Source organism: Protopterus annectens, chromosome 1.part2 (assembly GCF_019279795.1).
Source record: "Protopterus annectens isolate FY-2018-M chromosome 1.part2, PAN1.0, whole genome shotgun sequence".
NCBI classification, from domain to species: domain Eukaryota; kingdom Metazoa; phylum Chordata; order Ceratodontiformes; family Protopteridae; genus Protopterus; species Protopterus annectens.
The window spans coordinates 1,037,505,095-1,037,577,183 of NC_056727.1; positions in this window are offsets into that span (position 1 = coordinate 1,037,505,095).

Genomic DNA, 72,089 nt, shown 5'->3' on the forward strand with positions numbered 1-72,089 from the left:
GACAGGATATTTCAAATAATATTACAGTAAATGGGAAAAGAGAAATGGTTAGGTATTAAGGCCAAATGAATCAATAATTATATTGGAGAAGAAAATCATTTAGTTTAGGAATGTACAAAAAGACGACATGGGTAATGTGCGGATCAAGGCCATACTGAAGGAAATGTAATGAGTGTAATGAGTCTGGCTATTTCTGGTTGGAAAATCCAATAATGGAAATGAAAGCATGGAAAATTTGGACTAAACCTAAACATCAACCAGACCTCCAGAAATATAAAGAACTTAGAAATCTTGCCAAAAGTCACATAAATAAAGATAAGAAAAAGTTCTATAATAATCCATTGTCTACCTTTAAATCCAACACTAAAAAGTTCTGGCACTCTGTAAATCAAATACTACACCCAGGTGCAGTAGTTTCCCCTAACCCTCATCCTGACAAAACACGAGGAAACTGCCTCAATATTCAACAACTACTTTATAGATTCAATATCCAAATTACTAAATCAAGACACTAACCATCCCACCAACAATAATAGACCTAATAGCTCAAACTCTTCCATCAGTAGTAACCCTACCACTACCTTCTCCCTCAAACCTGTCTCCACTAACTATATTAAAACTCTACTATCCAAATTAAAACCTTGCTCCACATCTGTAGACAACATTCCCTCCACATTCCTTCAGACTGCTGCTGATGTTCTTGCTTTCCCAGTTTCTATTCTAATAAACCACTCTATCACGGAATCCACATTCCCTTCCACCTGGAAGCAATTTTGCACCCTTCCAATACACAAAGGAGGAAACTCCATAGATATAACTAATTTTAGACCCATAGCCATACTCTCACCACTGTCCAAAATTCTGGAAAAGTGTATACACAATCAAATCTTACACTGCCTTCTGCAAGAAAATCTACTCACACCTACTCAACATGGCTTTCGTCCCATGCACAGCACTACTACAGCTCTCCTGTCTTTCCTAAACTCTGTATTACTAGCTAGAGACAGTAAAAAACGTATTTTCTGTCTCTTCATTGACCTCTCTAAAGCCTTTGATACAGTCTCTCATAAACTCCTTCTCCTTAAACTAGCAAACTTACACTTCTCTCCATCCACCATATCTTGGTTTAACAGCTATCTGTCTAATAGACTCCAATCAGTCAAATGGCTCTCAGCTTTCCCCCCCCCCTCTTCTTCCTGTTAAAACGGGTGTTCCACAAGGCTCCATCCTTGGGCCACATCTTTTTAACATCTTTACCAACCTTCTCTACTCTTCCTGTCCTGGATCCTCACTGATACAATATGCAGATGATTTTACACTTATCACTACTGCTGAATCACCAACTCAACTAAAATCACACACACAGTCCTCTTTTAACTCTGTAGAAAATTGGATTTCTGAAAATCAACTTATCCTTAATCCAAAGAAAACCAAATTACTACACTTTCTCCCTAAAAACCTCAACCAGATAATGTCTTCCTTCTCCATATTGTCACAAAATAATACTCAAATACAGGTGGACACCAGTACAAAACTCTTAGGTGTTACTATTGATGATAGACTAACCTTTGATTTACACGTCAATAATTGTATCCGAAAAACACATCTCAAGCTAGGTCTCCTCTATAGAAACAAATAATATCTTACCAAAACAGCAAAACTAAGCCTGTCAAATGCCTACCTCTTACCCACTTTACTCTATAGCTCCCAAATTCTCACCAGCCTCAACATTGGACTACTAAACAAGTTAGAAACAACTTATAACAGGATTGCCAGATTTGCTGCCCAAAATTCTTACAAGTCCCATCACTGTCTCGCACTAAAAGAACTAAATTGGTTATAATTACCTAACCTGCTTCAGTATAATCAGTTTCAGATTATTCACTCCATTCTCTGTAAACCATCTTTCTGTCCAACTAGCTCATCTCTAATCTCTCATTACCTACCCACTAGATTACTCCGCAGTTCTGAACATGGCCTACCAAGAATCTACAAACCAAGGACCAAAATGGGTCATCTAGTCTATAGCTTTAACCCTTCCAAGGCCTGGAATAGCCTTCTACTAGATATAAGATCCCGTGAACATCCCAATCAATTCAAAACCACTACAAAAATACCTTCATGAAAAATGGACCTGCCAATGTAATTATTCCCTGGAAACACTCCCCTAAAACCTTCTACTTCCCTTCTCTCTTCCTTCCCTTCAATAAACAAATTTACTACTTTATCTTCTCCTCTTGCCACATCACTGTACAAACATAACTAGTAAAACATTTCAGCTATGCAACTATTGCACTATTATGTATATAATATGTAATTATGAATGCATCCCTCTGATGAATGCATTTCTATATGTATTTCACTTGCCACAGTGTAGTGTATAACAATGTAATGCAGTAATGTGTGGTACTGATATTGAATGTATTCTATATGTATTCAATATGCAAAATTTCTATTTTTCTGTTGGAGCTTTTCTCCCCGGGCCTCCGCTGAAACAGGCAATTGTATCCCAGTTGGACAAACCCGGTCAACAAATATAAAATAAATATAAAATAAAAATAAATAAAATAAATTGTGCATGAAGAAGAAACTGAGAGGGGGAAGACAATATTTAGAAAACAATATGCAGGAAGAGACAGAGAGAAATGGCTGATGTAAGTGAGAAAGAAAGTGACAGAAATATGAGATGAGATGAAGTGAAACAAAATACCATGTGGAAGGAATAAAGGTAGATGAGATTTAAATGCATACAATAAATATGCATGATAGATTGTCAAGTGATGAAGGGGAAGATGGTAACTCAGAAACAGGGGATGAACAAGAGCAGAAAGAAATTATGTTTTAAAGAGTGGGTGAGAAGGAGAAAGAGAAACCTAAGAATGGGAAAAAAGATACAAAAAAGGCAAACAGATGATTTATGTAATTTGGGACTAAAAGTAAATAGTATAATAAAGGAAGTAAGTCAGTTTTATGGCTGTTGAATAGTGCAAGAAGAAAAATACATATGTATTATGTTTACTGGATATAAGATGTATTACACAAGAAAAAGGAAAAAATAATAATGGGAAAAAAGATTACATAGTCAGTTGTTCTCCTTCTTTCAGCTTTTCCCGGTTAGGGGTCGACACAGTAGAACTCCTGTCCGCTAATGATTGGCAGTAGATTTTTACAGTGCTGAGGTGCCAGCCCGATGCATAACCTTCAATGAAGGCACGCACATTCACGCATGTCTTTTGAATGCCACAACCTCAGGGAGGACATGCAGACTCCACACAGAAGGCGGTCCAGCCAAGAATCGAACAGTAAAACCTCTTGCTGTGAGGTGACAACGCTACTGCTGCACCTCCATGATGTGAAAATGTTCTGGGCTATGGATATTAATAAGAGAAGATGAAGTAAAAAGTGATTTGGCTGACCTGCCCATCCATCTTGTCTCCTGGATTCTTACCATTATGTCATTCACTTCCAAGTTCCAGTCAGTGAACCTATATGGAGTGTAACAACCCTAAGTGCATGTTTGGGAAGTTGTTTGGTTTTGTGGCCAGCTTTCACTCATCTGAACTAGCTGCAGGTAATCCAAGCTGGGTAAATGGACAACAGCCAGTCATTAACTTATTGACTCAGGTCTACTAGGCTTTATTTCAGGCACACACTGGCCAATAGGGCTCTATACACCAGTATTATGATCCAGTAGGGGATATAGACCCATCTCACTGAACTTGACACAGGTAAAAGTAGGCCAGGTTCTCAACCCACTTATCACTGGCAAATATTCATGCCCATTTTTGGTGACATTAGTTAACACAACCAAATCACCTAGAACTGATTATTGCACCATCAAGTGGCTAACCCTGGCATGGTGCATATTCTGTGATCTGTATTCTTCTATCTAGAGAAAGCTTACTACCACAGTAAAGTGGTTTGTCTCTATTATTCTTCCCCAATAGGCACCATCTGGATCTGTGCTGCTGCCCACAACTTCAATCACGGGTGAGTATGAGGTGGAAACATTAAGCATGTTTTTGGCAGGTGACAGTACTCCCCACAGAGCCATAGGGAGAACATGCAAACTGCATGCATGCATTACCTAGAGGTTAGGTGTGAACCTTGTACCTTGAGCATGGAAGGCAGAGACCTTCATTATCATACCAACAATTTAAAGGCAATTTTAATCTGGACAAAATTTAAATATTACTCTAATTCACTTAAAAAGTGAAATTATCAGCAGAATTTGCATAAACATGCATTTTCTGAGCAATATGATATATGACACTTATGTTTCACATTACTGCCTAGTTACTAGAATATATTTTTTTATCAGGGACAGTGCAAAAATATGAGATTAAACTAAAGGCACGCTGCATTTTTTTTCAGTTGAGAGTTATGCACTTGTGTAAGGACTGCCTCTACTGTTATGTACATAAATAACATGTACATTTTGCACATCCAGTGTGGACTAGAACTGTTTAAACTTTGTGAGCCCTAATTGTTGCTGAAAAGGGTAATTTGACCACTCCAACCCCACTAATCTGTTAAACAAATATAACTAACTAAATCTGTTATTTGACTTTGGTGAACCTGTTTTTTTTTCAAATAAAAAGGACAGAATCAATTCAGTTTGTTACTTAAATAATAGATGGCAAATCTGCATTATATTGTGTTATAGATGCATATCAGAAAAGTAAATATTCCCCTTTGATTGACACATAAGAGCATAGATTATTTATCATTGTCAGGTTTTATTTTGTACATTTTACATCTTGGTATACATTTTGAAATGGTGTCAAAAATATTTGATAAGAAACACACAAATTCTTGCTTCTGAGCATGAATGGACTTGGCACTGAGACAAAAAGCCATTTGTTTACTGTAATCATACTTAAGCAAAATAAAGCCTTCTGTCCTTTGAGTAAAGCAATAATCCTCAGAGAGATAACTGTTTTGGGTGTTTTTACTATGAGTGGACAAAAGCAAATACATTTAGGACTGGAATTCCCAAACTGCATTCACCAAAAAAAAAAAAAAATCTTGCATAGAGGCTAGTCCCTTGCACCCTATGATAAGGGAGGGGGGTTGCTCCCCCACCCCACTGAACTTAAATGTTCCAACTCTATGGTCGTACCAACTTGAAAAGGGGGAAATTGCCCCTAAAGGAATCACATTCATCAAAACTCACCAACAGTGGTTTCTTACAGATGGATTTCAATTGGCAGTGAGTTGAAACTCATGCAATTGAAGCTCGAGCATTCAATGTTTCTCCCCCAGAAGGTTACCCATTTTGGGCTTCCACTTTAATTAATAAATACACAGTCCAGAGAGAAACATGAGCCTTCTTTTAATTGATCTGGACAGAGTAGGCAAATAAAGTAGCTACAGCATTAGGAAAGACAGAATGCAATATGTTGTACATAAATACATATTACAAATAAATTCTTTAAAAGCAATGAAAATGGATTGCTTTTGTGATATAAGTTGCACTGCAACACTGCTAAGCAACATTCATCGAATATCTTCATATGTCTCGGTGGGCAACGAGCAATTTTTTATGTTACCTTACTACAAGCTGAATAGAATATAAACAGACAGCAGCATTGTATATAAGTTAATGTACATTTCAACTTCTGTATTAGATATTTTGGTGAAATGTAACACGTGATTTTACTGAAATATACACTGACATAATTTGTCTTCATAGTCAGTTAAAGGCACCTTGATATCTAATTTTGAACCCTAGAAAGTATATTCGCTCACTCAGTCTGTAACTAGTTGATCTTTGCCAGCATACCTCTCAACCTCAAAGTGCAAGAAATCTGGACATTTCCAAACATAATGGAGGGGTCACAAAATTAGGAACAAATGTTAAATATTATTCCTACAAACTCAGAAAGTTGATAGAAAAACAGTTTTTACATTAACATGCATTTTCTGGAGGATATAATATCTGAATCTCAAAATGTATGCACTAATTTAATGACTTCAGTCCACAATTATTTGCCAGAAAAAAAAAAAAAGATTTTTTGAAGAATAAACCAAAAATGTGAGTTAAAAATTTTGACATTCTACAAGAATCTAAAAAGTTGAGAGGTATCCTTGCCAACAAGCTAGTGACTTAAAAGTTTATAAAATGAAGACATTCATTTTTAATGGAGAACCTATTAGCAGAATATTGTAGAAAATCATATTTTCTTGATTGATGAAGCTAGCCATTACTATTTGGAAAAAAAAATATCTGCCTAAATGAGTATATCAGTGCTTTTTAAATCTCTCTGCTGTATTCATTATCAATATAAAATAATGATCCTTGCAGAAAACATTAGGATATTCTTCTTTTACAAGGCAACAATTAAGAACAGCAAGTGGCTAACAGACTAATCAAACTGAATGCTTTGTATTAACCTACAGATGGATTTAACTCTGTCTTTGCAGCATATAATTGTGATAAGACTCATTCTAGCACAATATTTTTGGCAGTTCACATGGAACATTGCATATACAAGTTATACTGGAAGCTAGCAATAAATTATTCCTATCTCTCCGTTAACTGATAAAGAATAACTTTCTAAAATGCAGTGACAATACTATCATACTACAGTTAATTATTTTATTCTAATTATTTATTTAAATTTGTTACTAAAGCTGTTCCCTCCACTCATTAGTAATTTGTCTCAACAAGATGGATGAATATTATAAAAAGAGTTTGTTAAACATACCATGGTTATAATATAGACGATTGGACCCACGCAGCTGTGGTCCAGGATACCAAATGGCAGCATTACACAGAATATAATGTTCTCAATATTCACCAATTCTTGTACTGTGCTGATATTGGAGCTACGCTGTCTATAATAAACAAAGTGACTAGGCAGACTTTTGTTTCACTCCAAGAGAAAGTGACAACTCATTCCATTAGCTCTGCTTCTAAGGGAGGTACACACCCTTAACTTCCCAAAAAGCTATATTTTTATTGAGCTGAAAAGCAAAGGGATAAGAGGGACAAAAGCTATACCATATAAATGAAATTAACCAAGAAACTGTCAGAATGTTATAGTGGTAATAGCTGTCAAACTATGACCACTGTTACATTCTGAGAGTTATGGAAATGCACAAGTGAGAGGCAGTGTTCTAAATTAATATCCATACAAGATCATTTAATGTGAGTTTTAAAAAGCATAGCACTATGACTTCTAACCTTATAAGCCCATATTAAGTTAAAAGTTTAGCTGTAAATATTTGTTCTTCACTGACCAGAGCTCGCTTCCTAGATTTGAATTAGCACCTTAAGTAATAGTTATGTGAAATCTGAAAATAATTGGCAATTATGCAACAAACATTTTATTAATATGCATATTACTAAAACAACAGTGACTTTTAACAGAAATGCAAAAGAAAATACAGGCTCTATACAGCATATTTGAAAAACACCCCATTTCTAGAAGAATACAGTAAATGGCTATACAGTAATCAGTGCTTTGACCTTGTAGGCTAGTTAAGCAGTAATCCACGACTGGATGTGGGTATTTCAGGATTTACCCACAGTTGGTGTGGTTTGATCATGAGTGATTAAGAAAGCCAAGCATGGGTAAATCCTGATATACCAACACACAAGAGTGGATTATTGCTATTATACAATAGCATTATTTAAGAAAGAAATTGTTTACCTTTTTTAAATAATTTATTTGTATAATGGCACTTCAGCCTTCTTCCACGTTTTCTCCTGTGCGGTGATATAATATGTATGCACATGGAACTTGCATTCCCATATTTATACAGTACATCAATGTAGCACAGCGTAAGCAAGAGAGAAAAGAGAACGTCTGTTGCTAGTATTTTTGTCACTGTTTAAAAACAATTGAGGCTTTAATAGGCACAGTGCAGAAATACAAGGAAAATCAGATATCTATCTTGTTTCTTTATTTAAGCAGTGTACCTGATTTTTCCCATATTTTGCTCTGTACCAAGCATATACAAATAGGAAGTTTGGCAGCTCAATGATAATTCAACAATTGGACTTTTTTCTATTGATATACGCTTGATTTACAACAAGCAATCTGGTTGGGCTATCCAATCAGTGTTCACATTTTAGAATAATAGTGACCTTTTTTTCTACAATGGACAGTAAATGTCATTGGGTTATTCAACTGTGTGATGGATTTTCTGGTAATTAAACAGCAACATTTTTTATATCACTACTTGGATGCCATCTCAGGTTCTGAAAAGAAAGTGGTTGTAAACAATAAAGCATCATAGCATTCTTCTGACTACTGAGTATATTACATTCCTTTATCATTTTTGAATTTGAGCATACTCTGTGCAGAAAAAAACTTAAGAAATACTTGCCTAACACTAACAGTTTCAGTGTATTTCTTCTTTCCATCTATCATGAAAGTTATCAGTACAAAGTGCTACTAAAGTTTATAAAGAAGTTATCAGATACAAAAAGACATATGCTATAAGGAGGCAGTTATGACTCAACTTAAACTGAGACTTAATTTAAAAGGATATCCTGTGTGCTGTTAATAGTCTTCAAGCAGCAGATTAATGTTCCTTTGAAATAAACATTAATATTTTGCTTTATTCAGGGTATGTTTTTCATCCTTATGATTTTATCTGAGTGTCATGTTGTTGCAGACTTCATCTGCCAACCTAGTAAGATAAATGTGATGACATGAAGTCAGAGCAACAATCTGAAATGCTTTGTCATTCTTCACTGGAGACATAGTTGGAGATTATTCTGATGTTACAGAGGCTGATTTGGTACAGGTATAATTTAGCATTTAAGGAGGAATAATGTGCTATACAGAACAGTCAGTACACTGGCATACTATGATAAACACACTTCAAACTCCAAAGGATGAAGTGTGGGTAGGAAGCCTTCAAGCCCACTAATGCACCTACATACTTGGCCGAGAGTTACAATCCCCTTGAGATTAAGCAGTGCCATTAGTCCTCTGTGATTTTTAGAAATTAATGACAAATGGGTTCAAAGTTAACATGCAATTACTCTACCAAAAATAATAAAGACACTGCTGAATTGAAGTTGCTCTGCTCAGTTCTAAATGAAAATTATATATGCCATATCCTTCACAGTGATAAAAAATCCCAGTACAAAATATGCAGTATTATTATAGCTATATGAAGTACTTGTCACATTGCACTAATATTATTCTAATTTTTAACAAGAGAGTGTTTTACTTTTCCATTTCTTTCCAGATGTTCATTTGTCAAATGATGTTGCTTATTTCCTTTCCACATTTTCTTTATTACCTAAGCTGCTGCTTCACAAAGGTTATTCATCATAGGGCCAGATTCACGAAGGCTTGCATGGGGTCTAAGAGAAGAGTAAGACTCCATGCAGCCAACATGTCCGCCGAGCGATCCAGGAACAGCCGGTAGGGGCATGTAACAGAGCTCTCAAAACTAGTCCTACACGGACAGGGCTTGGATATGCAAATTACCTCTATTGCAGGCAAAAGCTATGCAAATGAGGTAAATTTGCGATCCAGGAAAACTGAACTTGTCCGAGTAGGAGTAGTGTTATTTGCAGAAATGTACTCAGTTGACAACTGAGTACGGTTCTGCAAATAGCAAAACGGAGCCGTGACAGTTCCAAAAAAAGGATGCATTTACAGGAGGAAGCATGTCAATGGCCAAAAATATGGCCATTGGCAATGTGAAGTGATGCAAAATAAAAATAAAATAACTTTTTTTTTTCATCCTGATCTCCGGGGTTTAAGCGTAGCGCAGCGCCGCGGAAACGCGCTGTGCCCTAAAAAACAGAAAATCAATAATTAAGATCCACAAATGTGGATTTTATTGCTGATATGAATTTACAATGCAAGTGAATGGAAGGCTGAAGACAACATGGCCACCGAGTAGAGGTTGCTAAGGGGGGAAGCTCAGTCTAAGAGATGTAACCAAGCATTAGTAGGCAATCATATGCAAATGAGGGTTAGAATAGTGAATCGCAAGTTTACATAGCAAATAAGCACAGTCAGTGGAGTGTAGGAGTAGGATAAAGGGAGTAACAGAGTGGAAGATAGGTGACATCACGAGTGGGGGCATGTATGAAAGACGTGAAGCTCATTGGAGCAGAGTGGCATGTGTCAGGTGACATTTACATATCATTGAAAGAGGTGTGTCAACAGGTAGGCTAGGTAAAGTAAAGTAAAGAAATTGAAGGTGTATGCCGTGGATAACACCAAAGTTTCTTGCTGAGCATACATGCACACGTGTGCGCGCCAGTAAACCCGAGTAAGACAGTGTGCACGCGTGTTAGCGTGTGTGCACGCGTGTAAGCTGGAGTAAGCATATATAAGGCTGTGTAAACAGTTGTAAGCACGTTTGAGATGGTGTGCGCATGTTTTAACAAGAATAAGCAAGTTTTAGTCCATGTAAGCATGTGTGCGCATGTGTCAGCTGCTGTGCGCGTATTTGCACTTGTGTGCGCGGTGCTCCCCCCTGAGAAAACAGAAAGGAAAAAGGAAGCACTCCAAATAGTAGGAAGTTACCAGGGAGTACTAGCAGAGCTAGCAGGTGAAAAACAATAAGAATCAGGCAATTACACAGGCAGTACACTAGCCCAGCCCAGCCCAGCACTTAAAACTCTGCAAACAACAGTCCATTATGTTTCTCTCAAGAGACACTGCAACACTGCAGTAAGCTAATAGAAGTGAAAACTGAAAAAGCTTTACTGAGACAAAGAAATGTTAGGGGCTGCCATTGTTGTTATAAGGCGACATATGCAACATGCTGAGGGTGGTGATAATGCAAATGCTGCTGGACAACCCACAGTGAGGAGACGGAGAAGAGTGTACAGGCCAAGGGTAACCTACCAGGGGCTACATGAGCTGGAGATAGTGGAGCGTTATAGAGTGGACAGAGACCTCTTGCAGCAAATTGTTGAGCTGTGCAGGCCATGCCTCACACACAGAACCAACAGAGGGGAACCCATTCCAGTGGAAACCAAGGTATGTGCTGGCCTAAGAATATTAGCAACAGGTACCTTCCAGAGACCAACTGGTGATATGATGGGGATATCACAGGCATCAGCATCCAGGGTACTGCACCAGTTCCTGGATTCCATGTCAGCACATGTCGGTGATCATGTATATTTCCCCAATTTCCGTGAGGAATTGGCCAACAATATGCATCTCTTCCAGCAAATAGTGGAATACCCTGAGGTAGTGGGTGCAATAGACTGCATGCACATAGACATCAAAGCACCAGCCGGTGAGCGGGGTAGGGTCTACTTCAAACACAAGGGCTTCCCCTCCATCAACTGCCAGGTCATGTGTGATGCCCAGGGCATAATACTGAATGTGTGTGCTGGCTGCCCTGGAAGCTACCATGATTCCCATATCTGGCATCTGACACAGCTGTACCAGAGGTGGGGGATGCTGGCTATGCACTGGAGCCATGGCTGATGACACCCATCAGAAACGCATACACACCTGAACAGGAACGCCATAATGAAGCACATGCACAAACACGAAATGTAATCAAGCGTGTGTTTGGGCTGCTCAAGTCATGATTCCAGTGCCTGGACACATCTGGTGGATCCTTGCAGTACTCATCAACTACATGTACCCAAATTGTCATGGTATGTGCTATGCTACATAATATTATCCTGTGAAAACAGCTGCAGCAGGACCAGCATAGGCCTGGGCCAAACAGCCCCCCACCATTGCCAAGGCCATCATAGGCAGAGCGTGACTCAGAGGAGGAACAACCTGAGCCTGCCCCAGTAGGCAGAAGGATGCATGCCCAGTATGCTTTGGCCATGGCAAAGAGGCAACGTATAGCACATACACTGGCTCAGTAGGAACCCTGGAAATGATACGTCTTTCTGACTTGCACATATAGTAAAAGGGATGCCTAAGTTGACACCACCTAATTCCAAACATGTATAGGGAGTGTATTATGTGCATCCAACATAGCCAGCCCTGCAGCACCACTTGAGGCATGATTGCCATGTGTTAAGCAATATAAAGCAGTGCTAAACAGCATTTACCACCAAGTAGTATATATAAAGAAAATTGCACACACCAACTAGCACAACTGTGGTCAATGTTGAGTAATATTGGGCAATGTCCAGCAATGTTGGTTAATACTGAGCAATGTTGGACAAGCTGGGTCTAAGTATATGAAGGGCTCTCCAAACACCATTATATTGGATGACTTCAACTACCCAAACACTGACTGGGAGCAGTACTCAAGGCCCAACACCCTAACCCAAAGGTTCCTAGAATTTATAAACTCAAATGCTATGGAACAATTAGTCACCACCCCCACAAGAGGGGATAACATACTGGACCTGGTCATCACCAACATGGGGACTCTATGCTCCATACCAGAGGTATTCCCCTCATTGGTAAGATCAGACCATACATCAATTCCACTGGATATCCACATCCCGATCCCACCCACAGCCTAGAAAACCACAGTGAAAAACTTCTCAAAAGCTAATGTCACACTTCTCAAAACTGAGGTGGAATCCCTCAAGGCCCACAGGCCAGTGGAAAGTACAGCTCAAACTGCAGAATTCTTTATAAATGCATTCTATGGACACCTTCAGGAATGCATGGATCATGCTATCCCAAACAAAACCAAGACCCAATCATCCAAAGGCAGGCGTCCTGCCTGGTGGACCCCAGCCATAAATAAGCTGCACAACAGAAGGAGGATGCTACTACATGATAAGCAAAATCCCTAAAAGGGAATGCATCTCTGATCAGTACTAGCAAAAAACTACGATCCCTCATAAAATCACCCAAGGTCAGCTTCGAGAGAAAAATTGCACAGGACACTAAAGCTAATCACACGGCCTTCTTTAGTTATGTTAGGAACCTGGGTGGCAACTCCCAGATATGCTCAGAGTTGGTCCAAAATGACAATAAATACACTGAACCCACAGACATTGCCAACATCCTGGCAGACAGGTTCAGTGCTAACTCCCCCCCCCCTTCCCCCCCTAAAGAGCAAATATCTATCCCAGCAGAGTGCTGCCTCCCTGACATCTCAGATGCTCAGGTGAGAGCTGCCCTCTGCAAAGCAAAAACACAGCATCAATGGGACCAGATGGTGTCCTGGGCTGCATTTTACATGAACTCCAAGAAGAGCTAAACCCCCACATAAAGCTGCTGTTCAATCTCAGCCTTACTACAGGATATGTACCCAAAGAATGGCGTACACCAATAGTGGTCCCACTCCACAAAGGTGGTGCCAAGCTATGAAGAGGATCATCATGGAACTCATAAACAAAGACATTGGGGACCTACAGACACTGGATCCTACCCAATTTGGCTTTGTTAAGGGCAGATCTTGCCTCTTAAACCTGGTTGATTTCTTTGAAACAGTCACCAAGGCCATTGATGAGGGGAAGGTAGTCCACACAGCCTACCTGGACCTCGCGAAAGCCTTCGACACAATACCCTACTTGGGCATCATAGATAAGCTCTCCAGCTTAAATATAAACCCCTATGTCATAAGATGGGTTGCAAACTGGCTCAAGGACAGATCCCACATAATCAGAATTGCTGGAGCCATGTCAGACTCTAAACCAGTTACAAGTGGCATCCCACAAGGCTCAGTCCTGGGACCTCTTGTGTTCGGCATATATTTTTCGGAGGTACAGGCTAATACGGGAGGACTGTGGCTGACCAGGTTTGCAGATGACTGCAAACTGGGCACCATAATTGACTCTCCAGCTGACACAAGCATCCTCCTAAAGGGTCTCATAGAGACGGATAACAGGTGCCAGAGCCATGGCCTAAAGCTAAACGCTAAAAAGTGTATAGTCATACCCTTTGGCAAAAACAAAGTGCCCACAAATTACCACATAGGCAGGAATCCATTAAGTATGGAAGAAGTAATTAGGGACCTGGGGACCCAAGTTGATAGTAATTTCCCCTTTGACAACCACATTGCCAAAGTGGTTAGAAAGACCTTCTATATAGCCCACCTTATCATGAAAGGATTCACATCTACATTGAGGGAGGTCATTGTGCCCCTTTATTCATCCCTCATCAGGCCCATAATTGAATACAATGCCCCATTTGGGATGTACCTTACCCAACACCTGCAGCAACTAGAAAGACCCCAAAAGTACCTCACAAAGAGGATCATGGGACGCAAACAGATGCCATATGCTGCTCAGTTAAAGAAACTACAGCTCTACTCAGTTGCATACCGCCTGCTTAGAGGCGATCTATGCCTGACGTATAAAGCCATGTCCAACCCGGAATTAATGAGCATGCTCCACCTCAGAAAATCCAAATCCCGTAGAGCTACGAGCTCGAGGGACTTGAACCTGAGCACAGAAATAAATTGGACATGCTGGAGGGACAGATTCCTAACCCAGAGGCTCCCTTCACTCTGGAATAGTATCCCAGTCCATGTTAGGCAGAACCCCTCACTGACTCTCTTCAAGAGGAATCTTGACAAGTGGATGGGAGATCATAGGTTTACCACGGGGATTACTTTGGTGTCACTACTAGACAGAGGCACAGTAAACTAACCTTAAAAAGGGCACAGTAAAATCAGTTCAGAGGGTGGCGAAAGCCAAACACACTCTGGCTAGGCTTGTAAATGCCTTAGGGCAGATAGCCTAGTATAAACCTATGAACCTAAGTAGGGCATAGCTGAACAAAAGGCAACATGCTCATATTTGCTCTACTGGCCCTTAAGCAGTCTGGTCTGCTCAGTATGAAAATATAAAGCAATGATGGGCCTCGAACCCAGGATACTGTGCACTATAGTCATAGTACTCAACCACTAAGCCATGACAGTATTACAATTGTCAGCCTGTATGAAGAAATGTTGATAAGTCTATGCTAAGTATTCCATGGAAACCCTGCAGGCACAGCATAATCCCTGTCGAGTTATGACACAAAGGTGAGTCCTGCAGTAAGAATAGAACCTGACTTTCAACACACACAGTAGAAATGTTAATATTGGGCATGTACACATACATCAACAGATGTAGTGGACCTCAGACAGCAACATACTGCAAGGTCACATTGGGCATGCTCACACACTTGAATAAATGAGGCAAATGTCAGGCAAAAGAACACTGACAGTCTGAACTGGGCATGCTCACACACTTAGGCCATGTCAGAGTACAGCAGTGGGCCACACATATCAGGCAGTTGCATGTGTTAACCCAGGAACCTCTCACTATCCAGCAATTTGCCCTGTTCACATAGTTATAGGACAACAGACACATATATAATATAGTGGAACCCTGTCATAATCAAATATGTTCTGCAGATACCTAAGTTGTTCATAGAAAGTGGGAAAGCAAAGACGATAAAACCTGCAAACAGTATCAGCAATAAACATTGTGCATCCTGAACATTAGCATGGGTTCAGAGGTTGATACTAGCCTAGCCTATCCACCCTAGGGCATGTACAAGCCTAGCCAGAGTGTGTTTGGCTTTCGCAACCCTGTCAAAGTAGAACACTGTGCCTGTGAATAGTAGGTCAAACACGATAGCCCATTTACGTTTAGCGTATTGTGCCTCTGTCTAGCAGGAACCGAGAAGATATCCCATGTGTAAACATACGATCATCCATCCACTTGTCAAGATGTCTCCAGTAGGTGGTCAGTGGGTGGCTCTGCCCATGCAAAACCAGGATTACAATCTGGAGTGAGTGGAGCCTCTGGGATAAGGATCTGTCCCTCCAGTATGTCCTATTAACATCTGTGCTGAGGTATATGTCTCTGGAGTGTGTAGCTCCAAGGGAGTCGGATATCCTGAGGTGGAGCATGTCCATTAAATCTGGGTCGAATATTTCCTTAAACTACAGGCACACAACACATCCGTGTTGGTGGTAAGTGACTGAGTAGAGCTGGAGTTACTGTATCTGAAGTGTGCAGGGCATCCATGTGAGTCCCTATATCTGCTTGTTGAGGAACATTTCTGGCCATTACAGTTGCTGCAGGTGTCGGGTAAGGTACATCCCAAATGTGGCATTGTAACCAAGCATGGTCGTGATGAGTATAGGGGCACAATGACCTCACTTGATCAACATGTGAAACCATATGGGATAAGGTGAGCTATAAAGAAGTTCTGTCTAACCACTTTGGCAATGTGATTGTCAAAGGCGAGAGTACAAACAAGTTGTGTCCCCAAACCCCTAACAACTACTACCGTATGTAATGGATTACTACCTATGTGGTAATGTGTGGGCATGTTGTTATTCCCAAAGGGGATGACTATGCAACTAATGGCATTTGGATGTAGGCCATGGCTCAGGTACCAGTCATCCTATCTCTGTGAGACCCCGTTTGAGTATGCATGTGCCAGCTGGAGAGTTGATTATGACACCCAGTTTGCAGTCATCTGTGAACATGGTCAGCCATATTATTCCTGTGTTAGCCGTACGTCACACAAATATATACTGAACAAGAGAGGTCCCAGGACTGAGCCTTGTGTGATGCCATGTGTAACTGGTGTATAGTCAGACATGGCACCTGCAATACTGAGCATGTGGGTGCTATCCCTGATCCAGGTAGCAATCCATCGTGTGAGATATGTGTCGATATCGATGCCAGTGAGCCTATGCATAATGGCAGAGTGGGGTATTGTGTCAAAGGGTTGTGCAAGGTCCAGGCAGGCTGTGTGGACAACCGTCCCTACACCGATGGACCTGGTAACTGTTTAAAGAATATGAACAGGTCCAGGAGGCAAGATCTGCCCACAACAACGCTGAAATGTGTAGGACCCAGTGTCTGTAGGTTCCCGATGTTTATGTGCATGAGTCCCATTACAATACGCTCCATAGCTTTGCAGAACAGGCTAGTTAGCTTTATAGGCCGATATTGTCTGTGGTCCATTGTGGCAGCAACTCTGTGGAGCAGGACCACTATCACTGTACACCATTCCGTGGGTACATATCCTGCAGTAACTCTGATATTGAACAGTGATGTAATGTGAGGGTTACATCTGTCATGAAGCCCATGTAAGACGCAGGCCGGGACACCGCCTGGTCCCATTGATACTGTGTTGGCTGCTGTGGGGAGGGCAGCACTCACCTGTTTATTTGTGATGCCAGGGAGGTTACACTCTGTTGGGATGGACAGTAGCTCCTTAGGGGGGATGGGGGGGAGACATCTGCACTGAACCTGTTTGCCAGGATGTTGGCAATGTCTGTGGGTTTAGGGTATGTTTAGTCAGTATGCAGTAACTCACAGCATATCAGTGAGTGTCCACCCAGGTACCTGAATTAACTGAAGAAAGCCTTGTGAGTGTCCTACGTGTCTGGTGCAATTGTCCGTTAGAAGCGGGCCTGACATAAATACATGAGTGATTGTAGCTGTCTGCTAGTACAGATCACAGATGCCTTCCCTGTCTGGGATTGTGTTCTATCATGTAGTAGTGTCCTCCTTTCATTGTATAGCTTTTTAATGGCCGGGGTCTACCAGACAGGTCCCCTGCCATTGGAGGAGTGAGTCCAGTTGTTATTTTGACTAGCATGATCCATGCAGTCCACTAGGTGTCCATAGAATGTGTATGTAAAGAATTCAGCAGTCAGAGTCATACTTACCACTGTCCCAGTGTCTCTGAAGGATACCACCTTGGTTTGGAGAAGTGTGACATTTGCTTTTGAGAAGTTCACCAAGATTACCCAGGATGGGTGTGTGGACGGGATATGGATGTCCAGTGAGATAAATGTATGTTCTGACCTTACTAATGAGGGGTATATCTCAGATGTGGATCATAGAGTCCCCATGTTGGTGATGATCATGTCCAATATGTTGTCCCCTCTTGTGGGTGTGGTGACCAGTTGTGCCATAGCATAAGAGTGTACAAATAGTAGCAACTGTTGGGAGAGGGTGTTGGGGCCTGAGTACTATCCCCAGTCAATGTGTGGGTATTTGAAGTCACCCAATATAATGGTGTTTGGGGAAACCTTCATATTGTCCAGTGTTCTCAGGAAAGCTGAGTGTGGTTCATGAGTTTGGGAGGGTGGTCTGTAGCAGGCAACAAACCAAAAGGCAGATATGCACAATGTTAGGTGCATATGTATGGTCTGTGATGCTTTGTGCAATGCTACCAACCCGGAGGTATGTGTATCTGTGATGTATATGAATACTCCCCCTATTTGTGTTGGTCATTCCGAGTTTTGTGGTCAGAAAGCATGGTATGAAACATAACCTGGTAGTGCTGGTGTGCATTTGGGAGCCTGAACCAGGTGTCTGTTAGTGCACAGATATTGCTTTTGTCCATACTGAGGAGATTCCTGAGTGGTCGCAATTTAAGGGTAACACATCTGGTGTTGAGCAGCATTGCCCTCAGTGTCATGTACTCTGTAATGTCTATGGAGGTGGGTTTGTCTTTTGAGCCTCGCTTAAAAAAGGCAGTATGGTGGTAGCAAGTGCCTTAGACAGTATTCGAAAGTCCAAGGGTGGCAGGTGCAAGCTGTCCATAGGGAAGCTACGTGGCATGTCGAGCATGCCACCCCAGGCTGACAGACACTGTATCCCCTGTGAATGACACCAATATGTTAGCCAGCTGTTAAACGTGATCAGTTTGTTGGTATACTGTGACATCATACTTGGTGAGTGTAAGATGCTAGACAAGGTCAGGGTCCTACTGGCCTGGGCTTCATGATCAGAGAGTTCTTCTATGTATCATGTCATGTGGTCCAGGGAGGGACATCTGAGGGTGTACGCACCAGCATGGACAATGATGGAGCCAGTCCTGCACTTGCTTTGGAGAGACCTGTGTGCATGTGTTATGTTGTGGATCCTGCCACCCGAAATACAGCTCAAAGTGACTATTCCCTTGTTTGGCCTGGTGAGTGGGACGTCAATGTGTCTGACAATAAGTGTCACCTATTACAAGTGTATTAGGTGTGTTGTTTAGCCCGAAGGGCAGTGACTGTGTGGCACACTGACATTGTGAACTATGTGATATGTGGGTATTGTAGTGGGGTAGCAGTTGTTTGTGTGTCTGCTTTGGAGGTCTCTGCTGCTTAGGCAGAGTTTATGTAGAGCCTCCGAGTATGTTTATGTGTGATAATGTGGTTTGATTGCTGTCGCTATAGGTTTATGTGAGACTGATATGTGGTGTGTGTGGTTACCTTCACCACCTGATAGACTATGCCAGTCATGGATCGAGAGAGCTCAGCCTCCTGTACGTCAATATTGTTGCATCTCTCAGATATATCTGAGTTTGTTGGGAGGAGGAGAGGGTTGTCTGTGTACATGAGGCAGATGTGACATTGTGTCAAAACCGCAATATTCACTAGCTGGACTGGAGAGTACACACGAAACCAACCCCTGGACATGCCAGGATATTATGATGACATACTCCGTAGCCTGATCTTAAAGGATCAGTAGGGTTTTAAGTGTGTAAAAGAGTATAACAGGGATTAGTGCTCAGGTTTGTTGGTGTTTTGTAAAGAGTAGCTGAGAAGGATTCCAGACTGATTCATGACACCTCCTTCAGTTATGTCATAAATAGCAATGTACACTCATATATGTCCTGAGTCAGGGCCAACTGTACCTGACTTGACAATGCTGACATTCTGTCTGACAGGCCCATATAAACATACCCACCTCCCACTGACCATAGTCCCAGTCATCATACCAGGAGATATCACATGTAGATTGGCTGAACAGCTCCCCCCAAAGCCAAAAGCATGGCAGCAATTGGATTACATTGGTTCCCAATATGAGTCATGCATGAACTACAGAACAAACAGACCCTGCACCTGAACAGTCTATTGAGCCTCACCCTCCCCACAGGATCTGGAACCGTTGAATGTGTTACAGCAACATATGGCACTCCCCACAAGTGTAGGTGCACAACACACCATGGGAATTATAGTCCAGTAAGCCTATGAAGTCTGATCTGCAAGGCCATGGAGTCCATCATGGTTGAAGTCATACACAGAGCTATTGGAAGCTGAAAAACACACAACCCTACCAACTGTGGTATGTTCATGTGCAGATCATGGTTCCCAAACATGCTAGACTGTTTGCAAGGTAGACACCCAGGACATACATCACTGAACAGAGCTACACATGTCCCACATAGACTTTGAATAGCCCTTTATCAACACCCCTGACACATGTCATATCCACAAAACCAACAATCTGTGCATAAATATGTGTTGACATATGAAGGAATGTCAATGTGTCCACAGATAGATCACACAAAGTAAGAATTATGGGGTCCTGTTCAAGCTGTTGACACCTGCCGACCCACATGGCTCATTCCTGAGATTGCATAAAACAAAGTGTACACACATTACCATGTCCAGTCTGATGATGTCAGTATCCTACAAATATAGCAGGAGAATCGAAGCCACTCAGTAAAGCATCTAGCATGCCAAGTGAATGTGTATGTCTCTAGTGTCGTAACATAGTTAGGTAGGGGCTTGAATCTTGCTGACAGTGTGTGGGTGTGTGACTTCCTGTGAGAGGAGTGCCCTTTTTGGAGACTGGGAAAACACATTAAAAGTGGTACATTCCTCTTTGGAAAGTCTGATGATGTCAGCATCCTACAAATATAGCAGGAGAATAGAACCCACCCAGTAAGGCATATAGTGCACTGTATTAATGCGTATGTCTCTAATATCCTAACATATTTAGATAGGGGTTTGAATCCTGCAAACAGTGACAGTATGTGTGTGATTTCCTGTGAGAGGAGTGCCCATTTTGGAGACTGGGAAAACACATTAAAAGAGGTACATTCCTCTTTGGAAAGTCTGATGATGTGAGCATCCTACAAATATAGCAGTAGAATAGAATCCACCCCGTAAAGCATATAGCATGCTGTGTTAATGCATATGTCTCTAGTATCATAACCTAATTAGGTAGGGATTTAAATCCTGCAAACGCTGACAATGTGTGTGATTTCCTGTGAAAGAAGTGCCCTTTTTGGAGACTGGGAAAACAAATTAAAAGATGTGCATTCCTCTTTGGAAATCTGATGATGTCAGCATCCAACAAATACAGCAGGAGAAGAAAAACCACTCAGCCAAGCATATAGAGCACCATGTTAATGCATTTGTCTCTAGTATCATAACATAGTGAAATAGGGATTTGAATCCTGCAGTTGTTGAGTGTGTGTGACACAGTTGGTCAATGCAGTGTGGGTTTTGCTTTTACCATGGTATGACATATCATGATTAAAACAGTATGTGCATTGCACACATCAGGTATCTGCGTGGCAAATAAATATGTGTACATGTGACCTCAATCAGTACATAGGTGTGAAGCCTGCATACTACATGAATACATTTGTTTCCTTTGACAGATTGTGCCACTGCTTCTCAGATCGTAGGTCACATATGTATGTATGTGACAAGCCCGGCCACTGTAGTGATCTGTGTCCAAGGTCATCTGTGCCACACATACCCATGACAGTTACTATAGAGAACTGTGAGTGAGGGTACATGCTTGGGGTATATGTCAGACATGCTCATACACAACAATGACTGGCAATAATGGACAGTCATTATAGGTGTACAACAGCCCTGTGGATATGCATTCAGGCCCATAATGTCTTATGTGACACACCAAGGGACTCCACAATACCTATGGATATGTGGATACCAAGGGACAGATGACATAACATGTGGCTGTATGTACACATTGTTACCCAACATACATGTTGAGGGCTACCACCTATGTGCTACTGTCGAGATAGTATGTATAGTAAATGTGGATTATGCCATAGTCGGCTTACTGCTATACAGCATGTATTGGACAACAGGTATCTGTCTGTATGATACCCTTGTGTAGGATATGCGCCCCATCCAGGGAATGCATTGTAGGCCAATGCATGCATTTCCAGATGTGGATGGACATATCCCTAGTGTGTTTGCATGTACCTAAGAGGGCTATATGCCAAACAGTTGTGGTCCCAGGAACGGGTGGCGGTCAATACCACTGGTCACTGTTATAGTATAGTACTGGAAGGATCCAACTGTTACTGAGTTCCCTACAACTGTGTGTCATTTGTCAGGACATCATATAATGATTGGTTATAGTCATGCTGTTGAGGTTGTGTATACTACCAGACTGCTAATCATTGACAGGTATCAACAGTATCACCCACAGCATACTGTCAACCCATGTCATACACACATGTGTACCCATGTTAGTACATATCTGTAGTAGAATGCATACTGGCCATCGAAAGATACTATGAGATGTTAACAATATGTACAACAGGGTATGTCACATGTCCCATGTGTCCACTATGCACGTACATGTAGACAGTGTGCACCCACCATGTTCACAGATGTACACCTGCTAATCTGTAATGCAGGCACCACAAACATACTGTTCACTCACTAACACATGCTGGCAACACTGTACACTTCAGCCAAGTGGCACATGGGTGGACAATGCATACTTAGACCTAACACTGGTGTAAACAATGCTACATTGACAATCAGAGATGTGATGCATAATGCCTGCTCAGATATACCTGCAAGGATATCATTACACTTTCCTGTTGACAACTTGCTAATATTGCTACACTGCTGTAATGTCACCCTGTGCATCAGAACCATTTTAGCCTGTTCCTGCATCAATGTTACAGATGACAGGAGGTGGCACAGGTGTCATCATATGCACATGGTGTGTTGTTGGTTTGCCAGAGCCCGACATTGACCCATCCAATCAACATGTCTGTGTGTGGTGTGTGTGTGTGTGTGTGTGTGTGTGTGTGTGTGTGTGTGTGTGTGTGTGTGTGTGTGTGTGTGTGTGTGTGTGTGTGTGTGTGAGTGACAACAGTACAGCATGGGCCAATGTTGATGTAATGTGTGTGTGTATGTGTGAGCCCTAGTTGTTTGGTTAATGTGTGTGTGTCTGCATGCACTCAGCTCCACCATGTGGCTGCCATATACAGTAGGTTGTGGGACAGCCACAGACTGTACCTGCTAGGCTGTACAGATCACTGTCTCTGGACATGGACACTGTACCTGTGCCTGGCATGGGTGCTACGGGCAGTATTGGGTACCAACCCTGACTGGGTACTATCATCAGAGGCAGAGGTATGATGACTGGACCCATGTCCTTGCTAGGACTGGCCAGAGCCACGTGCACGTGGTCTACTAGGATGGTCAATAGACAGGCCAGCCCCAGCATTGTTGGGGCTGGTATTGCCACTACGGGAGCGGCTGTGATCTGTGTGCCATCCGCGTCGACTGCCAGCTGTTGCTGTTGCTGGCATGCATCCGTGTTTACGTCTCACCCATTCTGCATGGTCCTGGCTCATGGAGGACACATTCTGGAGGGCATTTATTGTCTCCCCCAATGTCTATCAATGATCTTGGTGTAATTCCGGATGGCACCGGCAAGGTCATGGATGCTGTCATTGATAGCGGTGTAATGGGCCCTCTGCGCCCTTAGTCCCTGTCTGGTGTACCGTTCCATGCGTGCCTGTGCCTGCATTACAGCCCGGAACATACTGGAGGTTGTAATATCTCTGGGGGCACGTCTGCCAGGGGCAATACGACCAGTAGTGCTCCCCTGAGAACCCCTGGACTTCCACCTATGTGGTACCATTCCAGGAATCCGGCTATGGCTGCTGTGAGAGAATGCAAGTGCCATGGGTACCACACTCTCCTGGTCAATGCCAAGTGTATGCTGTACCTCGGATAAGGTAATTGGTGATGAGGGATGTATCAGCAGTATGAGTGTGCACATAGATGGGGTTGAACGCTGTGTACTGTCGATTGGTGGACCAACGACAGACCCTGTCAAACCTTCCTGTGCTAAAATACATGTCTCATCATCTCCACTATTAGTGGTAGTGACTTCAGGTTCCCTGCTGCTTTCAGCCACCCCAAACTCAGCACCTGTGAGAGGGAGACAGGAAACACACTTTACAATCTGTACATGATGTTAGCACACATGCACACATGCACACATGAACACATGCTCACATGAACACTTGCACACATGCACACATGAACACATGCACACATGCACACATGCACAGATGCACACATGCACACAAATACACTCCTCACTACAGCACATACACACACACACACCAGCAATCCAACACATACTCAATAATGGGTGAAGGTGGGTGCCAGTATCACAAGGCAAACAGTCACCTCACGTGTCAGCATGCAGAATATGTGTTACTCAAGACCATGCAGTGCAAGTGTAGACGGCCCTATTTAATGACATTATACATGGCTTTGATGCATGTGTGTAGTTGTTCAGTGATTGGCTACACCCTGGAACACAATATGTACATGGACACAACATTGATGTGCATGTATTATCAGCTTTGTAATGTCCTGTGCACCATCACTCACAGGTATACATACCATGGCTGCATGTGTTATCTGTGTGACACATAGATTGCCATGTGTGATTACAGTGTCTGTGTCCATAGCAGATAATAGTGGGCACAAGTGTAGCACATGCATGCTATGTACACACACAGGATGAGTGGTGCATGTAGACGTGAAGGAATCCCAATGCTCAACATGGCACTTGTACAGTGGTTATGGTGAGTGTGGGACATATTGCAGATATGTCTGTGTCAGCCATGACATGGCATGCTACACGACTGCAACATTAAACACCACACATACCCAATGTGTGTCATGTGACCTATACACCCAATAGCATTCCAGGACATATATGTGACACTTTGTATAGATGGCGACTGCTGTGCATATTGTGTATACTGGAATATGTAAGCACACACACAACATGCTATGCATATTGTGTATAGGTGCATATGTTTGCACACACACAACATTGAGGTGCAAAGCAATGACAGCTATGTGTAGTACTGTGGTCACTGTAACTGGATGGGGTGTAGTACCATGTGCCATCATCATCATACATCTTGTGGTCACTCATGGCTACTAATGTGTGACAGACCACTGCCTAGCATGCTGTACCTGAACTGCAGTGCCGTGGCTAGATTCACAATTACACAGCCACTTTGTCCATGGGTGTGTTAGGTGCCCAATAGGGAGCATTGCCTAACATGACTGTGTTATGTGTTGAAGAGTGTTGCACAGCCCCGTGATAGGCCTCTACCCCTGAGGTACATCATGTGTGTGGATGACATGTGGGATATTGAAGTGTGACCTTACAGCGGGTGTGTGGTAATGCCATATGTAGCATGTTTATGTGTTCTGCGTATAATAAACTTGTTATGTTGTGTACAGCTGTAGCAACTATGCCTATCCAATGTGCAATACGGTGTTGCCACAACTGTGTCTGATGCTCTGTGTATTGCATGTCATTGAGGCAGCTACTGACATTACAGAGCTGTGCAATGTCTTACAGCAAATATGCACGGCATGCATTATGCATAGGTGTGTTACGTGTACATGGCCTACACCTCACCTATGACATGCACATTTCATTACCAACATTGCAGTTATACCGCACTCACCAGCATGGATCGTCTGCCCTGCTGTCACACCAGAGGGACCTACGAGAATATGAGAGAGTTCGTCAGTGGCCACAACTGTGGCATTGCTACAGTGGGTATGCTAAACTACAGTGGAACAACAGTCAACAGTCACAGGTGTAGAGATAATATTCCAAATATCAGTATTGCATAACACTAGGCAGCACAACTGCTAAACACACAGTACACATCTCACATAGACATAATCTAACAATACAGTTAACTGTAGTCTACAGATAGGGCATATTACCTGCTCACTCCATGTGAGCATGCTGTGTGGCTCCGGTCTCCATAACAACACATGTCACAGGTTGTTGCTGCTGTTGTCCAGGAGCCACCACGCTTAGGAGAAGCTCCTCCACTCTGGTGAGGGGGGATGAATGGCCACCCCACCACCTGTAGCAAGCTGTTGTCTTTGGATATCAGGTGCACACTGTCGGACATGTCTAATTAAATCACTGCAGTGATGGCATACCTGCTCATATGTCTGGTTATGCATGCCTATGTCATTTACCCGACGAACAAGATCCTGCCACAGTGCAGTCCACTCCTGCTGGTGCTGGCTGCTTCGGGAAAACAGCATTGTGTACTGCTGCACCAGGCTTTGGACAATTTCATCTTCCTCCACTGCTGTATACGATGGGTTGCGTTGGTGGGCCATCTGGCTGAAAAAGATATGAACAATATGTGTGAGCGAGTCCTGTCGTACACTTTAAACCTTTAACCAAAGATATCACTTTACTGACATATATACCATCCATTTGTCTGTCATGGGTTACACCCGTTCACTACCACTTATTCGTTCTCAGGCCATAACTGACTAACAGTGCCTGGCACACTCTATATATCACACCACTACACAACAGTACCCAGCACACTGTTTGTGACACAATGCACAACCTCGACACAGGGGTATATATCATGCCAATTCATGAACAGAGATGTCATCCATTGCAATGAATGTAAAGTACAGTTACAGTAGTACCAGTCAACCACCCTAGTCATTGATGCCATAGCCCTGCCTAACATATGTGTACAGTTGTTACTATAGGTGGCATACTGCTGTAACAAAGTATATATGTTGCTGGATACACACGTATACCCTGTAACACACATATGATTGCAGCCATGGTACAGGCATAAATACACACACATCAGACAAACATACAACACACCACTGTATGCCAACACAGATGAGCATTACCTGTGTACCATACAGTACTGTGTGCCACTACTTACAAACCTTATGCCTGAGTTTTGTCCTCTGTGCAGACTACAGGAAACACACAAGACAGTGTTTCCAAGCAATGTGAACCCACACCATACTGTGCTGTTTAGGCCTACAGCTTCAGGTAGTACTACAGTTCCTATGGGAGTTGGATTCACCAGTAGTACCACTCACTAAGCATACATGTATTGCTTTAGCCTACAATGAGACACCACGGTTGTCAACAAGGAACTACGTCACATGGTATGCCATACTACTATGTCTGCCTAACAGTACAATACACATCTTTTCCTGGCATCACAGCTAGGATAGACACTACCATGTCAGATACAACTTCACACTAACTTATCACACCTTTACAGACCCTGCACACATTCAGCGTTACACTGATTCAACCTCACATAGCAGGTATTGCATTGAGTACATGTGTGATTGCATAGTGTAATAGGTAGGTTATATGCTATTGGTCCTAGGGCCTATGGCAGCCTAGCCATATGCTACCCTGGCCTTTGACACACATGCACTTTGATTTCACTTGCCCCTGCCAAGCAGAGGGGGTTCCTGGGGTGTATTACCAATCTCCCAAACAATCATCAGGGGTATTTATGCCAACTGCTAATGAGGAGCCTTGTTTGCTACTGCTAGGGGGTCTATTCCAGTGTATGGCATATCTCTGAGATAGGAACCTATCCCACCAGCATGTGTTGTTTAGTGAGCTGATGAGGTTTAGGGCCCTAGATCGTGTATCCCGGAGGGATTGTGATATGTTGTCATGGTGGTTGTCACCCAGCTATGGGTGTGTCATACCTCTGTATGTCCGGCAGAGGTCACCTCTGTGTGGCCGGTATGCAATACAGTCTAGATGTGGTTTTGTGAGTCAGTCTGCATAGGGCATCTGTTTACGGCCAGTATTACCCTTTGTGAGGTATGTCTGTGGCCTTTCCACCTGCTGTAGTTGTCATGTGAGGTACATACCACACAGGGCATTGTGATGAGTAGAGGAGAACACTGACCTATATTTCCCTAGATGACACACCTGTTGTCATGACACATACCACACAGACAGATTACAAGTCTAGTGTGGCACTGTCTTTATCAAAGAGGTGGCTACTGTCCACCTGTGTCCCATGTTCCCTTTTCATACCTTCGGTGTTGGGTAGATCTCTACCTATGTGTTAGTTAACGGGTACAGTGTTTTGGAAAGGAGGAATGGCACTGCAGTATCAACACTTGCCTACAGTCCATGCCTTGGTCACCACACACCTGTTGCAGTACATATGGCCCCATGTCTCTCTCTCTCTCTCTATATATATATATATATATATATATGTATATATATATATATATATATATATATATATATATATATATATATATATATATATATATATATATATATATATATATATATATATATATTTATACGGTTCTACCTGACATAGCCGAAACCACACCACACCGACAACCACATCACCGACACCACATATTCGACAGTCCATAAACACGAAACCACACATAACCGACAACGAAATAACCGACGGTACACAAACACGAAACCCCATACACTGCACACACCACAATAACAATTATTAAAACAAAACACATCCCCATTCCACAAACCACACACACAACACAAGCACAGCAAAATCCTTACAAGCCCACACTAAACCTTACCCTAACCCTAAGGTCGTCCGCTACTATCGCACACTTACCTACCCGCCCCTAACCCTAACTCACTTAACCCGCCCTATCGCTTCCCTAACCCTAACTCACTTAACCCACCCCTATCGCCTCCCTAACCCTAACTCACTTAACCCACCCCTATCGCTCCCTAACCCTAACTCACTTAACCCACCCCTATCGCTCCCTAACCCTAACTCACTTAACCCACCCCTATCCCCACAGACCGTCAATCTCCACACTTACCTGCCTCGCACCCTAACGTCCGTCACTACCGCATACTCACACAGCCTTTCCCCATGTCGGCATCCTCGGCGTTGGTGTTGTCATCCGTCGTGTCGGTCTTCTGCATTGTCGATGTTCTGCCACTCGCGATTCAAGGCCGGTCTTCTTCACTTTCGATCTTCTGGAGCTCCGGATTCCGATGTCGGTCTTCTGCGCTGTCGACGAAGTCAGGTAGAACCATTTATACATATCTACACACATACATGTACACATCCATTGCTGTACACATAGATGTACATATAGGCACATGTACATTCCACCTTTCATGGTGGGGATATCAGTTATGCGACAGTTGTGGGATGTACAGTTATGTGATTATATTGCACAGTGTTGTGCAGAATGCATGTGGGTGTCCTCGGGCCATGTAGCTTTAGCAGGTCTCACTGCCTGTAACACAGCAGATCTGACAAATCAGTCCCACAGCATTTAACCAGCACATGACATATATCAGCACTGCATGCTGTTTTCTATGCCACACACTACGACCTACATAGATATATGCACATAACAACCTTCAATGACAGATATCTGTCCACGCTTCACTAACAGTTGCAGCATGTCCCTTGCCGTATGCATATATGCAGATACAGATAGATATGTACTGCAGACACACATGGATGATTTGCAGTGTGTAGAGTACTCTTCAGGAACATCTACTACATGCCAACACATACATGTGAGTTACATACCTTACCTTTGTATTTCCCTGCTCCGTCTGTTACAGTTTTGTAGGTTTTTTTTTTTTTTTGGTTGGTTGATTGTTTTGGGTTTTTCCCTCTGTTTCTGTCTCAGTTTCTCTCTCTGTTGTCTGTGTGTCTGTCTGTGCCTCTCTCTCACTCTTGCTCTCTATCTCCCTGTACCTGCAATGATATTATTGCATGTCTGGACAGCAGGTACAGCCTGCTTTTCTAGGTATTTGCACTTGTGCATGTGACAGCCTCTGTACCAATTGCTGCCCACCATTCAGTAATTGCATGCAGCCTGCTGTGTGCTGATTGCATTACTCACTGTGATTGCAGCCCACTGCTATAAAATGCTAGGTTAGGTAGGCATAGCCCTTTCAGATTTCCAAGGTGGGGCCCATGCTTGTTTGCTCTGGACACCGTTGTGTCAGTCAGAAGGTTGGTATATGTCTGTTATCTGAAGCTAGAGTTCAGCCAGTGATATGCATGTTGTACTCAAACCTGAATGTTGCTGCTTCCAGTACACACTTCTCAGTGTAGACATATACTCACCCCTCCAAATGCTAACACAGGATACATGGGAGTATGTACTTTCTTTCTGAATTAGACATTTAACTGCCATACAAATGTGGTTAGTGCACTGTATTCCTGTGGCACATGCAGTGTTTGTGAACTGCTATACTGTAATTGTTACATTACTCACCTCTGAACAGTTTGTGGTTTGTTTATGTTGACATTAGCACAGGCTGCTCAACACAACTGGACATATTTCAGTACTGAGTATGCCTACCTACACCCCGGTTTTTGCCTGAATACACAGGTGTGTTGTACCTTTGGGTAGGGGTGCAGAACTGCAAAGAGCATTTATTATTATCATGTGAGGTTTATCTTGGTGAACATACAGGATTGCTGTGTACCTGTTAGTCTATCAAGGCAAGTAGTCTGTCTGCGTAGCTCCCACCTGTGGACATATCCAGATGGTAGCTAGAGGTTAGCCTATTATACTTTGTCTGTGCACCACACCAGTCTTTTCAGCACTGGCACATTGACATTGTCACAGTTGGTTGCTAGCAGTACATGGCTACATCCTGTGATATTTCTGTGTTGTACTCCTACATAAGGGCATGCTTGTGGAACTCCTTCCAAAGCTATTTGCAGAGTGTGTAACAGCAGTAATGCTGATATGCCTGTGTGTTTCTGCCTCTGCCAGGATGCAGATACTCTCAGGTATGTATTTGAACGGCCTCAGTAAAAGGTACATATACATTAGGTACACCTGCAATATATTACAGACATATTGCAGTTGAGACTTTCTTGGGAATCAGAGCATATGTATAACTACACCTTTTCTGACGTGCAAGCAGTGTCTACTCTCACCTATTGAGATTTATTCATTACATGTGATTCCACACTTGTCTGCCTAAAGTTAGTACTTTCCAGCGTGATTCAGTGGGGCACAGCTAACATTTGTTTGCAAATCAGGGACATCCCTGTAAAGCAGTCACAGTTGGGGTGTCTGGCCTCTGCCCTAATCAAATTTTCCAGTATTTATCCTGGTCTGATACTGTGTGGTGTTTGTAAGGTGCTACTGTAACATTCCTAATTTCCATTTACATTCCCTCATTGTAATGCATGATATATTTATGTCAGCACCAATTTATTTGTATATCTGCTGTGGCTTAGTGGTAATCCATGCAGTCTATTGTGTCAATGGTTTGGGGTTCAAGACTGGCAGAGATCTTTTCTTTTGCTGCTGAGCAGAACAAGGGCCCTTCCATAGAGTGACTAAGGCACTTTTAAGCAGTTGTAAGCAGGTTTGCGAGGGTTTGTGCGATGCTTAGCAATGCGCACACTCACTTAAACCCGCTTACTACCACTTAAAAGTGCTTACTCCCGCTAACCCCCACGCTAATTTCTTTTAAAGAAAAGAAAATGGGGAGATCGGAAAGTGGTGAAAAAGGGGGCACAAAGAGGAACAGACAGTAGGTAAACAAGCTCAGGATGTGCAGGACAGGTGTAGGGAAGGTCCATAGCTGCTCATTTCTTTACCAGCAACAGCTGTGCATATGCAATAAATTTGGAGTGAAATTTTAAACCTTCCACCACTGGGAGAGGGGTGAGGACAACAAAGTATGTTGCATTGCCAATTATAATTATCAGTTTACATGTCCAGTGGACATGTGTGTGAAATGGGCAGCTATGTATCGGGCATAATTTTTTTGTGGGTACAGATTGCCCTTTTTTTTTTTTTTTTCAGGTGAGAGTGGAAAGTGAGGTAGAGAAAGTAGGTATGTTCGGGTATGTAGGTTGGGGAGGTAAACAGACAAGACAGACAAGACGCATACAGGGGCGGTGTATGACACATGGGGTGGGTGAACACAACTGATGGGGACGGATGTTTGGAAATCGCAAGCCCATGAGCCCACAGATGGTAACAGTGGAACTGAGATCCCCATCCATGGGCAGTCACCACTGCACCTTCACAGCCCCAAGGGTGGCTGTGCTGGGGGCTGCATAGGACGAGCAGGCTCACCCATGAGACACACCACTCTCGCCTCGAGCTGGCGTAGGGGATCAGCGACTGAACACTGGATCTCCCTATGCACCACAGTCCGGACCCTTCGAAGGGTGACAGGTGGCCCTTCTGCGCCCACGCATCCACGGGAGGATGAGCCCCATCCCCTGCAGCGCTTCCACCTGAAGGTGGCACAGGACCAATGGAGGAGGGGAGCCCGGGCTGGACACCGGACCTGCTGGTGCCAGGTGCACTCGCCAGCTGAGGAGGGACAGGTGGGTCCGCTGGGACCGACCTTCCCATATGTTCTGTGATTAGGTGTGTTTAATTACATCATAAACAACAGCATTCCAGATTAGTTGTAACAGCATGCAGTAATATTCCCATTAACCCAACACACCAAGATTCCAACAGTTGAACAGCAAGCATAACACATGCATATATTGAACGACAGTGGATATTCCAACTGCATGCAGGGATGTTTGGTAGCAACAGGCCACCATGATTGTGGTGTTTGAACAGGTCACATGCATCAACTTGCATGCAAATAGTTATAGAACAATAGGACATATGTCCCAACAAATATTTAAGATTACACATACCCATTGAGGTGTGGAATTGCATGGTTTATGCACATACAGTAGGGTGTAGAAAAAAAACCTCAATTAACATCTTATAATTACTTTTAGTCTACACTACATTCATAATGACTGCAAGTGTATATCCCCTACATGTATTATTACACTTGCCACCATGCATTAGGTTGTGTAATGGGTTTGGCTAGTTCAATATATGCCTGACCTATATCTGACATACTAACTGTCCAAGATGCAGATGTTACTGCTACATATTCCTTGATTGCATTTATATTTCTTTATCTACATATCTGGATGTTTTCACATGAAATTTTCACTTCTATTTGTACAGAACCCTGCATTTCTTGACACACACTCACATTTCTGGGGAACAAATTAACATGCTACTTGTGTGCCAGATTTACTTATGCATGCCAGCCAGTAACTGACTGTTGAGGACTGTATATATGCTTCACAGCTACTAGCACTTCCATCACCCACTTTATATGGGACTGCAACATTTCAAACTAAGTGACACAGACACACTCAGGGTTTTAGACCTTTATTAATGACATTACACACTTTTCCACAGGCTCACTCCTTTATTTATTATAACGGTGCATATGGAAGACATATTCAAGACATATTATACCTTTATTAATAGGTTAGAACACTCTTTTTTCAGGCTCACTCACTTATTTTATATGACAGTACCTGCAGAGATATTATTCTGGACATATGTTACCTTTCTTAATGGGTTACTACACTCTTTTTCTGGCTCTCTGACTTTTTTATCTGACAGTACATGCAGAGGACTTATTCAGGCCATTTATGGCTATATTATTGGACTACAACACTTTATTTCATGCTCTCTCCCCTATGTTATATAACAATACATGCAGAATAATCACTAACCTGCCTGGTGGCACAGCCTTAGCAGCCTATCTGCATAGGCTTGCTGATTCGCAGCATGGTCACCTGCAGTTGTAAAGTAAATTAAGGGATATTGAGACATACCTATCCGTTATACAGAATCAGTTATCAGTTCCTACATTATGCATTCCATGGCTACCTACTCAGTTGTGGGGCATCCTGCATCCCACGGGCCTCCTGTATCCATTGTTTCAGGCAGTCCTGTTCCATCTCTTCAGGTCTGCATGGTGGTGATGGATCTGCTCACCAGTCTGAGGAACGCCTGTGACACTGGTGAGGTCATGAGCTAACCAGTTCCAAGCCTCTGCCTTGTACTCCGTCCCTTGGAACTGGACCTGCAGGAGTCTTGACTCATGACAGTGGACAAGGAGCCAAACCATGTATTTCGACTCCTCGATGCCCCAACATTGTGCTTGGAAGCATGTACCCTCTCCAACACCAGCCATTCTAACTGCAGATGTGAGCTACAATCAGTTATGGTGAGTATTCCCGCCTATGGGGCTTAAATATGCCGCATTTCCCCGCACTTTTTTGTGATTGGCCGTTTTTGAAAATTCTCGGCTGACTGCAGACCTGCTTAGTAATGGTTAATCTACCATTACTAAGTATATGTATGTTAACAGTGGCTATTTCACATAAGTTGTCATGGCTTAGTGGTTTTGTGCTTTGATTATGATGCACAGAGTTCTGGGTTCGAACCTTGTCATTCATTTTATTTTCATACTGTCCAGACAGGCTAAGGGGTGTGGCTGCATTTAAGCAACTTTGCTCTACGTTGCTCCACTGTGTCCTGGTTGGCGCGGCGCGCATGTCCGCGCAAACACATTGCACTGGTTAAAGAGCTATTTCGCTATGGGCACCTCTATAGCGCTGGGTAAAGCGCTCTTAAACTTTGGGTAACTCTATTGCGCTGGTTAAAGTGCTATTAAACTATGGGCACCTCTACTGCACTGGGTAAAGTGCTATTAAACTATGGGCACCTCTATTGCACTGGGTAAAGCGCTATTAAACTATGGGCAGCTCTATTGCGTTGGGTAAAGCACTGTTTAACTGCAAGCAATTATATATCAGGATCCTTTAAAAAATTAATATTTTGTTCACTGATACATTGGCCATTTCACTGCTTTTTACTGATATTTTAATCATATGTGTCAGGTATTATTCCATGTACTGATTTAAAACATAAATAAGAAGGGGAATGGTGGGACTCGAATGCCTCTTCTTTGTGTGAATGCTCTACCATTATGCTATTGCTATTTGGTGTGATTTGCATAAACATACTTTCTTATGCTCTTCTATGTTGGAATTGCTAACTACAGCTAAGCAATGGGCACACCCGTGCACAACCGTGCACACACGCGCAAATACGGGCAGCTATTTCAGGAATTTAAAACAAATAAAATTAATTTTTTACTTTTCATAACTGTGATGGGGGTTTACAATGTCAGGGAGTGTGGTGTTGGGTGCAAGGACATTTGAGCGGACTCGCTCTTGTGTACTTTCATTTTCCTTTTCCAAACCTTGCAGGGGCGTGGCCATTTAGACTGCTCGGCAGTCGGACATGCCCCCTGCTTTCCTACCGGTCCGTGTAAGACTTATGGTTGAGCCTTCATGAATATTCATGGCACGCTGATGTCATACCGTTCAACTGCAGTCTCCTAGTAAGACTTATTAAGTCTTACATGGAGGATTCGTGAATCCGGGTCATAGTCTTTTCAGCAAATTTTCTATATTATAACTTTTTCCCTTATATTGGCTTGGGCTAAGGGTTCAATAAAGATTTTTTTTTGTTTTGCAAGTCATTAAGAATCACTGTATTAGCAATAATACTTTAAGTGGAATGCTGATATGTGTCTAATTGGCAAAAAATATTATATCATATACATTGGATGTTAAACAGTACTCCAGCAGCACTTTACATGTAAATCATTTGCAGATGGTAAAATCTTAAGAAAAATATTTTATTATTTGACTATGTTAACAATAACACAACTATAGTAATGGACATACTTTATAAATTGCATGTTGTACACTTTTGTAGACAGAAACACACACACACACACACACACACGCACACACACGCACACACACACACACACACACACACACACACACACACACACACACACACACACACACACACACAGACACACCCACACACAAGTTTTTACTTCCGAGCTAAACAAGCTTCTAGTCTTTAAGATGAACAAGTGAAAAAGAAGGCAATAAAATTACTAAACTTTAACAGAGTTGACTCATTATATTCAAGTTTAAGAAAAATATCTGCATTCATAACATTGAAATTTCATAATGTTGAATATCATAACATTGAGACCAAAACATCTAAATCACAAAAAATTGAAAACCAAAAACACTGAAAACTCAGAACATTGAAAGTGTGCTTCATAACATTGAAAACTACAGTGCATATGTAAATAACATTGTCTCCACCTATAACAACACCTAACTAACAAACACATTTTCTACTACGTTTCTGCAAGGGGGCACGTCCCTCTGCACCCCCATGTGGGGGGGCTCTGCCCCTAACGCCCCCTGTAAATTTAATATACCAACTCTAAGATCACACTACAGCAGAAAAAAAAAGTTAATTTCCTAACCTCAATGTGAGATTAGGAAATTAACTTTTTTTCCACTGTGTTGCGATCTTGGAGATGGTATATTTAGTTTACGGGGTGGGGAGTGTAAGGGGCCGAGCTCCACACATGGGGGGTGCAGCAGGGGATTGTCCCCCTGCAGAAACGTAGTAGAAAGTGTGTTTGTTAGTTAGGTGGTGTTGTAGGTGGAGGTGATATTATTTACTTGTGCAATGTAGTTTTCAATGTTATAAAGCACACTTTCAATGTTCTGAGATTTCAATGTTTTGGGTTTTCATTGTTTTGAATTTTCGATGTTATAGTCTCAATGTTATGAAATTCAATGTTATGAAATTTCAATGTTATGAAGTAGACCTCTGCAGAAGTACACCCCAAAGAATCTCAGTGTTGCTTTCTGACATGAGAAAAAAGAGGGGAGATTGCTATTTTGAATTCAAGTCAAGGATAACTTAAGCTGGGTATTTCATTTTTGTTTTGTACCCTTTTTTCTGATTTAAAAATGTTGCCTGTTGCAAATCTCCCATTATAGTACACAGTTCTTTAGGCATTTATATTCTTGGCATCTCATTTTTGCTGCTGGTATTGCTGAATTGATTTGATTAGGCATGGGATACAATTTGTAGCATATCTTGCTACTACCAGTGTTGAACAGTGCAGTTTTTATCATTATCATGTCTACATAGTCAGCATGTGGGGTTTGTTAGCAAATACTTTTCGCATAAGATCATGTGATTCTCTGAGGAAACTAATTGTCTATTGTTACACTTTGTACTGCATTTTGTGAGTGATGTTATGTGTTATGGGTCATGTTTCAGTTCTGTGAACTACTCAGACTTTGCCTATGTTATAATACTGGATCCATGGCACAAAGTATGGAGCCCTGACTGTGACCCAGGTTACCAGAGTTTCACTAGTGGCCACAGCAGTGGGAGGAATGGGAAACATAGGAAGGGGAAACAAAGCGGTATGGCCAGGGTGTCTGTCCCAAGGGAGGGAAGAATGCAGGATATCCAATGACAACAGTGGGAGGTGTGTTTTCTCAAGTGGGGTAGGGAAGCTATCTATCTGTGTTCAAGGAAAGTGGGTGGGGATGTTTGCTGTTAGCATTTCATCCAGAAGTGAGGGACAACTAGAACAGAACATTGCAGATCCCATTCCCTCTTAGACCTGGGCACCCAAGGGGATGTAGGGCAAAAAAACAAGGAAACCATTTGTTGCAGTCACTAAAAATCTTGTTTTTGGTTGGGTCATCATGTATAGATCATTTACATGGACTAGCATCTCTGTAGTAGAGCTCTACATTGTCAGTTATTTTTGCAGTCACTACAAATGTTTAGAGCTGGCATTGTGCATGTGTCCTTGTGCTGCTTAACATTTCTTGCATTGTAGTTTGAAACCACATTATGCAGTGCAATACAGACACATCTCAATAACTCTTTGATTATATGGCTGCAATGCAGGCATGTTTCCACAAGCCTATCTGTGTGCTTTGGAATCCCTCTTGCACACACTTGTGCCACTGCTGTTTGCTGCTTGTTTTGGCACACTGTTGGTGCACTTAGAGCTACTATGCTCAGTAGGGTATATACTTGTATGCACATATGTGGGGGTACTGCACTTTGATTACTTTTTTTGCTGCACATGATTCATGGGTTGATTTATTGCATCACCGGACATGCCCCCTAATATAATTAACTTATATGCATATTAAGATATAAACCAACTTGTGGTTAGAACTTCCTCATATGCACTATGCAACATTCACACTTTACCTTATCCCTTCCATCTCCATTTCTCTCCAGAATACATTATAAAGCAAAATGAAATATTACATATCTACTATACCATTCAATATATTATCACAAGGAAATGTTCAGAGTTTCTTTTTTTTTCTTACTGTGGGATATACTGTTTAAAATATTTTCTTCAAAACTGTGAAAACCTGTATTAAACAAATAAATGGTATCACAGCAGGAGTTTATATTTGTTATATCAGAATGTCATTCTGTCTGTCTGTCTATCTATTTGTAGGGTTACCACTGTTTAAGTGAGCAAAAGGGGGACATGGGAGTGTGACCAATATGACACTGACCACACCATTTACCCATGACATCACCATAGGAGTGGTGAAAGAGGTGCAGTTATAGGCACAAACAGTATGAATTTATTACAGCACACTGAGATATAAATTATGCATCTGTAACAATAAAAAACTCAGGAATTCAATAAACTCCATGTAGACTTCACTCGAAGAGTACATGGAGTTTACGTGTTTGGGCGATGAGCAGCAATGCCAACTGAATATGTATGCCTTACATCACACTTGCCCGAATACAAGTGAGCTTTCATGGCCAGCAACAGTGCTGCCAGTGGCTAAACCATGTAGAGCAGTACGGAGGCATTTAGAACATGCAGACAAGTGTAACTATGGGAAAACTTGTTCTTTGAAATTGCAGGGACAGTCACAATGATTACCAGGGCTAAAATTAACAGGATCATAGGATCATAGGAAATTACTAGGCTATTGACCTAGAGGTTATTTTAAGCCTAGCAGTATCATCCAAATGTAATGCCATGAAAATGCTAGTCAATACCCCGGATTCCATTTAGTGATGACTCCCCATGTCCTGGATGGTTGTGGGCACTATCTCAGTAAGAATTTTTGATGCCCCATCCACTCGTCCAGGTTCTCTAGAACAGTGTCATAGAGGAGCTCTGTTTCACACAAATTGGTAGCCTGTTCCAAAGATGTGGTAGTCTCTAGAAGATAAATATGTCCCTCCAGCATGTCCGGTTTAAGTCATAGGTCATATTTAGGTCCCTGGAATGGGAAACCCTAGTCCCACTTGATTTTTGGAAGTGCAGCAAGTTCATTTGGTTTGGATCTTTGATTGCTCTATAGGCCAGGCATAGGTCTCCCCTAAGAAATCTATATGACATGGAGTATAGTGACAAGGACTTTAGTCAGTCTATGTAAGGCACATGCTGGACCCCCTTGATCTTCTTTTTAGAAACCTTGGAGGTCTCTCTAGTTGCTGCAGGTGCTTTGTATGGTACATACTGAATGGGGAATTATACTCAATTATGGGCTAGATTAGTGCCAAATACAGAGGGGTAATAACCTCTTTTGCTCTCAAGGTGATCTTGCTAATGAAATATGCTACATAGAAAGCCTTCCTTACTATAGTAGACACATGGTGGTCGAAATTAAGGTTGCAGTAAACTTGTGATCCCAGGTCCCTTACCACTTTGTGGGCACTTAGGTAATTGTTGTTGATTTGATAGTGTGATGGGGCATTATTTGTGCTGAAGGGAATGATGATGCATTTCTTTGCATTCAGTTTGAGACTGTGACTAATGCAACAGTCGGTCTCTGTGAGACCCTCTTGGAGTATAATGACATCGCTTGGGGATTCAATGATTGCACCTAGTTTGCAGTTGTCTGCAAACTTGGTCAGCCACAACCCCTTAGTTTTGGCCTGAACATCTGAGAAGTACATACCAAACAGTAGGGAGCCCATCACTGACCCCTGTGGCATATAGCTGGTAATAGGTATGCTGTGTGATGTGGAGTTACCCACTTTGATGGTGGTTGTCTCGTTTCTGAGCAAGTTGGCAACCCATCTTAAAACAAAGGGGATTGCATTCAGTTTGCTAAGTTTATTGGTAATGACTGAATGTGGGATTGTGCTGAAAGCCTTTGCCAAGTCAAGGTAGGCTATATGTACTGATTTTCCCTCATCAGTGGTCCTGGCCACATTTTCAATGAAGACCACCAGATTTAACAGGCAGGATCTGCCCTTGACGAAGCTGAATTGGGTAAGATCCAGGATTTGGAGTTCACCTATGTCTTTATTTATGAGGTCCATAATGATACATTCCATGGCCTTACAGATGAGGCTGGTCAGGCTTATGGGTTTGTAATTCCCTGGGCCTGTTGCTAGGCCACCTTTGTGGAGGGGAATAACCGTTGGAGCTCTCCATTCCATAGGTACAAAGCCTGTGTGTAGGCTATGATTGAAAAGGGTACTTAATGGTGATGCTAGTTCATGTTTTAGCCTGTTTAGAAGACAGCCTGGGATGTCATCTGGTCCCATAGAAGCTGTGTTTTTTTTGTCTTGGACAAAGCTTGGAGAACCTGCTCTTCAGATATGTAGGGTAGGGGGGCGAGTTTGGGAAAACATTTGTGATAAGTTAGAAGGGGATAAGGGAGTGAAATTTTCACCAAACATATCTGCTAGCAAGTCTGCTATCTCTATGGGATCAGTGTGTGTGATACCGTTGGTCACTAGTTCTGCACATGCTTGGGTTCTACCTTTTAGCCTATGTACATAGCTGTAAAAAGCCTTATGGTTATCTTTAACTCTACTTGCTAAGTGTCTCTCAAAGGAGCACTTAGAGGATTTGTAGTGATCATCAATCAGATGGCAGCAGTGGACATGAATACATTACCTCAAATTACAGATTGGAATACACTGTTTTAGGGCTAATGCACATCCACACCTCAGCATAGCACATTGATGACAGCAACATTGAAATGTGCAATGTTCATAGTCTCATAGAATATTACTAAGCTAAATGTCATCATCACATAAAAGTCTAGCCATTATTATGGCATTTAAACAAAAAATGGTATATCTATATGATGGAGAATAGTAAGGGTATCTTTATATGTGTGTATGTGTTTGCTTGTATTACATACTGACCCTGTCCATATATGACATGTGCACCATCCCATGACATAATTAGCAGTCAAACATCCAGTGGTGTGGACATGGCTTGCAGAGGAACAAAGAAGGAGTCTGCTTCACAATGTGTGTGTTCATCTTTGAGATGATGACATTCTCCAGTCTTCTGCAGAAAGGATGTTATGTGGACAGAGGGTCAAAGGTGATGTTGGATTCATGGGCTATCTTAAATGTTCTTCTGAGTGAGAGTCAAATGGAAAGAGATTAAAAAAAAATCATACAGTGAACATAATATACCACCAACCACGCACACAGCAGTTGGCTGAGGTCAGATTTGAACATTAAATCTCTGTAGGTATCGAAGCTGTATTCCATAAAATGTAAGACTAGTAGTATCACATATGTCTGGCTTTAACAGTCTCACTGTGAACTTTATAAAGAGGATGATGGCATCAATGTATCCTGAGAAGAGTATGTTGGGAGGAGTGTATGACATAGATGTACAGTCACATCTCAGTGTAAAATTGTCTCCAAAATATTATTTGTATGAACCCACAGTGTGAGATTAGAACCCCTGATTATCTAGTTAAAATACCTAAAGAACACAGAACTTAATATCAGCACAGCAGCACAGGTTTAACTCAGATAGTGTCACAATGTGCCTATAGAGGATGACATTATCAGTGTTTCTTGAGAAGAAGATGTTAGGAGGAGTTCCTCACATGCTGCTCTAAAATGGTCACCATAATGGCAGCTAACTGCACACAAACACACACACACACACACACACACACACACACACACACACACACACACACACACACACACACACAGACACACACACACGCACACGCACACACACGCGCGCGCGCATGCATGCACGCACACACACACACACACACACACACACACACACACACACACACACACACACACACACACACAAACACACACATGAATTGACTGCAGTGAGATTAGAATCCCTACTTAGCTATCTACAGAAAACACTACTTAATGCAAGCACCGCCACACAAGTTTGAGTTTGATAGTATCAGACAACACTTTATAGCAGATGACATGATCAGTGTGTTGAGAAAAAGATGTTCGGGGGAGTGTCTGAAACTCCTCTTCCCAATGACAACTAACTGAACACAAACACACAAATTGACTGCAGTGAGATTATAACCCCTTCTACCTATCTACAGAACATAGTGCTAAATGCAAGTACCACAGCACAGTTTATTATAATTTTGCAAAACACTTTATAGCAGATGACATCATCAGTATGTGTTGAGAAGAAGATTTTAGGGGAGTGTCTCAGCCTCTACATTAAAATAGCCTCTACAATGACATTTAACTGAATGCAGGCATGCACACACAAGTTGACTGCAATAGGATTAGAACCCCTACCTCCCTACAAAAACACAATAATTAATGCAAGCACCATAGCTCAGTTTTGACTTTCATACTATCAGCAACACTTTATGGCAGATGACTTCATCAGTGTGCATTGAGAAGAAGATGTTTTGAGGAGTGTCTCATACATTGCTCTAAAATTGTCTCACCAGTGGCAGCTAACCAAGCACAAACACATACACAAGTTGACTGCAGTAGCATAATAACCCCTACCCACCTACAGGTCACAGTGCTTAACACAAGCACCAAAGCCCGTCTGATTTTCATAGTGTGAGACAACACTTTATAGCACATAACATCATCAGTGTGTATTGAGAAGAAGATGTTAGGAGGAGTGTCTCACACACTGCTATAAAGCTGTCTACAAATTGATAGTTACCTGACCACAAACTCACAAGCTGACTGCAGTGAGATTAGAACCACTATCTACCCATTTATAGAATACATTACTTAATGCAAGTGCCATAGTGCAAGTCTGATTTTTCCACTGCTGCATAACACTTTATAGCAGATGACATCATTAGTGTATGTTAAGAAGAAGATGGGATATCTGCATGAAATGGCTCTGTAGTCATGTACGAATGTAAAGATTTTTGTTCTTCCTTTGACTTGATAGCTGACAGTAAAACACAGGCTCATCCTTTTATGAATATGCACACACACACACACACACACACACACACACACACACACACACACACACACACACACACACACACATACACAAACACACACATACACACACACGTACACGGACAGACACACACGCAATTAGTCTGTTATGCTAACTGAATCTCTACCTATTTATTTCTCATTTGCAGCATATAGTAGTTAATATCTGAGACATCATTGAAGTCTGCTTTTTTCTTGTCATAGTGGGCTTTATAGAGGATAGCATTATCATTATATGTTGTAGGTAACATATACTGTTATGACACTGGTGTGCAAAGTGTGGACTTTGGGTTGTCTGTTTTGTTTGCAATGTGCAGATATACTTTAAAGGATAGCTTCTTAATCTATATGCAATAAGCCATCATGAATAAATGCTGCAGTACTGGAATGTACATGCACCTGTTTCTCATTATGTGTACATTACACACTTTTGGTCATATAAACACACATGCCCCTCCCCCTACACACACATTTTGTGAACAGCAGGATGCAAGTGTTAATGTACGTGTGTTCATACTGTGATAAATTGTTTTTTTTTTAGTAAGATATGTATAAAAAGACTTAATATCTATTGTCAGTATAAAGGTTTAGCTAATGCACCAATGCAGTTGTGCATTTACTTACGTAGTGTATGACATTAGACCTATTATTGACATATCTCATTTTCAAGTATATTGGGGCAAGGCACACATGAGTATGAATAAGTATGTGTTCAGTCAATAACAAGTTTCTTCCCTTTGGTTGTGTTTTTAAATGGCTTTTGATGGGCTGAAAAATAATTGGGCAATAATCATAGCAATACGTGCCAAATACCTCTATCCATAGCGCACCAACAAGAAAATGGTTTGGGCGAACAATGGCAAAGTGTTTGTGCATGTGAATTTTACATTTTAATAAAACTTGAACTTGAGAATTAGTAATGCATATATGATATGGCTGAAATAGCTGGCAGATTCTATTGTGTTCATACTGTAGTTTAAATATTGGAAATGTTGTGTCATAATGACATTAACTCATTCACTCCAGTGGAGCTCTTGAAGTTTGCACTGTAACTTTCAATGGGCAGAGCCTAAGCCTTTTGACAGAATCAAATTATGTTCTCAAATTTCAAACAAATGTTCATATTTCTGGAACCATATGGGTTTTGAAATATGTATAAATGGCAAACTCTTCAGCACAAACTATTTTATAGTGGCAGTATTTTTTAGGTTCTAGGTCTTAAACTGAACATTTTTAATTACAGTAATTTAAAGATTAGCAAAATATAGTTTAATTTTAATTTGTTTATTAACAGCTTGAATTTCATCCCGAATAGAAGAAATGATGATAGCATCACATTAATTGACTTAAAATTATTTCTTAGGAAAAAAAATAGAAGCTTATGTTTGCAGGAGACAAAGTAGGGGCTAGATATGACCAATTGATTAAAAAGAGAAGTATTTTTAATCCACCCCTCCAGTCGCAATTAAAGAATTTTAAAGTTATGGTAGAAAAGGAACTAAATAAACTGATTAAGAATGGTAAAATATATTTTAATTTGCTCCTGGATGATGGAAAGTTACTTGAGGAACTAAAAAGGAATAAGTCTTTAAGGGTTATGAAACCTGGTAAGGGTGGTGGGATCGTTTTAATGGATACAATTGATTATGTGGCAAGGATGATGATTATTTTGAATGCTGAAAATAAATACTCTAGGGTGTCTAACAATGGAATTAATGTGGCCTACTATAGAATTTATTGTTTGTTGAAAGACTTATTGGCCGAGGGGACGATAGATGTTGGGGCACTCAACTATTTAACTACTGACAAATTGCAAGTACCAGCTATATTTGGTATTCCCAAGGTGCATAAAAAGGTGAAGCATCTACCACTTAGGTCTATTGTTGCCACCAATGGTTCCAAAACCTACCCCCTTGCTAAATTCTTAGACTTAAAATTTAAAAAGGTATTGATTGGGCAAACTGGTATACTGAAGGACTCATGGGATTTTCTCAGGAGCATTAAACCAGATAGCTATTATTGACTTATTCTCAGTTATTCCTCTTTTGACTGGTTTATTGTGGTTTGAGGAAGCTTTGATTGGTCAAAATGGACTCTGCAGTGATGATTTTAAGTTATGTTTGGAATTAGTGGAAACAGTGTTGTGTAATAACTTTTTGTATTTTGAGGGGGAATTCTTTAAGCAGGAGATTGGGGGCCTATGGGGGCATGCTGTGCCCCCATTTATGCTAATTTAGTACTTTCTATTTGGGAGAGAAAATGTATTTTATTTCTATTTATTCTGGATACTGGAACTTTTGTGGGAGATTTTTAGATGATATATGTGCTTTTTGGATTGGGCCAGAAACTAAACTGATGGAATTTTTAGAATATATTAAACAGATGACTCATTTTTTAAAAATTTACCCACAAAAGCTCCAAAGAGAATGTAGACTACTTAGACATCACAATTTTTAGAATTGATGACAAAAAAGTTTTAAGTCTAAAGTCCATCAGAAAGAAACCTTTTCCAACTCATATTTATATTTTTCTAGTGCCCATCCATTTTCCCCAAAAAAGGAATATTATTAAGGGTCAATTTATAAGGGCATCTAGAATGACTTCAGATGATATTGATTTTTTTGGAAGGATTGAACTTGAAGAGATGTTCAGAGAGAGAAAATATCCAGTTTAGTTAGTTGAAGAAGTGAAGAGGGAAGTGACAATGGAAAGAAAGGGTAAATTCTGTCCACTCTTAGGATTGGACATAAAGTAGGGTGAAGAAAGTGAATTGGTGAAGGAATTTAAAGTGAATGGAGATGAAAGTGGGGGTAGTTTTAAGGGAGCTTATGTTATGTATTATAATGTTGACACTAACCATTTTAGGGAAGTGATTCCTAATAACTGGAACAGGTTTTCTGGCTTTTCGGACCTGGAAAAAATTTTTGAGGATCCGCTAAGATTTGTATATAAAAATGGTAAACATATTACTAAGCTTGTGGAGCAGAACCCTGGTAGGAAGAAAAGGTTCAGGAAAGTTAAAACTTACAAATGTGTGACATGTGAGTAATGTCCATATATTATGAACAGGGACTTTGTTTTTGTTCAGGCCAGGGAGGCAATAATAGAGGCCAATACATATTCAAATTCTAACAGTATACGGGCGGTTAATTTATTGCTATGTAAAAGTTGCGATGCATTTTATATAGGGAAAACTATCTGTAAGTTGAGGAAAAGAATATACGAGCACATGTATGATGTACAGAATAAAGATAAAAGGAATGCACTTTATAAGCACACCCTAAGCTGTCCAAGAGCCAGTTATAGTTTTATTTGTTTTGGAAGAAATATTTCAGGATTGGGGGGGGGCATGAGAAACAAGAACTGAATACAGGGAAGTATACTGTCAGTTGGTCTTGGAAGCCAATAGAGCCCCGGGGCTAAATGAACAGGTTTCTCTGGCCCCTGTTTTAAAACTAAGTGCTGCAAGATTATAGTCACAATTATTATTGTAGCTATTTTAATTATTAATTTATTGTTTTAGATTCCATTACTTATATTGATTTTTAAAAGTATTTGATATACATATTGTTTTTATAAAAAATAAAGGTGATTTAGTTAGTCTAACTTCTTATTATTTATATATATATATATATATATATTTTACACATAATTTTTATGACTTGGATGAATGTATTTCTATTGCCATGCTGAACCTATTTGTTATTATATTGAGTTTCTACCTGGCATTAGCTTACTACTCTGTGAATGTGTTATTTGTTTTTAAACTAAATTTTTATATCAATAAAAATACTTTTTTCTAATAAATTATTTGATTTTAAGGTGTTCACCTTGTTTTGTGTATTTTATATTTTGTTTTTCATTGAATATATTTTCTTATTTGAACGTGTTTTTATTGTAAATAGTCCCTCTATTGTTGGATTTTTTATTGGTTAATTGAATTACTGACAGTATAGAAGGATATATAAATGTGATTTTGAGGGGGTACTTGTTATCTGATAAAGTCCTGGCTGTAAGGGATGAAAACACTGTGATTCGTTAAGATGTTACTATTTTGAACAATAAGGTATTTTATATGCTAAACCTCCATCTGTTCCTGGTCTTCAATGTCCTTCTTGGTGTTCTTTTGCTTTATTGCTGATGTTACCTTGGGGCATCTTCCTCCTTACTGTTGTGTCTTTGTTCGATGTGTCTTTCATAATTTTATCATTAATGCCTACCTCTATACAGTTGTACAACTATAAGCTGTTTTGCAGGCCTCATTTCAAAACAAAATGTAATACTGTGTCCAGCTTTCTAGAATTGACTGGGGTGGGGGGGGGGGGCTAATTTGAAATGATTTTTTCTGACTCAGTAGATATGATAATTGTTTGTGTTTGGTCACATATCCTGAAAAGTGTGTGCTGTATGCTTTTCACAGTAAGGACAGTTTGCACATGACTCCCCTATGACCTTCTACTTCTCTTCTCTCTTCCTTCCCTTCAATAAACATACTTACTACTTTATCTTCTCCTCTTGGTACATCACTGTACAAATATAACTAGTAAAATATTTCAACTATGTAACTATTACACTATTATGTATCGAATATGTAATTATGAATGTATCCCTTTGATGAATGCATTTCTATGTATTTCACTTGCCACAGTTTAATGTATGACACTGTAATGCAAAAACTTGGCAACGGAGCAACCAGGGCTGAAAAAATATACCAAAAAGTCCAAGAGCAATCAATATCACAATAGAACATGATTTATTAACACTGGTAAGCACTTTCACTTAGGAACTTCATCAGACCAACAATTGCACAGAAAACATAAACGTATATATAACGACTAAATTAACGACAATCATTCAATTAAAACTCCTTAAAGGCATATACATAAAACTTGTATACATAGATATAGGTCAGGAATACAAAGCAAAACTACCATGTGTATCCTCCATAAATATTAAAATGCATATTTGTTAAAATAACAGCTCTATTCCAGACATGGAATGAGACAAAATAAAAACAAACACTTTGGAGACATGCACATTATTTACACAATCTTCTCCTTTTTAAAACTGGCTTGATGGAAGCCCTCTCATTCAAGCCCTTCCCTCTATCTGCTCTTAAAATAATGATCCAACAGGTCTCCCTATATTCAGTGTATGTTTGAATATCTCCTTCCCTAACACCAGGTGTGATCGCCTCTATTACTGTGTGCTGAACCCCAAATTCAGATACATGCTTAGACAGGGCATTATGTGGGGAACCTCTCTTGATGTTATGCATATGTTCCCTCATCCTATCTCGTAATACCCTATTGGTCTTCTCCACATAAATGCCCTGCAAATTCCACACTCTGCTAGATAAACCACATGGGGGGGTCATGCAATTATAGATCCCCCTAAACAAGAAATCGTTACATAGGTCTGGATTGTGAAACACCTCAGGGGAATACCAATAGGGTATTATGAGATAGGATGAGGGAACATATGTATAACATCAAGAGAGGTTCCCCACATAATGCCCTGTCTAAGCATGTATCTGAATTTGGGGTTCAGCACACATTCAAGTTTAGGGTAATAGAGGCGATCACACCTGGTGTTAGGAAAGGAGATATTCGAACATACACTGAATATAGGGAGACCTGTTGGATCATTATTTTAAGAGCAGATAGAGGGAAGGGCTTGAATGAGAGGGCTTCCATCAAGCCAGTTTTAAAAAGGAGAAGATTGTGTAAATAATGTGCATGTCTCCAAAGTGTTCATTTTTATTTTGTCTCATTCCATGTCTGGAATAGAGCTGTTATTTTAACAAATATGCATTTTAATATTTATGGAGGATACACATGGTAGTTTTGCTTGGTATTCCTGACCTATATCTATGTATACAAGTTTTATGTATATGCCTTTAAGGAGTTTTAATTGAATGATTGTCGTTAATTTAGTCGTTATATATACGTTTATGTTTTCTGTGCAATTGTTGGTCTGATGAAGCTCCTAAGTGAAAGTGCTTACCAGTGTTAATAAATCGTGTTCTATTGTGATATTGCACTTGGACTCTTTGGTATATTTTTTCAGCCCTGGTTGCTCCGTTGCCAAGTTTTTGGATTTATCTCACGTTTGTCAGTATTTGTTTTGTGCTATGGAGCATTTATTCCAAAGTTTACCAGTGACTGTGATTTTTATTGTTTTTACCTTTATATTGCTGGCGACTATTGGAAACATGGCTACTGAACAGTTACTTGACATTGAATTAGACTACAATCCACCTGAAGAGGTGAACACCAGAATATCTAATGTTCCTGATGCCATTTTGCCTACAGATAGGCAGAGCATTATTTCAACCTCTCTGTCAGAGAGATTTGTACAGTATTTGGACAGAGATAGTATGAGCCTCTGGATTACTGATGCTCGAACTTCAGAGTATGACATCACTGAAGTGACGGAAGATCTGGAGCATTTACAAGTCAGCTTGGATGACATTGAAAGAGATTTTGTATGCTTCAAGCAGCTACAATTACAACGGCTGCATTTTGAAGCATGTTTGGATCAAAGCATTGTACCTAGGGGCTTGCATGTATTTAACATGCCTAGTCAAGGTTCACAGTACCCAGAACTCTTGATGCGTTGGCAGAAGCTGAACCTTGAGGTAAGCGCCAGTTACATGCAGCTCCTCATTGACTTTTTTAAGCCTGAGGAGGAGCGGCTTAAAGCTTCATTAAAGAGTAAACAGGATGACTTATTTAGAAATTATCAACCAAGTGTTATTGGTCCCTTGCTTGAGAGACTGCTGGACAGTGTAGCCATTTTTGAATGGAAATGAATTGAACAGAAAAAGACCAAAATTGTGAGAGACTTGTCCGATTTTCGGACAGGTCACGAGTTTATGTGGCCACATGCGGGACACTCTCGTACTGTGAATGCCAATAATATTAATAATGAACATAATATTAACAGTGTTTTATGTAATGTGAATTCTTCTGCAGGGGCTATACATTTAGATAAACATGATAGTATTGATCATAGTGTTGCCTCTTATGGTGTAAATAGGGTCGAACAAGTTGATGTTGAATGTACCAATAAGCACTCTGGGCAGGAGTGCACTACTCCCAGGATTAGCGCAACCATTACATGTAATGATATCAAGGGGCGATTGGAGAACTTGGAGAATCAGAATACTGGACCCAGTAGAGGGTGGGATACTGCTAGGATATATGTTAATTATCACAGCAACTCCAGTAACAGCCTTTATCCCAAAGTTATTGTCAACAGTCCTGTGGCAGGGAAGGTCTTCAAGGAGTCTGAATGTGTTGTTAGACCTAAGATTAAGGACAAGCCCTATGCTGCTAATGATGCCTCCGATTCTGTTTTTAATGGAGTTGATGGTGAACTCCCTTTTCCATTGCCTGTTCACTTTGACAAGGAAGGGGGAAGAGAAAGGTCAGCCAGCAGGGGCCGATACAAACGGAAACTGTCAGGGGAACCACATTCAAATCAGATGATAAAGAAAATGTGGGGCAAAATGAAAGCTCACTGATACACAATATAGCCAGCCATTCCTTAACAGTAGAAGAGCATAGTGTGTTGTGTAAAGGGTTAAATCTTATACCCACTCATATGAGTAGAATGGAGGATACTATTTTGGACATAATAATTTTTTGTAGAGATGTGATGTTATGCCATATATATGGTGATAATACCTCTCTTTCAAGTAGTGAGATGAGACAGATGTTACAATTGAGGAAACCTAGTAGTTTTGTACCATTGAATCATCCTTGGGTGGAAGCCTATTGTAAATTAACTGAAGAAGCCATCTTTCGATTCTATGACAATAGGATGTCTATTATGAATAGACCCCCTAGACATAACCTCACTTTTAAGGAAAGGAGGGACTACAGTTTCTGCAAGATAATACAACATTTATTATCCATCCTGCGGATAAAGGTGGACTAATTATTGTTATGAATAGGATATTTTATGAAGATTCTATGAAGTCCATGCTGAGTGATCCTGGCTTTTATAGTAGAGTTTTGGTAACAGATGTACATAAGATTATTTCCACTGTTAAGAATGATGTTATGGATGTTAAGGCAGCAGCCCTCATCACTGAAGAATTGTCTACCTTTATGTATGTTGATAATCCATTAATCCCTGTTATTCAGGGGTTGCCCAAGATCCACAAGCATCCCACCAACCCCCCTATGAGGCCCATTGTTGTAGGAGGTGGTTGGGTTACAGAACCCCTGTCATTATACATTGAGCAATTTCTGTGTCCTGTGATCAACCCGAATCCAACTGTTTTGAGAGATTCAAAACAGTTTTTAGTAGACTTATATGAATGTATAAAAGGTGTGGAAGATGTTGGCAGTCTGGCCTTCGTCACCTTAGATATACAGTCATTGTTCACCATGATACCGAATGAACTGGGTGTGCATTACATACAGAAATATCTGAGTATACACAGTGAGTATCCATCCAAACAAGTTGATCTAATCTGCTTCTTTCTAGAAACAGTGTTGAATAACAATGTTTTTATATTTGGGGATGGTATTTACCTACAGGAACATGGCATAGCTATGGGCACTTCTTGTGCCAAAGGCTACGCCAATATGTTTCTTGCACAATGGGAAAATGATTTGTTATTCCCTTTGGAGGAATTTAAGAGGAATGTCATGTTTTACAGGTGTTTCGTGGATGACTTGTTCATCTTGTGGCGAGGGTCTACACTAGAATTTATCAAGTTTTTTTGAAGTTATGAATAGTTTGAAAGACTGCCTCACATTCACATACCGTTTGTTTTACACCTTTATAGAATATTTGGACATTTATATTGAAAAGTTGGATCAGTGCATGATTAACACAGGAATTTTTCATAAAACATGTCATAGGAACGCTTATCTTTTTAGATCCAGCATGCATCCTGGATATATTTTTAAGAATCTTGTTAGGGGACAGGGTATGAGAGCCTCCAGGATGAACCCCTCGCTGGCTGGGTTCCAATCAGAGTTGGCTGGCTTGGAGCAGAAATTGTTAGATAGGGGATATACTCAAAAAGAGTTAAATAGACAGTGGGATGACTTGGTTGGTTTCAGAGAGACCAAAGTGAGACCATACTTTGGACCATCTGATGTTATTGAAAGCCCTTAACCTAATAGTGGGATTAATTATACTAGGATCCCACTATTTTATACCAGTTATTCAGGGAATGTTACCGAACTCTTCCAGCAGCATTGGCCAATCCTTTTAGTTGATGGCGATATTAGAAGTATAGTGGGTAGTGAGCCTAGATTCATGTTCAAAAATCATAAGAACCTGAAAGGACTTTTGTGTACTAACCAAAGAGGTGTGGATAAGATGCGGTTTGGTCACACTGAACCATGTAAGTCGCGCAATTTATGTGGTTATATCAATACCACTGAGATGTTTCACCATCCAGACCTATGTAAAGATTTCTCGTTTAGGGGGATCTATAATTGCATGACCCCCCACGTGGTTTATCTAGCAGAGTGTGGAATTTGTGGGGCATTTTATGTGGGGAAGACCAATAGGGTATTACGAGATAGGATGAGGGAACATATGTATAACATCAAGAGAGGTTCCCCACATAATGCCCTGTCTAAGTATGTATCTGAATTTGGGGTTCAGCACACATTCAAGTTTAGGGTAATAGAGGCAATCACACCTGGTGTTAGTGAAGGAGATATTCAAACATACACTGAATATAGGGAAACCTGTTGGATCATTATTTGAAGAGCAGATAGAGGGAAGGGCTTGAATGAGAGGGCTTCCATCAAGCCAATTTTAAAAAGGAGAAGATTGTGTAAATAATGTGCATGTCTCCAAAGTGTTCATTTTTATTTTGTCTCATTCCATGTCTGGAATAGAGCTGTTATTTTAACAAATATGCCTTTTAATATTTATGGAGGATACACATGGTAGTTTTGCTTGGTATTCCTGACCTATATCTATGTATACAAGTTTTATGTATATGCCTTTAAGGAGTTTTAATTGAATGATTGTCGTTAATTTAGTCGTTATATATACGTTTATGTTTTCTGTGCAATTGTTGGTCTGATGAAGCTCCTAAGTGAAAGAGCTTACCAGTGTTAATAAATCGTGTTCTATTGTGATATTGCACTTGGACTTTTTGGTATATTTTTTCAGACCTGGTTGCTCCGCTGACAGGTTTTTGGATTTATCTTACGTTTGTCAGTATTTGTTTTGTGCTATGGAGCATTTATTCCAAAGTTTACCAGTGACTGTGATTTTTATTGTTATGATACTGTAATGCAATAATATGTGGTACTGATGAATGTAATGTGTGGCACTGTAATATAGTAATCTGTGGTACTAATGAATGTATTTCTATATGTATTCAATATGTAAAATTTCTATTTTCTGTTGGAGCTTTTCACCTCAGGCCTCCGCTGAAATTGGGCATTTGTAGCCCAGTCGGACAAACTCAATCAACAAATATAAAATAAAAATAAATAAATGTCATCCATCATCAGCTGAACATATCACTTATAGAATCCTACAGATAATTTAAAAAAAAATTCCACAATACATGAACAATGATAAACCATTGCATTAAGGTAACATGTTGGCATTATGCATGAGCACAGTCAAGTCAGTATGCAGACACCATCCATCAACCTAATACATCCACACACATACAGAGTATTTGGAAAGATGGGATGAATACAAAGTGAGATGAACATACACTCAGTAGTGTTTGTTTTACTGGAATATTAATGGTTATGTATTTTGCCTGTTATTATTATTACCATTATATGCTGGGTATGGTGAGGGACACAAAGGGTTGAGGGACACTATGATTGGGGATAGGGAGGGGACATTGGAGTCACATACCAATCAAGAAATCAAGCATTGGGACAGTGGGAATCTAGTCCTCACTCTCAGAATTGCCATCACAGTTGCCTTCCTCAACTTCTTCTTTGATTGCTTGATGTTTGGGGTTTTCCTGCATACCCACAAGCAACTTCTCCAAATGGGTGAGGCATGCACCAATGCTACTTTCTAAGACATCATGCAGCATGCCTGTCAGCTTCTAATGGTTGACATAAGCCCCCTTCCAGCAATACCCTGAAGGGTACCAATGCATCAGATGCCAGGGAAATACAACCTGATGTGAAGGCCTAGGTAGCGCAGGGGCTGCAGAGGCAGTACTGCCAGGTTGCATCCCAGATGTGCTGGGCATTGGTGTCGTAGCTGTTGGAGGGGTGGTAGGCTGAGCTTCACTGGTTGGACTACCTTCCTGTGCTGTAAATCATTTTATTTGTTGTCGGAAAATTATGACATCAGAACAATGTGATCACACATATAAAATTAAAAAAGAGGGATAAGGAGTGGAGTAAGAGAAAAAAAAATAGATGATTAGAACCATTATATGTCACATACAATAATTTGGTACAATAAAACATATTTTTACTTTTACAATAGCTATAGTTTTTCAAAATCAAAAATAGCATTGAAAACTGTACCCAATAATCCTTGCAATATACATGTATTCCATATACAATATGCTTTTAATGATAATACAGATTAAGTTACCAACAACATCTATGCCAATTTTGATTAAATCAATGTTAAGTATTTTATTACAATGTATTTTATAATAGTAGGATTTGAACTCACCAAACGTGATTACAGAATTACACTTCCTCCTACAATTACCTTGAGCTACAGAATAAAGTATGCATGTTTGCTTTTACAGTTAAGATATGAATGCTTAATTTGCTAGTACTGAATGAAAGAGCAATAATTTTAACAAAATAATGTTAATTTGTGCTGCATACAAAGCTCTTGCTTCTCTGAGTCCAAATGTTCAACCTGTGCCTCCCTATTCACTGAAATTTCCTGAGCAGCTGAAACACAGAGGAGTGAAAAAGGGACATGAAAGCATTATCCATACCAATCTTGGCTATGTCCAGCTTTCTACATCAGTTAATGTTGCTTTATCTGTATATTTATACAACTGTGGGATATCAGCAGTCTTAAGCTCATCCATCTAGTGGTTGAGTTGTGCTTGCTTATGCCATTTCAAGTCATTAAAATGAAGCCTGCTTTGGCCCCCAGTGCATGAAATGCCAGTCACACAGTAGACAGCCTTAGGTAGACTGTTTCAAGCCTCAGACATATATTGAAACCTGGTATAGTCCCCCTGCAGCAGCCTATGGCTGTAGTGCTTTACAATGAGTGCAATGAATATTCTTGACTCCCCAACACCCTGTTTTTGAGCCCTGAATTGGGCACCATCCTTCCCAGCTCCTGCACAGGCAGCCAACAACAGTTAATATTTTCCCGACAATTCATGATATCAGGTTTTACAGCCAATTCACAAATCCAAACAACTATGCCAACCACAAGTGGTGGCTGACACACTTGATCAGGGTAGTGTGGTTACTGTGGTTTCAGTGCCAGTTGACTCTGCCAATAGCCAAAGTGTGGGTAAGATGCCATACATGAGGGTTGCTAGGGGTGCTTTGAGGAGCCCTGTTGTCCACCCATCACCAGATACTGGCATGTCATTACATGCCACTTGATGTACATTTAGGGCCAGCATGGAGGGACAGGCACATTATACAAGTGCCTCCAAAGACATTGCTTAAGACTGTAGATGTGGCACACGCTGACATGTGTGACAGCCTCTGCCATGTCACCAATTAAGAGGATCAGATGAATGACATGATGGAATAAGCAGTGTCTGTGATGAAATGTCTGCTGGAAGGGGAACAGCATCTGTGTGGAGATAGGTCAGCATCATCATCTATTGTTGGTCATCTTGGCCATGCCCCAACATGCTCCCATAGTGGCATTACTTCCACTGCTCTGTCAGTGGTTAAGGTGTCCACATCCAGAGTTGGTAGACTTGAGGCCATGGCCCTGGGCATAGTCATAAAGAGAGCTTGTCTAGTAGACATTAGTCATGTTCAGGTGGCTGCAGCAGGACAGATGAACATGGTCATGGAGGTGCCAGTGCAACTCTTGTCAGAACCAGTTCTAGTGGTTCGGGTGGATATGATGAACTGTTACCTCTACCATGAATGGCTCACTCCTGTCTGATATGCCAGGATGTAGAGCCAGTACAGAGCTTGGTTGTGATCTTGCAGACACTGACAGACACATTAAAACTTGAGCGCCCATACAGACTCACACACACACACACACACACACACACACACGCACACACGCACACACACGCACACACACGCACACACACGCACACACACACGCACACACACGCACACACACGCACACACGCACACACACGCACACACATGCACACACACGCACACACACGCACATAACAGGTACAAAAGTCATTCCTGAGGCTTGCAGCTCATTCTGTCTCATTGGCCATTAGATAATTAGTTACATTCCTGTCTGCCTGACCTTCTTACTCACACTCACTACCCTTTGTGTCAGCCTTGACTTCCTGCCCTTCAAGCAACACCCTGTGCAAATGATGATAACTGTACCATTACCTTGTTTCTATTTTTTGGATTCAAGGATACATAAGTCTTTTGTCTGATGCACAGGGTAAATAGCTGACTGAGTGCTTACTATATATGTGGTTGTGATTCCCTTTTGAAAATAGTACTGCTTTCTTACAGGTTTTTGTCTTGTGTGTATCTTTAATGTATGAGGCCTATTAGTTGATGAAAGGCAGACATCTACTGACATAAGTCAGCCCTGTCACATATTGATGTCATTGCTGTAAAACGCACACACCTTCTTCTTAGGTACATAAACAAGTAACAGTATGCAGTGATCTGCCATACATTTGTGTTGTTACCCATTTATTTTCCTCTTCCAGATTCAACATTTACCTCGATAGTCATGCAGTTACAACTGTTGTAATTTGGGGCTGACCCTGTCTGATGCTATCAGTACACAGATATTACATTTGTAAGTAAAGGTTGTTAACATTGCCTGGCAATCAATTTTATTATACGCATTTGCATAGGATAAAAATTATAGCCCTTAGGTGGTCAGAAAGTGTGCTATACATTGCTTCTTCACCAGGGCAAGGGGATATTGTCAACACCTATGTCTACCTGAACCCACATTGGCTTGTGGTTCCCCTCTGACTCCTCACCTGCATGTGGTAGTGGTGACCTTGCCAATGGTGATGGAATATGTGTGCCCTTTCCCCTTGTGGCTCCTGTTACAGCTGTTTTCTCAGGACAACATTGTGTAGGTAGCATAGACAGTGAAATTTCAGCACAAATACTGGGATCATACTGCAGCCCCCCCCCCCCCCCACCCCCCACGATGTATGTAGGCACCAGAACTGTGACTTTAACAGCTTAAACACATGATCTATGATATGTCTTGTTTGAGTGTGAGCCCCATTATAGCATTCTTCCTTGGGTGTGTGTGCATTTCTGATGGGCATCATTGGCCATTATTTATTTATTATTTTACATTTGTTGACCAGGATTGTCTCACTGAGCTGAGGATCTATTTTGAAGCAGAGACCCGGGGAAAAAAGCTCCACAATATTACAATGTATTATATACATCAGGTTTATGTTTGAAAGACAAATGACTAGATAAAATATGATTTACAGAGAATAGTTGGCACAGATGAAAATCAGTCAAATACAATGTTCAGTAATTCACAACAGAAGATAGTCAACCTAAAGCAAATAATCAAATATCACAATCTTATTTTTCGACTGTTATAGTGTTATGCAGTAGCAGTAAACATGCAGGCTATAGTCATTTATAATATAACAGACCTAACAGTAGTGTTATACCAAGGGCCATAGTTTGACTTGTTAACTGTATGACATGCTTCATGTGCATACCCTGCATCTCCAGTAAATGACCTTGTGGGATATCCCTCCTGGAAAAACTCTAGTAGAGCTGTGAGTTGTGCCAGATATGGGAGTCATGGTAGCTGCTGGGGTTGCCAGTGCACACATTCAGCAAGATTCCCTTACCATTACACATGATCTGGCAGTTAATGGAGTGGAAGCCCTTTCTGTTTATGCAGACCCTTCCCTGTTCCCCCCCAGGTGGTGCTTTGATCTCAATGTGTGTGCAGTCTATGGCACCCAAAACTTCAGAGAGGTTTGCTATGGGGTAGAAATCATACACAGTTGTAGCTCTGTCCTCTGGGTATGGGAAAATGTATGTAGTCACTGGTATGCTGCCTCATAGCATTCAGGAATTGATGTAGGATCCTGGATGCTGATGCCTATGACACCCCCTGCACGCCTCCTGTTGATCTCTGGAAGGTTTCTGCAGCTAAAATTCTAAGTGCCTTAGTCTCCATAGGTATTGGTTCCCCTTGGTTTGCCTTTGCTCTAAGTAGAGGATGACAGAGGTTGCTGAGTTCCTATAGTTTGTCTCTATCCACCCTGTAGTGCCCTAGTATTTCCACCTCATGCAGACCATGAAAAGTTAAATGGGGTCTAAACACCCTTCTTTTTCTTCTTGACTGAGGTCTATCAGCAGCAACAACAGTATAGACTTGGGCCTGTTAAACATGCACATGCAGAAGAACAGCAGCAGCCCCTAAAATTCTCTCCATGTAGAGTAGTTTCTGTGGCTGTATTCTAATAGGTTTTAGAATTCGAGGTCAAAACTTGCACAAAGTATACACAATTGCTTTATAGCTTATTGAGTAGCTCCTCCATCTTGGATTGGTTGATTATTGTGAAATTCAGCTGCTTATGCTGTAATTAGCAAGCCACTATATTTACCAGGTCTGTGTGGCTCTAAATGCAATGTAGAGCTTCTTACTGTATTCAAATCAGTGTGCTACCATGTGTGTATCACACGGCTCTGTAGGGTTTACTGAATCCAGCTAAACATTGGTTAGAATGATGAATGCACTAAGTTTACCTCTGAACATGCCCCCACAAAAAATAAAAATTATATACACACATTTTTCCCTTTCAAAATTGCTTATTGCAAGTCATAACTAAACAGCTACTGTAAAATAGATTACAATACATGGCAGCCACCATGGTTTCCCCTTTTTACCTCAGAATACAGCATTAATAAAAAAAAAAAAAAAAAAAGAAATAAAACCTATAGCAATAATATACCCATGCAATGAAAAAATAAATAAATGTTCCAATAGCAGCACAGCCATGTTCACATTTTATCCAAAGCAGTACAACTTCTTAAAAACAACATTAAAAATAAATAAATAAATAAATAAATGTAATTAATTAACAAATAAAACACACACATTTCCTCTCAAAAATGCAAACTATCCATAAGTGGTTCCATCTGTAAAAGCAAACTATCCAGAAATAGCCACTATAACATTGATTAGTAATATACCAAGTAAACTGCAGCTACCTCTGAACATTGCCGAGACACACAGACACACACTCAGACTCACTTTTACCTTTAAAATTGCTGCTTACAAAATCATCTCAAAACAACCATTTATTTCTTCAAATAAGGTACAGCACACACCCCAAAAAAGAGAATTATATATAAACTTTTTACACCTACTTGCAAAGCCCAAAACAGCCAATACAGAATCAAATACTGTCCCCCTTTACTTCTAATCATTAAAATAAATAATTAAAAGACAATATTCTCACTAAAGTTAAAGACATAAATATTATTTGTACTTACCACTACAACCACAGTCTTTAATGGGCTGGCTTCCTGGATGTTTTCCCAGTGGTTTGGCTTGCTGGCTTGCTGGCTTGGCTTCCTCCGAAGGGGTTGGCTTGCTTGCTGAAGTGGCTTCTTCCCAGGGGACTGGCTTGCTGGCTGCCTGGAGTGGCTTTCTTGCTGGCTTACTTCTGGCTCCTTGATTGCTGAAAAAAAATCTAGTCCTTTTTAAAAAGGCTTTCTTCTGGCTGTATAAGTGCTAATAAAAAAGTGCTGTACAACTGTTGGCTTTGTAGGACTCTTCCTGCCATAATCTCCACCTCCTCATGAAATACAAACAATTGCTACATGAGTTTAAACATTCAAACCTAACAGGGAACAGCTCTGCCTGCAGGTCTTGGTTGGTGATGTAAGTGAATTGCCATTTCAAAGCTAGAAGTAAGGGTGGCTTTTCAACAGCAATTCAGCACTTCAACAAAGTGGAATTTTTTTAGTCCCACTGCTTTATCCAGCAAGCAACAGGCTCATTTGAGTCAGTCCATGAGTGTCTCATTGTTAATAGAACTGGTAGCAACCTTATCTCTCTCTATATCTATCTATCTATCTATCTATCTATCTATCTATCTATCTATCTATCTATCTATCTATCTATCTATCTATCTATCAATCTTTCTATCTGTCCATCTATATATACACACAGATACACACACAGTGATAAATAGACATATAGGAAGGTAGACATATAGACAGAGGCGGGGGACAAAGTGGTAGTGTTGATGTTTACTGCTTAGAACAAACTTCTTGCTAAGTTGTAAATCCACTTGGAATGTGATAGGAAGGGAGATAGTAAAACCAAACCCAATCAGAAGAGGAAAAAAGTGATACTTAATTGGATCTTACCTGACATCAAAAAAAATCAAGATTTTTTTGTGGTTATCCATGTACTACCACAAATTTATACCAAATTCACTGCTAGAGTATGCTGCTCAACTGACTTAACAAAGGAGTAGCCCATTAATATCAAATGGATGAAAGTGATGGATAAGACATTCACGAAATTCAAAGGAATAATGCATTCATAGTCTATCCTGGGAGGATCTCGGCTTCTGTAAACAATTCCCAATTAGCACGAATGCCTCTGATGTAGATTTAGGAGCAAAATGCACAAGATGATGATGACGATGAACAGCTAATTTGCTTTGGAATCAGTGGAATTCCTTTGTACATATTTTTACAATGCAGACTTTTTGAAAAACTGAGGTAGCAATGTGTTGGAAAGGAGGAGTTATACTTGGAGGAAATGACACAAGTTACGTGATATGTCAATAAATCTGGCACTTGCATTCATGTCGTTTAACTAGACATGGTTTGAATTGGAGCTTGAACTTTGAGTGGTTGTGAAATCAATGAGATTCTGAAGGAGGAGTTACCATAATTAGGTGTCAAGAGCAGAAAAGCCATTATCTGAGCTATGTAGTTGGTTAGTAGGGGTATGGAACGTGGGACCACCTCTTGCCTGCTTTATAAGGTTTTAGGTGGAGAGGTCATCATAAGTTCCACTCTGAGAGGAGAGAGGGTGTCATGATGTAGTGGTCTGAAAAGCAGGGAGTCCCAAAGAAGGAGGGCTCTGATTAATACTGATGGTCAGTCTGCTTTGGTTAGTGTGCAATACTGATGTTCATACTAAAGGGAATTGGTGATGGATCAATACATTTTGTTGAAAATGTCTGCGAAGTGGTTGAGTTTTTGACTAAAATGGTAGCAAACAAATGAAGGCTGTATTCAAGCTGTGCAAGCTGGGTGCTATTGCATATAGTTGCTCTGGTGGGATGTGAGAGGAAGTAAAACATTTTATTTTCCCAAAATTGTAGGGAGTGGATTTTAAGTCTGAGTTTTTGATTATGTTCTTAAAAGGTTAGGACAGGTCAAGCCAAATGTTTAGCTTTATATTTGAAGAGGTGGTTTCATTCAATTTGTTTTTCTTGGTATGTGATATATTGAGTGAGCTGGGGTGTCAAACAACAGGGATTTGTTTTATTTTTCCATCTTCCCTTATAGTCATTCTGACAGTCTCTGTGCTTGACATCTTACGCTACGTCTACTTGCATTCCAATTTACCCCTACTCCTAGTCTAATACCCAAATTTATACCAGGGCAAGCAAGGAACCTATGAGTATGCTGGGGGTCTGCTGTTCATCTACTAGCCTGGGTAGTTTATAAATGATATATCCACTTTCCCCACCCTCTCTCCTGTGCTCTTTGACACATGTCCAAGGACAACTACCCTCTTTGGACCACACCTCCCCTTACGGAGTGTTATCAATGAACACCCTGCTCCACCAGGATGGACAGACTCAACCCTCCTTGCCACTCCATCAGTTGCCTGAGGCACTAATCAAACCAGAGTCATCTTGGTCACAGGCAGGGCTTTATCTCTGTATGTCACTGGAGCAGCTGAGTTTGTTTTTTTATTAGGCCTTAGCTTAGGCCTTCACTCAGTAGGTCTGCCACTTGTGTTTTCTTCAGCCCTACAATGATATCTGGGCAGGAGTTCACAGCACCTTTGAGTAAAAATAATTATGTATTTAGAAGAGAGAAGCTGCTATCCTGTGAACAAAAGGCCGTTGTACCTATGCAATTTGCCTTGCCTATGAAGAAAACTCCTGAAAGTATCTTCCACACCTGTTGAACATATGCTACTTATGCTGTGAAGGTACTGAAGCTAAAGAAGAAACTGAAGATGTAACTGTAAGTAAAAAAGTTTTTTTTTTATTTCTAGTAATATGTGAATATTTCATGAAGTTAACTGCATATTGCACTTTAATGTAGTTCTGTACATTGGATTATGTTTACAAAAATATTCATAGACCCTTTAGAAATACTAGAGATGTTAAAGAAATTCTTTGATAATCTGTATAGTGCAGAGAAATAGGTTAACAAAGAAAATACACAAATGAAAATACATAGAGAATACTTAAATATGCTAAGGTGAAATAAAGATGAGACTCAAGAATTAATGGCTAAAATGGGAGAGGATGTGATACAAATGGTGATATATCATCAATCAGCAGGGAAGTCTCCAGGAATTGATTGCATTCGTATGGACATTTGGAAGCTGGGAGGAAAAAGGTGACAAAAGATTTAGAATGTCTTGTTTAACAATATTTTAAAAGGAGCGACAGTACCAGCATCTTGCTGTAGTAGCTCTCCTACTCATAAAGGGTAAATATCAACTTCACATAGACCACCGTCAATTCTGAACCATGTTTATAAAGTATTTATGTCTATATTAGCTAATAGAATGGCCAAAGTGTTGATAAATGAGATATATAAGGAACAATGTGGTTTTGTGGAGGGGAGGCAAATATTTGGTAACCTTAACAGGACATTGATGATTCAGAAAAAGGAGGGTGCAAACAGACCAGACTAAATGTTGTGGTTTTTGATAAAGGAAAGGCATTTGGTAGAATTAGTAGGATTTTAGGAGCACAGCAATGGCAACATTTGCATTACCTGATAGAATAATGGGGTTAGTCAGGAAGACATATGAAGGGTCAGTGGCTAGAGTCAAGGTGGGAGAGTTCCTCTCTGCCAAGCAGTGTTTGAACAGAGGAACAAGTGAGGAATGTCCTCTTTAGATTTGGTAGATTTTTGAGGCCCTGGATTCTCCTGGTGAGGAACCTCTGTGGTCTCTCCAGCTGCTGCATGTGCTTTGCGAGGTAAATGCTTGATTGGGCATTGTACTCAATAATGGGCCTTATAAGGGAAGAATATAGGGATGTTAGATGAGATACCCTTACTTATGAGGTGGGCCATGTAGAAAGCTCCATACAATGGAAGCAACATGGTGTTCAAAAGTCAGGTTGTTATCAATCTGGATGCCCAAATCTGTTATGACTAACTGCATGCTTAAGACATTGTTATTAATGTGATAATTGGTGGAGACATCACTCTCTCCATAGGGGAGATGACGACGATGCATTTTTTTGTATTCACCTTGAGGCGATGTTTCTGGCACCAGTCATTCGTTTGGGTGAGACCCTCTTGGAGGAGTTCCATTTCACTAGGGGAATTGATGAATGTGCCCAGCTTGCAATCATCTGCAAACTTGGTCAGCCATAGCCCACTGGTTTTGGCCTGCACCTGAGAAAAGTATATCCCTAATAACAGAGGCCCCAAGACCAGACCCTGGGGTATTCCACTCAATATGGGTCTACTGCTTGAGGTGTCTTCCCCTACTTTGACTAGGTAAGTTCTATCAGTGAGCCAGTTAGCTACCTATCTGGTAACATATGGTTTGATGCCTAGTTGAAAGAGTTTATCTATTATGCCCAAATGGGGAATAGTGTTGAAGGCTTTGGCCTGATCAAGGTAGGCAGTGTGCACTGCCTTCCCTTCATCCATGGCTTTGGTGACTGTCTCAAAAAAGTTGACCAAATTTAACAGACATGACCTCCCATTGATGAAGCCAAACTGTGTGGGATCAAGTGTTTGGAGGTCCATGATAATCTGTTCCATGGCCTTGCAGATTAGGCTAGTTAGGCTGATGGGTCTATAATTTTCCGGATCACCTTTGTGTAAAGGAATGACACTGGCTATCCGCCACTCAGCTGGAACAAAGCCGGTACTCAGGCTTTGGTTGAATAGGGCACCAAGTGGTACTGCAAGTTTCTGCCTAAGTTCATTTAGGATGCAGTCTGGGATATTATCAGGTCCCATGGAGGCTATATTTTTTTTGCTTTTGAGAGAGCAGTGATTACCTGATCCCTACGTATAAGGGGAAGGGGCAGGTACTGGGAATGTCCTGATTTACTGATGGGGGACAGAGGGGTGAAATTTTCACTGAATCTGCCAGCCAGCAAGTTTGTTATATCTACGGCATTTGTATATGTGATGTCCTTGACCACAAGTTCTGAACAGATCTGGGTGCTACCTTTGAGATTACGGATGTATGTGAAGAAGGCCTTATGATTGTCTCTAGTAAATGTGGCCAGTTTGGACTCAAAGTTTGCTTTGGAGTATTTCACTAGTGCTCTTATTTGCTTGTTTGGTATGCCTTTCATTCTGGTGTTCCTAGTTGGTCTGGATCAAAAGTGGGACATTTTATAGGACTAAAAAATGGAAGATATTTATCCTTTTCCATGTGTGATCTAAAGGCTGTTGAAAGTTTAGCGATGGGTCAAGCCATTTACCAAGGTATGTGAAGGAGCTGATGACTTGTTCAGTGGGGTGGGGAAGATGCTCATGGATGAGAAGATTTAGGGAGCTACTGAGGTGTTTGGGAGTGTCAGCAAAAAAACACAGTTTTAGTTTTACAAATGTTACAACTTTCCTTTTTGTTATTCAGTTCGTTGGTAAGCAAAAAGGAAGTCAGCTTGTAGTTACCTTCACATGCCAGAAGGGATCAGGTTTGAGTGAAATAACGCCATGTTGCCTGCATACAATAAGATAGGGAGATGTGGGAGTTTATTAATGATGATAGAAAAAAGAAGGGGAGCAAGAAGGTGATAGGGTATTTTGAAACTTAAAAGAGAAATGATATAACAACTTTTTTGAGTTTGATGGTCAGTTGTTTTTTCAATTAAAATGTACAGCCATGGGGGCAGCTTTTGCCCCCATGTATGCTAACATCATGATGGGATTATTTGAGACAGACTATCTATATCAACATAATTTCTTTAAAGGACATGTGATTAAATATTATAAATACATAGACAACCTCATTTGTATATGCAAAGGGGGTCAGGAAAAAGTTAACTGTTTCATGGAAGAGCTTCAAAAAATAGATTTTCATTACATTTTGATGGTGTCCAGATGGGCAATATGGTTAACTTTCTAGATATACATCTAGAAGGTGGAACAGATGGTAAAACAATAAGTAAAGTGCATAGGAAGTTCGAGGATGGAGCTCATTATTTGAATTCTCAGAGCTGTCACCCTCCCCATCTTATACAATCCTTACCTTATGGTAAGTTTCTTAGGGTGAAACGTTTATGTAACAATAGTGCTGAATTGAACAGTGAGCTGCATAGAACAGCTGAACTATTTATTAAGAGAGGATATTGCAAAAGTTTATTTCACACTTCATTGAACAAAGTAATGAGCAACACTCAAGTCAGGTCTAGTTATAATTTTGAGAAACAAGTGGTTAAATCTGCTTCTAGTTCTAGTGAGAACTTTAAGAAAATATATATGGTTACAACTTATGATTTGTTGTCAGAAGAAATAAAACAAACCATTAAACATCATTAGAATTTTTTGCTAAGGTTTAAGGAATTTTCAAATGTATTGTGTAAAACACCTATATTTTCATACCGTAAAGGTAAAAGTATTAAGAAAAGTATTAAGTGTATTTTAGTGCACTCTGTACTTGAGAGACCAGAAAGTAAGAGCTATATTAATCCTGATTTTATGGGTACTCTTCCCTGTGGAAGGTGCAATATATGTGAGTAGGACATTTAATAGCATCAATGGAATACATTTCAAAGTAAATGGCATATGTTCCTGTAATATAGAAGGAATTATATATGCACTTAAGTGTCCATGCGGCATGTTTTATGTTGGAAAAGTAAGAGGGCTTTCAAGCTTAGAGTTCAAGAACATGTCATGGACATTCAAAATGGTAAGCTTGAAAGCCCTCTTGCCATGCATTTTAAGGAATGCCACAATGGAAAGCCAGGGGGCTTGCAAAGTACTATCTTGGAGCAAGTTTATAATAATGAATATGGTGGTGCCATAAAGAAAAAAACTTTTACATAAAGAAACGTTCTTTATATTGAAGTTTGGTACTTTAACTGCTAAGAGCTATTAATGTTGAGTGCAATTGGAAGGTTTTAATGCAAATTATTTATTTTTAATTAATTGTATAATTGATTAATTGGTTTTATTATATAAACTTGAATGACTTACAGATTTGTATTTTCATTTGAAGGCTCAGGCCAAAGTGCTAGAGAGTTTTATTAAATGTGTTTCTGTGGAACTGATCCTGGACAGTTTGTTGTTTTACTATTGATACGTGTTTTTCGTTAGTTTTTTTTAGAAATAACACCATGTTGTCTCCATACAATAAGATAGGAAGATGTGGGAGTTTATTAATGATGATAGAAAAAAGAAGGGGAGCAAGAGTGGAGGATGGAAGATGATAGGGTATTTTGAAACTTAAAATAGAAATGATAGAACAGTCATTTTTGAACCGGGGAGCTGTACCTAGGCTGATTCCAATTTCAATTATTTAAAAGGATGTTATGGTCAGCCAGGTCAAAGACTCTAGTAAGGTCAATAAAGATAGCTCTGAGTAGGAGGCCTTTGTCTATAGAAAGGAGGATGTTGCCTGTAAGGGACCAGAGTGCAGTGGAGGTGCTCTGACAAACCAAAAACCCATGCTGTTTTGAGGATAAACAATAATACTGAGTAATGTATTGAAGGGTTTTATTATAAACTAATTTTTTGAGGATTTTTCCAAGGGATAGAAGATTAGAGATGGGTTGAAAATCAGCAGGGTGGGAGGGATTCATTTTCTGGGGGGATTAATAATGGCAGAGGTTACAAATATGAAGTAGAGGGGTGACTAAGAAGTCTCCAGAGTAAAATATTGTCAGGAGGTTTTCATACTTGTTACAACTTAAAGGTATAACAATCTCTATTCAAAATGTCAAGCATCCACCATTTAAAAAAATACAAAATCTTGTTATTAAGAGAATACAAACAAGAAACCCAAGCTTATTTAGACATGACAAAACTTTACTAAACATCTTTCAAGTGATACAGTAGCCCTGAAACTGAAGTCTCTCTGTCTCTCTATAGCTCCATAGCCAGTTTTAGGCACCAGCGAACCCTGCGGTCGCTGGGGGCCCCCTGTTCCCTGGGGGCCCCTACCCACAGCAAGTTATCTTATCCTGATATTTTGTCACATCTGTAAAACCAACAAAAGCTAGTGCAGCAGTCTTGCATACTTAATAAACTATGAGGGTAATAAATCTTATTTATATCTCCTTTAAAATTCAAAGATATTTCTGGTTGTAGTAACGGTGTTTTGTCAAGTAACAGGCATCAGAATGCCATTAAATATTTTACTACTGACATAGTGGCTTAGTTAAACCCTGCTTTTGGACATTTTCTCCACTAAAACTAACTACATAGCCAGCTTTTAGTCCCTGCAAAACCATGGCTGCAGGGGGCCCCCTTAATCATCTTTGTCTGTGTGGGCCCCACAAAAGCTGCTGTTGATTGGGGAAAAATGAGGAATGAAAAATGCATTAATTTCCTAATTATGCTCTTTAACATGAACAGGGCTGTGATATGACCCTGTTAGGTTGAAGATGATAATGAACATGAACAATATAAGCACTAGAAGGATCAGCAGCCCAGAGTGACTTACCTCAGTGCAAACTTTGGATTTTAAGAAGAGTTGATGCTTCCGATCATCAGGGATAGTTTCTCTTTCAGGTAGTTTTATAACTAATACCAGAACACCAGATACTATAACTCAATTTCTTTGCTTAAGAATTCAGTACAATCCCAAAAATAATAGAATAAATGCTCAGAATCATAAATATGTTTAAATATTTCTCTAATTCACTTAAAAAGTTACTAGAATAACATATTTTGCATCAACATCTATTTTTGGACAATAAGTATAAAACTCAGATGTCTGGATTAATTGACTGTTTGAAATCCTGAATGATTTACCAGCAAATCACTTTTTACGAAGGATAAAGCAAAAGTATGAACAAAATCAGGGAAATTCTGTGAAAGTAGGGACAATGACAAGTATGCATTACTCTTCAATGAGATAAATCCTACCCCTTCTGCTGTTTGACGACTGCTAAACAGCAGTGACTAATCTGGTGTGGCAGTACCAATGTTGCACAAGGCATTGCTGTTTGCTGAAATAAGTACATAACTATTACTGCTGTGGCTTATGCATGTTAGTGTTAGTGTGTGTGTGTGTGTGTGTGTGTGTGTGTGTGTGTGTGTGTGTGTGTGTGTGTGTGTGTTTGTGGTTTGGTGTGTGGGTGTGTGTGTGTGTAGGAATGTGTTTGTGGTTTGGTGTGTGTGTATGTAAAAAACATCACTAATTTTTATCTGTGCATGCACCCAATAATGCCAGGACACAGACATTATTCTTCTGTGCATCAGTAAAAGATGTACCTCACAAGTAATTATATTTCAAAAGTAAGACATAACATATATCACAGAACATTCAGACACTTAGATATTCTTGGAGTCTGGTTGCCCCCACTCACCAGACTGTCTAAATGGATAATGGGGACTCCCTTTATCATCCTTGACTCTGTGGGGGCCCCCACCAAAGCTGTTGCTTGTTGGAGAAAAATGTATCAATTTTCAGAATACGCTGTTTAACCTGAATGGTGCTGAGATATGACCCTTTTAGGATAAAGCTAATAATAGCCTCTGTTTACAACCACACCCATTCTAAAACCAGCCCTGCTCAAATGTGTGTGTGTACATAAAGCTGCTACGGGTTATCAGGGGCTAGAGATTGTGTGGATATTACATCTTTGATTTTCATCACAGTCAAACCTTAGAGGTGCGCACATGAAGTCATTATAGCTTGTGTTTGAGCCGCGGTCAGTGTTTCTCACAGACCTCAGAGGTGTACAAAGAAGGTTACTATAGCTTGTGTAAGAGAGGTGTACTGTCTAGGAGCAACAAATTTGAATATTACTGAAATCATTCTCACAATCACATACTAGGCACATATACATGTGGCTACCTTTGATGGCTGGGGTGAAGAACATGCTATGTATATGTATATCATCAGTCACTTGAAATATATGACAAAGGCAATTTAAATCTCTGCTTTCATCCCAGTCTAACACCAGAGGGATGCTTAGGCAGTGACTTGTCTTTTTTAGAGGGTTAGGGAGGTAGGCAGTATTTCCAGATAAGACTTAAATATTCTCACAACTACTGGCTTGTTAGTTTACTCTAAGCTACAATTTTGTCAGCTTTGAAAAGTAAGCCTTGGGCACAAATTATGCCTTGAAAGAAAAAAATAAGACTGAAATTCTTTTTTTCTTCATAATTTTATTTAGGCAACCATTAGAGTAAAATGTTGAGAAAATGCTCTAAAATGCATCCCAGACCATCTGTAAAGCTGTGGCTTCTTGGGCCCTGACTTGAGTTATTTCCTAAATGGTTATTACTGGGCTGTCTTGTTCAGGAAAGGTGTGTTGAAGGATGCAAGGAAAACTAAAGCTGAACCACAACAGTGAATTTCTTTCCTTAATCATAATTTCTATTCAAGCTATTATTGGATGAAAAGGTTGTGTAAAATGCACTTCAGAGCATATAGAAAGTTATGGCTTCTTGAAAAGCTTAGAGTAAGGCAAAATGTGAGGAAAGGAAGAAAAAGTAACGTGGATGGTATGGGGTGCCCAAAGAAGAAGGATTCAGAGGTGAGGACTGGAGGGTGTGTGTGTGTGGGGGGGTGTTGAAATGTAGGTCCAGTCATCATTTCACTTTAAGTCCAGACCTGTACATAGACTTGTTGCAATGTATCACTGTTGCAACTAAGTGCCAGTAACTTTAACTGCCCCTTTGTTAGACAGCTCAACATAGTGAAAGTGTGATACATAGGCCTGTTGTAATGTGAAAGCTTGTAGCTGCAGGTCTGTCTGTGGATACTACTCCTAAAAGTTTGCAGCATGAAATAAAGGGTTGCTTAGTATGGATGGCATTGTTAGGATGATACTTATACTGGAAGTGCCTAGGGGGCCCCCAACTTGACATTTGCTGGGGGCCCCCAAAATGCTAACACCGGCCCTGTATAGCTCTTTTTCACTTTCAAGATTAATTAATAAGGACACAGTCCAGGTAGATACATTAGCCTTTCTTTTATTATTCTGGACAGATGAGTCAAAAAATGAAAAGAGAAGCAGGAACTGCAGAGCAAAACATATTGTACATAAAATAATAATGACAACAAATTCTATCACATGCTGAAATTTGATTTTTTTTCATGATATAAATTGCAGGGATGATCTCTACATTAATATGTAGCATAGAATGACATGATGTGTAACCATTAATTTTTACTATATATTCATACTAGAAGCTGAATGGAATGCAAAGTCAGTATCATAAAGACAGCAGATAGAAATGATACTATTCAGTGACATCTGACCCCAGGTACATGTTTCATAGGGTTGCACCATTATGGACATTCAATTCAAATCCTTTGGCTGTTTGCATACAAGGCTGATTACAAAAGCCAAACTGGAAACTAGCAAGAAAATTATTTGTAGCTCTTTAATCCATTAGCTGGTTAAGAATGGCTTCCTATAATATTTTTAATAAAATAATAAATTCAAACCAGCCCAAAAGTTGAAAATGTTGAAACACAGGTGCCCAGTAGGAAGGTAATTGGAATAAAGAAGCTAAACCAAGACAAAGTAAAATCTTCTTTTTTAATACAAAATGGTAAACACTTTCACAATGGTAACCACTGCTTCATCAGACGGTTCATTCAAACAGCAACAGCACTTAAATACTTTAATTCATTACTAGAACAACCAGTCCTACCACTCAAAGTTAATTCAGTCCTCAGCAATCAATTAATTACTATGATTACATTTTGCCCTTAGTTAATTGCTGAAGTCAGAAAAACTATTTAAAAACCACATTCTCAAAATGTAAAGACAAAAACATGTGGATAAATATAAATAAAATACATAAAAAAATCAATGAATAAATACATATACTCATGTTCCCCAATTAGTAACTGCTTATGTGCATAGATATAAGCAAGACAATATTTATAAAAAAATATATAAAAATATAAGCAGTACACACTCAACAACTTAATACATATATTCTGCCTAATAATTGCACATGTTGTCCACCTAGTAAATACATATGCTTTAATACATACATCTCAACAAATGCTTGTCTTTAATGATATCTATACTAGAAGCAGCTCAAAAAATGCTGTCATATTGACCCAAAGCCCTGCATGTGTTTATGTAGTCTTCTCTTGTTAAAACAGCATTATTATTTTTTTATTTTATTTTAACCTTCTAGATTTTAGCACTGGCTTCAATGCAACACTATCATTCAAACCCAAACATCTGTGTGCTCCTAAATGCAAAATCCATTTTAATATTTTCAGTAGTATTGACTATGTCCCCCATCCTACTGCTGACATTCTGAATGTGTAAAACCAGAAACAAAAATATATGGTCACCCCCCTTATCTAATGTATGCTTAGCCAAAGCACTATACAGTTTCCCTTTTCTAGTGCAGTAAACGTGATCCCTTATCCGTTCCCTAAGGTGATGGTTAGTTTTGCCAACATAGAAATGGAAACATGTTGTGCAGTGAGCTACACACACTACATTCTTAGTATTGCAATCAGCAGAATTCCTTAGCTCCCATAGACGCCCTGTTTCAGGGTGCTGAAAAAACCTTGATTCATCTATATAAATGCACTGTGTACATTTTCCACATCTATGGGTACCATTCACTGTGCTATCCATCTGAGCAGGTGTCCTTGGATAGCAAAGCTGCTGTTTCAGATTTTTCTTATTTCTAAATGCAAAATGTGGTTGTCCACCCACTATGTTGGTGGTATCCTCATCTACTAACAACATATGTCAATTTTGTCATATGATGGTTTCAAACCTTTTCACATCTCTTGTATATGGTAAAACCATCGGAATGTATGGTAATACACTATTCCTGATACCTACCCTGTCACTACCTGCTCTATCAGAGTAGTAGGGCTAAGCTTTACCTTTCCTTTCTTTGTGTACATTATGGTAC